Source organism: Helianthus annuus, chromosome 3, assembly GCF_002127325.2.
Source record: "Helianthus annuus cultivar XRQ/B chromosome 3, HanXRQr2.0-SUNRISE, whole genome shotgun sequence".
Taxonomy (NCBI): Eukaryota; Viridiplantae; Streptophyta; class Magnoliopsida; order Asterales; family Asteraceae; genus Helianthus; species Helianthus annuus.
In genome coordinates, this window is record NC_035435.2 from 20,092,130 (window position 1) to 20,164,218 (window position 72,089).

At 35.0% G+C, this 72,089-nt stretch overlaps 1 protein-coding gene across 1 annotated transcript; it reads right to left on the reverse strand.

Annotated features, from left to right (window-relative positions):
• Nucleotides 1-24,631: 24,631 nt before the first annotated feature.
• On the reverse strand, nt 24,632-26,659 carry LOC110927602. The gene is made up of 4 exons (XM_022171135.2): nt 26,570-26,659; nt 26,205-26,450; nt 25,947-26,087; nt 24,632-25,073 (listed from the first exon to the last, which is right to left on the reverse strand). Exons 1-4 carry the CDS (start codon nt 26,570-26,572, stop codon nt 24,732-24,734), a joined length of 732 nt encoding a protein of 243 aa, XP_022026827.1. The 5' UTR covers nt 26,573-26,659; the 3' UTR covers nt 24,632-24,731.
• Between the last annotated feature and the right edge of the window lie 45,430 nt (nt 26,660-72,089).

Here is a 72,089-nt window from a genome sequence, read left to right on the forward strand (position 1 = left end):
AATATCTCTTAGGTGTCATCGATCTAATTATCATCAACCAAACATCGATTACACCCAACGCCGCCTAGAACAGCCGCAAACGACAGCCAGCAACGATTAGATCATCTTGCAACAACACGGCAGCTCTAGCCATCATAGCCTTAGATGACAAAAACATCTGTCCTGATCAAAACTAAATAGATCAATTTTCAAAACAGTATTTCAGATGAATAAATCCTAATTGAATATTGATGTACCAACATATACAGGGTCAGTCAACACAGTTGAGATGATACAGGTTCAGGTAACAAAAAGAAACCCTCTGTTGTAGAAGCAACCAGTGAAAGAGTTTTCATGGAATTTTTAAGAGGGGTCGGTGACATTGTCGAGGAGTGTAAGGAAATGCTATCACTTAGCATTTCCTGACACTCCTCGACAACATCACCGACGCCTACATGTTTCAAGCAAAACACTCTCACCGGTTGCTTCTTCAACAAAGGGTTTCTCCTTATTATCTTGAACATGTATCATCTAAACTGTCTTTGACACATCCTTTGTGTCTTCCTCTCTTCATTAATAACTAAAAACATGACACGTAGGCAAATAGAGGTCATCCTGTAATCTCCTTTAATAGATAGTATAGATTCTGAAAACACCACATATAATCAAAATACAAGAATTAGATGTATAATTTCTAAAATTAAGCAAATTACTAAAAAAATGTAATAAAATTATATAAAACGAATCAAGGCAAAAAGGCACTAAATAGACACATTCAGCCCTAATTCAACATATCAGTCGTTCAAAATATTCAAAACCAACTATGGATGATTGAAGTCAAAAAAAGATTTGTAAGTGAATAAATTGAATGAATTAAATGAATATATATGCAAATTTCGTTTAATAATTTTTTTTTCAAGTTGAAATATCAGTTGAGAATTATAAAAATATGTTACCTAAGTTAAGAAATTAGTATTTTTAGAAATGGATTGACATTTCTAAAGAATGTCAAAAACATTAGGTACCAACTTTTTCGTATACCTAAAATGAATGCATGAAAAACAATACAAAATGAAATACCACCATAAAAAATTACCAAATCTTATACATCAAATTTAATATTAAAAAGGTAAACTCAAACTATAAAACAGTTGAAAATTCAGGTTTTTGACCAACCAAAGAAAAGTAAAAAATTCCATATAATTTAGCATACGGTTGTTTAGTTTTTTTGGTAATATATTTGTAGTTAATTTAGGATTTTTTTTACTAAACTTAATTGATTAAATACAAAATATTATATGTCAGAAACGATTTTAAGAAATTTACATATATAACTTTGAAAATTTGTTTTTAGTTTACAAATTTATATAAAACAACCTTAATAATGTTCATTAAAATAAAAAAAAAACAATTTGATATAAATAAATAATTAAACTGTATGGCAAAAAATATTTCAATTATTTCAATGTACAAACCTTATTTTATTTCCTTTATCAATTTTTATTTCACTAACCAAACCTTTTTTATGTATAAAATAGCAGCATATTTAAAATAAAATTTCCAATTGTAGATATTCAATGAAGCTTAGGAAAACTCTGAATTGATTAAAATGAAACGGTTTTATTAAAAAATTAATTATAGTCAGTTATACAATTTAAAAAAGGAAACAAAATAATATTAAATTTTTATTTTACGTAAATCTTTAAAAAACTAATGGTTTATTATAATAATATTTAATAAAATAATAGAGTTGGCACTAATCAAACGATGTGCTTAAATGATGTTTAATATGATAAATACTTTACTTGTTTCCTAAAATAACATACATAGAATTTTGAATCACTAACTATTTCAAAAAAACATAGAATATTAACCACAAACATGTAGCAAAACAAAAAACATTAACGTCTACCAATCTATAGTCAAATATGTTCAACAACTAAGTTCTTCGGCCACACATAAATGGCCCAAAAAAACTGTCAGCAACTTCTACCATCACATATGTTTGACGTAACAACCACACCAAAAACCTACCATTAAATGTATACTAACGACCACACCTTGAAAATAGTACCAAAACATACCATGAACCTTCACCAAGTCAATTATAAAGCAACATACCTTTACTTTTAACAAATACCATCGGAAACGAAGAACCGTATACCAACCATTTGTCTCTAACAAACTCCCTCATACCAGTCACATTAAATCGCGGACAGCCTTGCGAAAACTCCTTACCAATAGCTACATCCCATGTTCGACCAGCGCTGTCCTTAATGATTAAATCTATCTTTCGATCTAAACCATGATTTTGAGCCCACTTCTTCTTCAGACGCTACATATGAGAATATAATAAATGTTAATAATAAATACCATTAAAACTGTTTTTCCTACAACTAATGATTTAAGCTGGATTCACTTAACATACATTAATGGTATGAAGAAGTAAATAATACAAACTTACGTAATGATTGTCAACAACAAAAGTAACAGGTACTTCGTCATCAACACTCTGTTCAAATACAGGTCCAACAACCGCATCAGGTACCTCATCATCAGACACTTCAATTACGCCATCAGTTGGTTCTTTTTTGATAACAGAAAGTTCAGGCGGGTAAGTTAGAAGGGCAGGCTTACAACAAAAAACACTCAATTCAAACATCTTACGATCAATCATTTCAAATACCAACAGATGATCATCAGTTATCAACATCTCTTCCTTGATCTGACTCCAACCTGTGGTGATATAAATGTTATGGTCTAAAATTTCCATCTTCACAACCCATTTATGGTTTCCAGCAGAACGAATCAAAACCGGATCAGAAGGACAGATATTCAGCATATAGTGATGAACAAACAACCTGTTCACGATCTTCTCAAACAATAAAACAGTATCAGGATCAATGCTATAGCCGAAATCGAAAAAAACGAATTAACGCAAAAAAAAATTAAAAACGTAACACTTCAATTACCATGCAGTCTTCTCGGTCTTTAAGATCATTTTTAGGTTTGTAGTAGAAGTAGTTAGATGGTGCTAGAGAAATGTCTTGATAAAAGTGGAATAGGCGGAACAAAGATAAAGCTTCTTCATACTGACAAACAACCCACGAATCGTCCGGTAATTTCAAAGATGAGACAACATCAAACCAGCCATTGTAAAAAAAAATAGTCGCATGCAAGCTTGAACACTTTGACTTCAAAGGTCCTCCCATCAAGGGTCCTGATGATTGCATTTTTCTCTGGATAACCAAACTTCGTAATCCAGTCACCATAGTCAGCAGGAAGTTTCTGCAACGGAAAATATAAGTATCGTTAAATGCAATTATAATAACAGTAATCACAAACTGTTATATTAAAACATCTTAAATTTTTTTTTCTTTAAATGATTATAATTTCAACACTCACCAACGATTTTCTATCACACTTCCACACACGCGCAGCGAATCCGTACACCATCTCGCTTCCAAAGTTGTTGTCTTTCATAACCCCAAATTGTATATCAAAACAGGTACATGTAACAAATATAGATAACAAACAACCATCAACTTTTACATCAAAGAAAATATAAAACAATATCAAAATAAATTAGGTAAACTTCATGTGTAAATAATTACATCAACATACAAACAAATCGGCTATAGAACAGAATATATAAAAGTGATACACTAAAGATTCTTTATTGCTTTCTAGAATCATCATCATCAATCAATCATCATCATCATCTATAAAGCCATACAATGAAATCATGCAGATTAAAAAATTAACAACAAATAAGGTTTCTAGAACCCTAACTTTCCAAATAGATACACATTTGACTAAAATCATACAGGGGTTAAATCACATACGAAATCGAACCCTAAATCATATGAACCCTAACTACATAATCAAAACCTGTAACAAAATAAAAAACTGCTATTACATATTGAATTCATGTAAAAATAAAAAAAAACATATAACAAAACAACAACAAATCAAATTTCAAACCCTAAAAAATAGGGTTAAGTTATTACAAATTGAATTCATGTACAAAATCAAATATACACACACAACAAAGTCAAAACTGCTAATAAAAATCAACAAATTACAATACATGAACAAAAAAATTAAAACACTAATACACAAAACATATATCCGTCCAAAATCAAAATCGGTTATAACAGACCCTAAATAAGAAAATGTACACCACAATAACATCAATCGCGTATGATAATCTAACAAACAAAGAATCTTTCAAAACCATTGAATCTGAAACATCCAATAAAATAAAACGAAATCGTATGTAAAAGATGGAGATATCTGTTTCAAGAATCAATACCGTCGATGTAGACTATTATCTAATGAACAACGATATATTAAAACCATATATCAAACTGTATGATACTGAAAGATCTGTAATGAAATCAAACAGGGCCGTCTCCGAAAATCACAAAAAGAATTTTGGCCCTGTGCGAGATAAGAAATTTGGGCCCTATTCATTAATCCATTATGTTATGTTTATTGATTTGAGCCAAGTCATTAATTCATTACACGCTAAAACAGCTGGACTTCTGAATTTGATTGGCAAAAACAGTTGGCGTTTGAAATTATTAGGTTTTAACGTTTTTGGTTTGAAACAATGCGGAGTCAAAGGCCCTGTACGAATAGGAAAAATGAGCTCATGTATTTTCAAGTAATTACGTGTTAACCTCAACAGAAAATATTAAGAATTAACATAAACAAATAATTAAACAATTTAATATAAACAAAAAATTAACCAAAGAAACAATTTAATATAAATAAAACAATCTGTGTAATGATAGAGTTAAATTCTTGTTTAACAAAAATCTACATACATGTGAACTAAAAAGTAAAAACCATCAAATAAAACAAATGAACAAAAATATGAATGGGCTTCAGGGGTTTTCAGGGCACAAATGAACAAAAATATGAATGGGCTTTAGGGGTTTTCAAGGCCCAAGATTAAATGGGTAAAAAACTATAAAGGAAAACATTGATGAACGGTCTCGAACCTGGGACCGCTTAGTATTCATTTATGCGCGAAACCGTTCTGCTACACCATCATCATTGTTTAAGCTTGAAACTACAAACTTTAAATATAAACATAAAGATTCTTTTTCTTATTGGGCCCCAAAACCTTTTGGGCCCTGTTCGGTGGCACATCCTGCACACCCTACGGACCGGGCCTGAAATCGAAATGATAAAAAAATATGTATAAACATAGTAAACAAACCACTAACGTGTATCATTAACAAATACAATCAATACAACATAAATCAGCCCCAACACAAATTATTCCACTATGATTAATTCCAAAACCCTAAAAACTACCACCTCTTCACCAAATCGGCTATAGAACAGAATATATAAAAGCGATACACTAAAGATTCTTTATTGCTTTCTGGAATCATCATCAATCAATCATCATCATCATCATCTATACAGCCATACAATGAAATCATACAGATTAAAAAATTAACAATAAATATGGTTTCTAGAAACCTAACTTTCCAAATAAGCACAATTGTTCAAATACTTGAGGTTATAACAATGGATTGGAAATCTAAATAAACAATCCAGCAAGTAACGAATGAATCACGGGTGAAGATACAAATAGATACACATTTGACTAAAATCATACAGGGGTTAAATCACATACGAAATCGAACCCTAAATCATATGAACCCTAACTACATAATCAAAACCTGTAACAAAATAAAAAACTGCTATTACATATTGAATTCATGTAAAAATCAAAAACATATAATAAAACAACAACAAATCAAATTTCAAACCCTAAAAAATAGGGTTAAGTTATTACAAATTGAATTCATGTAAAAAATCAAATATACACACACAACAAAGTCAAAACTGCTAATAAAAATCAACAAATTACAATATATGAACAAAAAAATTAAAACACTAATACACAAAACATATATCCGTCCAAAATCAAAATCGGCTATAACAGACCCTAAAAAAGAAACTGTACACCACAATAACATCAATCGCGTATGATAATCTAACAAACAAAGAATCCTTCAAAACCATTGAATCTGAAACATCCAATAAAATAAACCGAAATCGTATGTAAAAGATGGGGATATCGGAATCAAGAATCAATACCGTCGATGTAGACTATTATCTAATGAAGATTGATTATACCTCTTCACTAAAACGCCGATTTGATCTAGAGGATTTGATTTACAACAAGATTAGATCTAATTAAACACTATAATTGATCATAAATACTCGAATTAGAGATTACCGTATATGATTTGTCTTCAAATCCGTTGATTCTTGATCAAAATTATTGGCTCCTCTGTTCGCCGTCTTCGTTCAGAGAAGAGAAGAAAGAGAGAACGAAATAGGGTTTCGAGAGGAGAGAGAGAGTTAAGCGTAAATGAGAAGACTTGGTTCAATCCTCAATTATGAGGTGTGCCACATAGATGCTGACATGGCTTGCTGAGTTGGCTTGCACCATTGGGTGACATGTGTCCCCCAATGGTTTGCTTTATTATATATATAGATATAGATATAGATTAGTCACTAACTAATAAAAGTGAAAACAAAATCTATACATTATCGACCTAGCAACCGGCGAAATTCATGACTACAAACAACAACGTAAAATGTGAAACTACGATGACAGAGTGCAAATACAATGTTTCGTTGGCAATACCCGTTGTTTTTTAATAGTTTGTAGAGGTAAAAAGGCATTTAGAACTTGGAATTCGTATTAACGAATAAGCACAACAACTACGGCAAGAAATAAATGTTGGTAGGAATGGATTGTTAGGCAATTTTAGACGACCTTTGGCCACCATTCAACAACTTCTTTTCATTTAGGTTTTGGCTTAGTGGTCAAAAGGAATTGCCTTTTTTTTAATGACAAATAATCTTACGTGTAAACCCACCCTGCTCAGTGGCGGACTCAATTTATGGGGTGGGTGGGCGGCCGCACCCCTTGAAAAAAAAAATTAGTGATATTTTTCGTGAAAAATCCCGACCACACCCCTTGGAAATTTTCGTCCGCACCCCTTGAAAAATTCCGACCGCACCCCTTGTAAAATTCCGACCGCACCCCTGGAAATTTTCGTCCGCACCCCTTAGAAAAAAATGTTAGGAATTTATATAAAAAATTTGTGAACACGGATTGAAATCCGATAAAGTTATGTAAACAAGTTAGCCCACTAACCCCTTTAATAAAACTTAAATTCAATCAATAAAACCCAATAACTTAATACCCATTCAAACCCAACCTAACTACTAGTTTTTTTTAAACAAAATCAGTCCACATAAAAAAAAAAAAACCAAATCACTGCCACTTGCCAGCGACTCCCGTCCTCCCTCTGCCTCACTTCAGCGCCCGACGACAGCATAATTCCGGCTGGCGACTACGAAATTCCGGCTGCAAACTGGTTAATTCAGGCCGTCCCAAACAGGTACATGTTTTGTTTTGTTTTTTTATTTTTATTTTGATGTTTATGCGATTTTGTTCAAGAGTCATGAGATAATAGGATTGGTTAAAAAAGTTTAAACTTTTATGTATGTTGAGGTAATTTGGGGTTGTTCTAGTCTTTATAGGATGGGTTTGTTGTTTTTTTAATTTCTTATTGATTATTTGATTCTAGTATATGGTTTGAAAAGATGAAATTAAAAAATTGAACTTAAATAGGTAATTCGATTTGTTTTGATGTTTTATTGGGTTTTTCCAAAAGAAACAAATATATATATTTGTTAAAAAGGTTTAAAATTTTATATGTTTTCATGTATTTTTGGGTTGTTCTAGTCTTTAGTTAGGTGGTTTTGTTGATTATATGATTGTTGGTTGGTAAATAACAATTTCGTCGGATTCTTCTAATTAAAGGCCAAGGTATGTTTTATATAAGTTTTTTTGTTCTTTTATTTAATGATTAAGAGAAATAGAAGTAGGAATGGTTTGAACTTTGATGCTTTTTTGTTTGTTATTGTGATAGGAAGTTAGGAACTAGGGTTTGATTGTTTGAAAATTGAAATGGACCCGACCCGATCTGATTCGACCCGCTATGAAACTTTTTTTGTTTGTGTTTACTTGTTTTACATGACCCGACCCGATCCGACCCGCTATGAACCGAATTTTTTTATATAGCTAGGGGTCTGAAATCTTTAAAAAATTTTCGCACCCCCAGGAAAAAAATCCTGGGTCCGCCACTGACCCTGCTCGGAGCTATGTCTAAGGTCGACTCCTTAACCGCCATGAGACCGTGCCCCCTGATACGCGGGAACCGGATGGAATCGGTAAATCCTCACCCCCTGTCAGGTTCGAACCCCGGATTAAAGTCCTGATTCGTCTCTTCACCCTGATGTCTCTCAAAAATGGACCAAACGGGAATCAAACATGTGTCTCCACTAGGGAGGGCATGCCTTTTGACCACTAGACCAAGTTTCAATCCTTAGGATGTGTAATTCAGTACACGATTTATCATGAGAAAGTTTAGTTGTTAAAAAAACTTCTTTGCTATCCTGGAGCTGTAAAAGCATTAATAGGTTTGTAAACATCATAGATGCATTGTTAAGTTCTTCTAATAAGGCAAGAAGACTTAGACCTTTGTATACGAACAACAAAGGTATGTATGCTCCACCATTTTTTTGCTAGTTGTCATGAAAGTTTGCGGGTATAAAGTGGCACAAGTCATGCTATGACCTTATTGTTGGAGAATTTTGTAAACACGGATAATCAGAGAGGCGTGTAGTCACTCTCAAATCAAATTATTCCGGTGGTTTTCCAGAATAATTCAATCAGATACAACTCTGATTGAGAAATGAAACAACAGTATGTGTGTATTACAAATTCGTGAATAAACCAGTAATGCCACCAAAGAAGAAGCTACGATTTGGAGATTATTTTGCAGATAACTGCTTATGGGCAGTTATAATTCAAATTATATAATTTAAGTGCATATAAATTACATTTCCAAGACATTTTTCCATAAAGCAAATAAATTATTTTTGCAGCTCAACCCCAACCAGGAGCTCTGCCCCTTGGACCCTGTTCCGGAGGGCGCTACCCTCGGACCCCCACCAAGGGGGAGCTGCCCCGTTGGAACCCCCATTCGGGGGTGAAACACCCCAAAAATATCACATAATATAAATATGTATACATATATACACATATTCATATATTATTATCACATAATAGCTAAAAAAAATAACCTAGTTAGTAATATGAATTAGGTTATTTAAAAACATCAAGTTACAATGTATAATGGTCAAGAACTAAACTTGGGGGACCATACTTATCAACTTTGAAACTAAAATGTTAAAGAGGTGAACAACACCAAACACACAGACTGATGTGTGTTTTGGTCGACCAAAGCCATGGGAAGAAAGGGGGAAAAGCTCCTAACCTAAAATCATAAATTTCTTCAAATCGAAAGGGAAACCGGGTCTAAAGTTAGTGCATGAGTTGCAATAACTAATCACCTAAGCTAGAATAATTCAAGATATGTCGAATTTTGATGTTTGGTGATGTTATGAAACTAGTTGATCACCACAAGTTTCAATTCAAATATGAAATTTTGATGTTATAACTATATGTGAAATGTTTACATACTTAGAAGCAAACCCTTAATGAATGATAGTAGAATAATTGCCATGATTAAGTGTTAGGGTTAAATGCACATATGGATATAAGTGGGTTTTGATGAAAAAGGTTAAGTCCATGAAGTTTGAAGAGTTAAATTTGGTATATGAATTCATAACAAACTGAAAAGTGATGTCAAAGCATCTTTAATGAACATACCTACCTGTTGAATTGAGATTTCATGGTTAGGAATTTGCTAAAATTTTATTTAACATAGTTGGTTAAAATCATACCCACAAGGTGTTTGATAAATTGCCTAAGTGAAAGTATTATACTATTGTAGTGTGATAAAACTTGATGAGAATCATATGTAATGATTCTTAACAAAATTTGATGATAATGATTCTTATAATGGCAATTTAACAATTAGCCGGGTTGTTCACTATAGGTGACTCGAGCGAGAAAACGGGTGATAAAGCCGGGAGTGATACACGACTTAAAGGGAAGCTCAAAGGTATATGACTTTATGCTTCATAGGATTTTATTAATAGATTTGTATAGATATATATTGATTAATGAAGTAATACTCGTGAAATTTGGTTCATTCATAAGTGGATTTCACATGAATGAACCGAATGGATAAGTAGTGAATAATGATGTGTTTGGTTAATTCATAAGTGATGGATTTCACACGAACAACCAAATGGGTCAAAATAGCGAATAATGATATGTTTGGCTAGTTATAAATGGATTTCACACGAACGACTAAACGAGTCGAAAGCGTAAATCGGGTAACTGGAACGCAGGTTATAAATGGTGAATTTAAGATATGGGTCAAAATAAGTTTTCATTTGGTTAAAGCAATCAAACGGGTTAAAACAATGCGAAAACGTAAACCGGGTAACGGGAGCGTAAACGCAAGTTTAGTAAACTCGGAGGAGGGTTAAAATCAGGAAGGAATTGATCCTTACCATAAAATGTGGTTAACATAGCTAAATATGATAATGGGTCGAATAATTTCACGAATTTATTGTGAGCCGATAGCATAAAGCATAAGAGTCATTATTTCGGGTTGCGGATTTTGAGTCTAAAATGTGGGTGATTAATTTACGATCACGTAGAAACAAACTTGAGGTTAAACGGATAAGTATACAAAAAGATATGGAAGTTTTCGTTTAAAAGGGCAAAATATGAAAACAAATTAGCACCATCAAGCCGTAACCTATGGCTAACTGTCGTAGGCTACGGCAGAGGCTGTCTGCTTATTTGTTGTTTAAGTTTGTCGTAGGCTACGGCACACATGTCGTTTTACTGCGGGATTCAGTTAACTTGTTTTTGTTTGTTGTTTTGATGAACTTGGGTTACCAAACCATGTCTAAGCATCATATAAATAACGTATGAGTTGATATTTGATGTATAGCTGATAGCTCGGACTTTACGGATGAAGATCAAGCTAAATAAAGAACCGAACATGTCTAAAAGTCATGTTTCCGCATTTTGTTCTTTTGAATATTAAATCTATCTATGATAGTATGTTAAAATGTTTGGAAACCTTATGAAGTTTCATGAAACTCTAAGTTTTGTAATGATATGTTATAAAGTTTTTATAAAACTTGAAATTTTAATGGATGTTTATTTGCATTACTTTTATACAAATGCAAATATTTTATTAATTCTCATTTAATTAAGTACAGGTCTTACAGGGGCTCCGCCCGAACACTTGGAATTATAACAACCCGAACAAGCATACACTCCCACACCTTCTAACTTATTCGATGTGTATTATAATTCCTTTTGGTCACCAAGTTAATCCCCCGATTACACTAAAATATCCAACACTTATGGTATATAAGTTAATGACTTCCCATGAATCTCTAACATGATTGATCTTACGAACCCACCATAATACAACGCTTGTTCTTCTGATTCTAAAGACATCTGATATACTTAGATACCATTAATGATAAAATACCATCGACTCAAAATGATCTATTGGTTCATGAAACTCTAAGTTTTGTAACGATATGTTATAAAGTTTTTATAAAACTTGAAATTTTAATGGATGTTTATTTGCATTACTTTTATACAAATGCAAATCTTTTATTAATTCTCATTTAGTTAAGTATAGGTCTTACAGGGGCTCCGCCCAAACACTTGGAATTATAACAACCCAAACAAGCGTACACTCCTACACCTTCTAACTTATTCGATGTGTATTATAATTCCCTTTGGTCACCAAGTTAATCCCCCCGATTAAACTAAAATATCCAACACTTATGATATATAAGTTGATGACCTCCCATGAATCTCTAACATGATTGATCTTACGAACCCACCATGATACAACGTTTGTTCTTTTGATTCTAAAGACATCCGATATACTTAGATACCATCAATGATTAAATACCATCAACTCAAAATGATCTATTGGTGCGTTTAAATGTGTCTAAATAGTACTAATTGTGAATACTAAAACCCGTATAAAATGTCCTAACAAGTTGGTCTAATGGTTAATTACTTGATTTCTGTCCTTGAGGTTCCAAGTTCAACTCCCACTAGCATCACTTTAAAGGACATTGATGGTGGCAATGAAGTTAAGAACTAGTTCTCTTTGGATGTCGCCTGTTTGAAACTGAGTTGAACCAAGTTTTACCATAATGGGCCTTTGGGCAATGGGTTTTCCCCGGAACTGGTGTCTTAGTGGCTCGGGTATGCATCTAACTCTGATCGTTATGGAGGAGGGGATGCATTTGCGCGATTTAGGGCATCCTAGGATGCTTATCCGGTGATTTAGTTGGCCGTTTCAAAAAAAAGTATAGAATGTACAATATGATTCTTGCCGACACCTTTATTGAATTTCATACGTTTTGTTGACAATACACGAAGAAAAGGTATATGCAAGATTCAACTCACGTACAATGTCATCTCTAGCTAGATTGATTAAAATAGACACAAGAACCAAAATGGATACATGACTATGATGTCACGTAACCCGTAGTTATAATCATTATTAATATATGACGTAGTCATATATATATATATATATATATATATATATATATATATATATATATGTATGTATTATCATTCCAAAAAGTAGGAACTTACTGAAAAAATGAGTATACAACTTTTTTTTCCAACACTAACTCATACACTCACAAATCCTACTTCTAAATCTTCTAAATATATACATTTTGACATTTTATTCATTATGAGACTAATAGAAAGGGATAAAATTTTTTTAATAACTTGTCACTACTATACACACCATTTGGTATACAAGTTACGCTAATCTCAAAATCGTCATATAACATAACGTTTTCTCTCCCTACGTTCCTTCTTTAGTTACAACACTAGGTTCGAACTTTTGGCGCGATTTCCAAGAACAAATGGGCACAAAACTGTTGATTAGTACTGCATATATCCCTCATACAGATAGACGGGCAAAGTGAACGAACGATTCAGACATTAGAAGACATGCTTCGGTCATGTATTATTGATTTTGGAGGTAGTTGGGATGCTTACTCGCCCATAAGGATGTGGTTTAGGCCACAAACGAAAAGATTGATACGGTACGAGCCCATTTAAAAGCGGCCTAAGATCGACAAAAGTCTTACGCGGATAAAAGACGAAGACCTATCGAATTTCAAATAGGCGATAGGGTAATGCTCAAGGTATCTCCATGGAAGGGGATCATTCGATTTATAAAGAGGGGAAAGTTGAGCTCACGGTTTATCGGGCCATTTAAGATTATTAGTCAGGTGGGCAAGGTGGCTTACCGACTAGAACTTCCAGATGAGTTAAGTGTGATACATAACACCTTCCACGTATCACACCTTCGCAAATGCTTGGCAGATGAGACGACTTACGTACCACTTGATGATATTGAAGTCGATGACAAACTTAGCTAGAAAGCTAAACCGATTGAAATTCTTGACCGAAAGGTCAAAGGATTAAGAAACAAGGAAATTGACCAAGTGAAGGTCAGATGGGAGCATCAGAATGGATCGGACACCACTTGGGAGTCCGAAAATAAAATGAGACGACTCTACCCTTCACTCTTTGGTACGTATACATGTTTCGGGGACGAAACCTTTTTAAGGGGGGTGGACTTGTAACACCCAAAAAATATCAAATAATATAAATATGTGTATATATATACATACATCTGCATATATTATTATTACATAATAGCTAAAGAAAAATAACCTAGTTAGCCCAAGAATTAGGTTATTTAAAAAATCAAGTTACAATGTATAATTGTCAAGAACTAAACTTAGGGGACCATACTTGTCAACTTTGAAACTAAAATGTTAAAGAGGTGAACAACACCAAAAACACACACTGATGTGTGTTTTGGTCGACCAGAACAAGGGGAAGAAAGGGAGAAAAGCTCCCCATAACCTAAAATCATAAATTTCTTAAAATCGAAAGGGAAATCGAGTCTAAACTTAGTGCATGAACTGCAATAACTAATCACCAAAGCTAGAGTAATTCAAGGTGTGTCGAAATTTGGTGATAATGATTCTTATAATGGAAATTTAACAATTAGCCGGGTTGTTCACTATAGGCGACTCGAGTGAGAAGGCGGGTGATAAAGCCAGGAGCGATACGCGACTTAAAGGGAAGCTCTAAGGTATATGGCTTTATGCTTCGTAGGATTTTATTAATAGATTTGTATTGATATATGTTGATTAATGAAGTAATACTCGTGTAATTTGGTTCATTCATAAGTGGATTTCACACGAATGAACCGAATGGATAAGTAGTGAATAATGATGTGTTTGGTTAGTTCATAAGTGATGGATTTCACACGAACAACCAAATGGATCAAAATAGCGAATAATGATATGTTTGGCTAGTTCATAAATGATGGATTTCACATGAACGACTAAACGAGTCGAAAGCGTAAACCAGGTAACTGGAACGCAGGTTATAAATGGTGAATTTAAGATATGGGTTAAAATAAGTTTTCCTTTGGTTAAAGCAATCAAACGGGTCAAAACAATTCGAAAACGCAAACCGGGTAACGGGAGCGTAAACGCAAGTTTAGTATACTCGAAGGAGGGTTAAAATCAGCAAGGAATTGATCCTTACCATAAGATGTGGTTAACATAGCTAAATATGATAACGGGTCGAATAATTTCATGAATTAATAGTGAGCCGATAGCATAAAGCGTAAGAGTCATTATTCCGGGTTGCAGATTTTGAGTCTAAAATGTTGGTGATTAATTTACGATCACGTAGAAATAAACTTGAGGTTAAATGAATAAGTATACAAAAAGATATGGAAGTTTTCGTTTAAAAGGGCAAAACAAGAAAACAAATCCGCAGTAGCAAGCCGTAACCTGCGGCTGACTGTCGTTGGCTATGGTAAACATTCTCTGCTTATTTGTTGTTTAAGTGTTCCGTAGGCTATGACACACATGTCGTGGCTTACAGCGAGATTCAGTTAACTTGTTTTTGTTTGTTGCTTTGATAAACTTGGGTTACTAAACCATGTCTAAGCATCATATAAATAACCTACGAGTTGATATTTGGTGTATAAGTGACAGCTAGGACTTTACGGATGAAGATCAAGCTAAATGAAGGACCGAACACGTCTAAAAGTCACGTTTCCACATTTTGTTCTTTTGAATATTAAATCTATATATGATAGTATGTTAAAATGTTTAGAAACCTTATGAAGTTTCATGAAATTCTAAGTTTTGTAACGATATGTTGTAAAGTTTTTTTATCAAACTTGAAATTTTAATGGATGCTTATTTGCATTACTTTTATACAAATGCAAATCTTTTATTAATTCTCATTTAGTTAAGTACGGGTCTTATAGGGGCTCCGCCGAACACCGGAATTATAACAACCTGAACATGCGTGTACTCCAACACCTCCTAACTTGTTCGATGTGTATTATAATTCCCTTTGGTCACCAAGATAATCCCCCGATTACACTAAAATATCCAACACTTAAGATATATAAGTTGTTGACTTCCAATGAATCTCTAACATGATTGATCTTACAAACCCACCATAATACAACGCTTGTTCTTGTGATTCTAAAGATGTCCGATATACATAGATACCATCAATGATAAAATACGACCGACTCAAAATAATCTATTGGTGCGTTTAAATGTGTCTAAATAGTACTAATTGTGGATACTAAAACCCATATTAGTATAGAATGTCCTAACAAGTTGGTCTAATGGTTGGTTACTTGTTTTCTCTTCTTGAGGTCCCAAGTTCAACTCCCACTAGCATCACTTTGAAGGACATTGGTAGTGACAATGAAGTTTAGAACTGGTCCTCTTTGGAGGTCGCCAGTTTGAAACTGAGCCGAACAAGGTTTTACTGCAGTGGGCCTTTGGGCAACGGGTTTTCCCCGGAACTGGTGGCTTGGTGGCTCGGGTATGCATCCAACTCTGATCGTTATGGAGGAAGGGATGCATTTGCTCGATTTAGGGCATCCTAGGATGCTTATCCAGTTATTTTGTTGGTCATTCCAAAAAAGTATAGAATGTACAATATGATTCTTGCCGACACCTTTATTGAATTTCATACGTTATGTTGACAATACACAAAGAAAAGGTATATGCAAGAGTCAACTCACGTACAATGTTTTCTCTAGCTAGATTGATTAAAATAGACATAAGAGCCAAAATGGATACATGACTATGATGTCACGTAACCCGTAGTTATAATCATTATTAATATATGAAGTAACTATATATATATATACACGTTTCCAAAAAGTAGGAACTTACTGAAAAAATGAGTATAAAACCTTTTTTTTCAACAGTAACTCATACACTCACTAATCCTACTTCTTAATGTAATACATTTTGACATTTTATTCATTATGAGACTTAATAAAAAGAGATAAATTTTTATAATAACTTGTCACTACTATACAAACCATTTGTATACAAGTTATGCTAATCTCAAAATAGTCATATAATATAACGTTTTCTCTCCCTACATTCCTTCTTTTATTATAACACTAGGTTCGAATATCATGTATTACACGATTTAAATTAGTAAAACTATATTTTATTTTATAGTTTTAAAAATGTAGGATTATAAAAGGCAAAAGCCGAAAATGAGAATCACAACTTTTAAATTTAAAAAAAAAAAAGAGAAATAAAATAACGGTGAGTTATAAGTTTTATAAAAGTGGTAAATTTTAAATAATGAAAAAACGTGCGTGGTTGACAAAAACATAAGGAATGTATTAAATGCAATATTGAAAGGGAAATCAGATAAATTGAAACGGATAAAATCCGCTTATAAATTAAATAGGTATACACCTTAGACGAAAAAACAAAAATCAAGGTTTCCTAATATTGTGTCATGTGTCATATAAGAAATTTTGTTTATTGGTTTTATTAAGTATAATAAATATAAATTTAATATGTATATATTGTTGGATCAGTTCTGTTTAATCATAATGAAAAATATGAAAACATACCTGTTACAACAGACAGTGCAGTGGAGAATCCAGTGATAAAAGATGCCATCGAGTTTGACATAGTTGTCAGTGTGATCTGGTTCCTCCTTAGGGTGCTGACTAATGATGGTGATGATGAGAACCAAATAGGGGATTGGGTTATGGAGAAGAGGCCGATTGATGTTATGCTTATTAGGTTATGTCTAAGTGTGTAACCTTTTAACCTCTACATAATTCTCCTTATATAAGAACCCAAGAGGAAACCCAATTAGTTAATAAGGATAATATGGTCCATCAACAATTACCAACTAATTATTTAATAGGTTATTATATATTTTGATCTATATAATGTAAATGATTATAATAGCTACTAGATTAAATATTAAACATAATATATTTAATCTTACATTCTCCCACTTAGCCGAGTAATCATTTACTATGAGTACTAGATAAGCCTGATCAGGAGTTAACACTTATTTTAGCCTTAAACAAGTACTATAGCAGAGAAATACAACCGTTGGATCATTATGCGACTCAGGACCCCCATTAGTCATACTATAGCCTTAATTTAAAACCTAATCGTCATGATCAAAATACGCATAAGCCCTTTGTTTGATTTGTAACTTTATTTGTCTATATGTCATTATACCGGTTGAACATATTCTAAGAGACATACAAAATCAAACTGAGGAAATTTCATTAATCATAAAACATAAGCTAGTACAATATTCTTAAATAAGGTCTTTACTAAATCCCATATTCCGAACATGTTCTTCGTAAACCTTAGGAGGGAGACCTTTAGTCATCGGATCCGCAAGCATATCTTTAGTACTAATATACTCGATACAAAGATTATTTTCCTCAACTCTTTCACGTACGAACAGATATTTTGTATCGAGATATAAACTAGCTCCAGTCGAACTGTTACTGCTCGAGAAACTAACGGCAACTGAGTTATCACAATAAAGCTTCAATGGTCTAGAAATGGAATTAACGATTTTGAGTCCAGTGATCAGATTCTAAGCAACATTCCATGACAGGTTACGTTATAAACATCAATGTACTCTGCCATCATTGTGGAAGTTGTGGTCAACTGTTGTTTATGACTCTTCCATGAGATAGGGCCGCCTGCTAACATAAAGATATAGCCCGAAGTGGATTTCTTGTCATCTTTGCATTTGGCAAAGTCAGAATCAGAATAGCCCACCACTTCTAAATGATCACTTCTTCTATAAGTCAGTTTATAGTCTTTCGTCCCTTGCAGATATCGAAGTACCTTCTTAGCTGCTTTCTAGTGATCCAGGCCAGGATTAGTCTTATAACGGCCTAGCATTCCAGTAATATAAGCGATATCTGGGCGAGTACAGACTTGAGCATACATCAGGCTCCCGACTACTGACACGTAAGGTATCTCTGGCTCATTTGCTCCTTCTCAACCTCTGTTGTCGGACACTGGAATGAACCGAAAACATCTCCTTTAACTACTGGAGCGACGGAGGGTTTGCACTGTTGCATGTTGTAACGTGTAAGGCCACGATCTATGAAAGCCTTTTAAGACAATCCTAAGATCCCTTTGTGTCTATCTTAGTGGATTTCGATGCCAATAACGTAAGAAGCATCTCCAAGATCCTTCATGTCGAAGTTATGCGAGAGTAACCGCTTCAACTCATGCAACATGTCTAAACTATTACTTGCCAATAGAATATCATCTACGTAAAGGACAAGTATAGTAAAGTTGCTCCCACTCATCTTGAGGTAGGTGCATTGATCCACTTGATTCTTCATAAAACCTTGTTTCTTCATGACTTCATCAAACTTGAGGTACCACTGACGTGATGCTTGTTTTAACCTGTAAATGGATTTCTTCAACTTACAGACTAGATGCTCCTGACCTTCAGGTTTAAAGCCTTCAGGTTGTTTCATGTAAACATCTTCGTCCAAGTCTCCGTTAAGGAAAGCGGTTTTAACGTCCATCTGATGTAACTCTAAATCAAAATGAGCTACTAGGGCCATGACGATCCTTAATAAATCTTTACGAGAGACAGGTGAAAACGTCTCTTGATAATCAGTTCCCTCTTTCTGAGTGTAGCCCTTTGCAACCAATCTCGCTTTGAAGCGTTTAACGTTCCCATTCGGATCCAGTTTTGTTTTGAACACCCATTTACATCCTACTGGTTTGACACCGTTGGGTAATTCTACCAAATCCCAAATGTCATTTTTCTTCATGGATTCAAGCTCATCAATCATTGCTTTATTCCATTCAGAAGACTGATCACTGCTAATGGCTTCATTGTAAGAGATAGGATCATTGAGCTTTTCGGGATCCATTTCAGTCAGGTAGGTAACATAATCATCCCAATTAGTAGGCCTTCTTTGCCTAGATGACCTCCTGAGTGGATTATCGGGTTCAGCGTTGTCTTGGTTTTGAGTGTTTGATGTGCCTTCGTCATGAGGTATAATGGGTTCTGCTTGTAGAGGTGAATTTGGAGTTGGTGCAGTAGCTTCAGGTGCAGTAGTTGCATTGGGTACAAGAGGAGTAATTGGAGTAATGGTAAGCGATGAGTCTCTCCCCCCGCGTCTTGTACTTCTTGCAATTCTTCGTAAGGGTTAGTACTGCTCCCACTGACCTTGAAATCCTCCAGGAACACAGCACGCTTGGTTTCAATAATACGGGTGACATGGAAAGGACAATAGAAACGATAACCCTTAGAATTATCAGGATACCCGATAAAGAAACAGGTAACTGTTTTAGGGTCAAGTTTCCTTAGGAAAGGATTGTAAAGTTTTGCTTCAGCAACGCAGCCCCATACTTTCATATATTTAAGACTCGGTTTCCTTCCTGTCCAAAGTTCATAAGGAGTTTTAGGGACAGACTTAGAGGGAACTCTATTAAGTATATGAACAGCTGCTTTTAACGCTTCAGTCCAGAGGAATAATGGTAAATTAGTGTTGGCTAACATACTGCGCACCATGTTCATAAGGGTACGGTTTCTTCGTTCAGCGACACCGTTCTGCTGAGGTGTACCAGGCATGGTGTATTGGTTCACAATCCCCTGGCCCTTACAAAACTCATAAAATGGACAAGGAGCTTGACCCAGATCAGTATGTCTTCCATAATATTCACCGCCTCTATCTGATCTCACGACTTTAATCTAACGATCTAATTGCTTTTCAACTTCAGCCTTATAATCTTTAAAAGTTGTAAGAGATTTAGACTTTTCCTTAATTAGATACAAGTACATGTAACGAGAATAATCATCAATAAAAGTGATAAATGAAGTATGTCCTGTTATGCCAGCAATTTGATAGGGACCACTAATGTCAGTGTGAATGAGTTCTAATAAATTAGAGTTCCTAGTGGCACCTTTCTTATTCGCTAATGTCATTTTACCTTTAAGACATTTGACACATGTTCCAAAATCAGAGAAATCGAGAGGAGGTAAGACTTCATCCTTTACGAGACGATTTAATCGTTCTCTTGAGATGTGGCCTAAACGTTGATGCCACAACATGGATGAAGTTTCTAAGTCTCGTTTCTCTTTCATCTTTGTGAGTGATTCATTAATGTTATATGACAACAAAGATTTGGAAAAGCCATCATCTAGTTCTAATCTATAGAGACCACCATCCAGAATACCAGTACCATAAAGAACAGAATCATAGAGGATAGAGAGTTTGCAATGACCATGGGAAACAATAAAACCGTCCATGTCTAACTTTGGTCATGATACAAGGTTCCGAGTTACCTCAGGAACATATAAGGTATCATAAAGTTTAATACATAAACCAGTTTTCATAAATAATTGTAATGTTCCAATGGCCTTCACTTCTAATTCTCGATCATCCCTAACCTTAAACGTTCTTTGGTTTCTTTCCAGCTTTCGGATTGTAAGGAATCCCTGAGTTAAATTGGTAACATGAACCATAGAACCAGAATCAAACCACCAAGAATTAGCAGGAACACTTAAATTATAGGACTCAAGTATCATAAAATAATCGTTACCTTTCTTAGCTAGCCACTCCTTAAAGTCAGGGCATTCCTTCTGCATGTGTCCTGCCTTTTTACGGAACTTGCAGTGGATTCTGCCTAAGGAGTTCTTAGAGCTGGAAGGTGCACTTGTATTAGGATTAGGATTAGGCCTTTGGACTTTTGAAGTATCCTTCCTCTGATGATTGTTCTTCCTTTTCTTAGAGTTGGAGGTGGTGAAGTTAGCAACATTGGTAGTGCGATCCATCCTCATACGCTCTTCCTCCTGTACGCACATGGCGACCAACTCACTCATCGTCCATTTGTCCTTCTGAGTGTTGTAATTGATCTTGAATGCTTCAAAGGACGAAGGAAGCGAAGTAATGATGAAATGAACAAGGAAACCATCACTGATTTCCATTTCCAGTCCCTTCAACTTATTGGCCATGTCATTCATCATCATGATGTGCTCGCGAATGCCGCTCCTCCCGTCATACTTAGTTGTCACCAGCTTGAGAATAAGGGTACTAGCGTGTGCTTTAGACGTCCCTTTGAACTGCGCCTCCACAGAAGCCAAGTAGGTTTTAGCATCTTCAGAATCAGGAATGGCTCCCCTGATTGCATTGCTTATGGATTGCTTCATGAACATGAGAGACATGCGGTTACACCTAGTCCACTTTTCATGAGTTAACTGCTCAGCAACAGTACTTTGTGTAGTAAGGTCCGCTGGCTTATTCTCTCTTAGAGCATAGTCAAAGTCCAGCAATCCAAGCGTAAGCATGAGAGCATCCTTCCATGCAGCAAAGTTATCACCAGTCAAAGGTGGAATCCCACAATTGGGCGCTGATAGTGGAAATAAGATGAGCAAGTTATGATACTAAGGAAGAAGTCCTAATGTGATCTAAGGGCACGTTAAACTAAGGCAGGCATAAATAATGACCATTTTACGTTATGAAGCTGTGATATTGTCTATTACTAACATCAAAATAATAGACTTAGCTAAAATTCTACTTAAACGAAGACAAATCAGCTTTGGCCAGAAGTGTAATCATCTAAGCATGTGTGCAAAGTGATTGTAACAAATCAGCTTTGGCCAGAAATTGAGACAATCACTTTAGTTATGCACTTGTTAAGTATGCCATCTATCAAGGAATTAAATCAGCTTTGGCCAGATATTAAGACATTCATGTTTATGATGCACACTTAACATAGCTTTCGTAACACTTGAATGATAAGTAGATGTATCAAATCAGCTTTGGCCATAAATGATACAACAAAACTCATTCAAGTTAAGCTATTTTGGTTTTGTAAAACATTATCTGATTCTGATTAATTAACTAAGTAATTACAAAAACGGGGTTCGGGGCGAAGCCCCGAGCTAAATCTTAGTTCACATTAAACAGCCTAAAATAATGAGGTTTCGAGTCAGATCTCGACTCAGTTATGAGATCTTGAGTGAGATCTCGAGTCAAGTCTCGACTCATCATTATGAGGTCTCGACTCATCATTATGAGGTCTCGACTCATTAAGGTCTCGAGTCGCAACCTCAGTGTCTCGAGTCGTAATCATGGTCTCGACTGATGTGAATTATGAGATCTCGACTCCTTATGAGGTCTCGAGTCGCAACCATGGTCTCGAGTTGTGAAGATTGAAGCCCTTAGTCGAAACCTTAGTGGTCTCGAGTCGAAATCGTTGTCTCGAGTTGTGAATATTTGAGAAAATTTATGATTTCGAGTCGAGATCTCGTGGTCTCGAGTCGAGATCTTGGTCTCGGCTTATTGAAAGGGACTTCGAAACTTCCTGTTAACAGCTGTTAATGTGATAATAACTGAAGACTCGAAATTTAAGGGATTGTGTGATAATGTTTCCTGTTTTATTGTTGATCTAAATTTATCAAGGATTTCGAAAATTATAACTGTATATCTTTTTAACAGTTTTCGAATAAACTTAAAAGATAAAATTAGATCAAACAGGAAAAAAAACACTCATCAATCCTAATTACATTCCAAAACATAAAGGAATTTTCGAATTTTCCTAAGAACATGATGAACCCTGAAAAATAAAACATAAATTCTGGAACCCGAAACCTGAATTTTAAGGCTTTTCTAAGACAGATTTCGGTTATAAGTTTACACGTTTTGATTTCGAGACATTTAAAACAAATTCTTTTCCTCGAAAAAGAGATCTTGAGTGGATCTTTATGACTCGAAACCGGCTGTTAGGTTTATTAAGTTATCAAAATTCCCTTTTCCAGATTTCTATCCTAGAATTGAATGGATACGAAACATAACTGACTAATCAACATATGCTCTGATACCACATGTTGGATCAGTTCTGTTTAATCATAATGGAAAACATGAAAACATACCCGTTACAGCAGACAGTGCAGTGGAGAATCCAGTGATAGAAGATGCCATCGAGTTCGACATAGTTGTCAGTGTGATATGGTTCCTCCTTAGGGTGCTGACTAATGATGGTGATGATGAGAACCGAATAGGGGATTCGGTTATGGAGAAGAGGCCGATTAATGTTATGCTTATTAGGTTATGTGTAAGTGTGCAACCTTTTAACCTCTACATAATTCTCCTTATATAAGCACCCAAGAGAAAACCCAATTAGTTAACAAGGGTAATATGGTCCATCAACAATTACCAACTAATTATTTAATAGGTTATTATATATTTTGATCTATATAATGTAAATGATTATAATGGCTACTAGATTAAATATTAAACATAATATATATCTTACATATATATTTGTTTATTGTAGGAATTAAAAAATTATAATTACTTTTGGAATAGTTTAATATAATAGGGATTGTCTTTTTTAGTTATTATTGATATATTGATATAATATATAAATTTAACATTTAGAAAACTGTATTTTCCGAAACAATATGTCCGTATGTTCAACACCTATACCCTATGCCCTGTGCCACATATAGTCAAAGTCAAAGGAAACTTTTAGAACATTGATTTGGAAACATCATGATGTAAACAAAGATACATACCGAGTTTAGTATATAATCCAAGAAATTACGCTTTAAAATAACTTCAAATTCTATGTTGAATTAATTTAGTTTCTATATTTGTTCCTTCTACCATCCTGTTGTATACAAACGTATACACGAATTATTACTGAATTTTCATAAAATATACATGAATATTATGATTAAAATATAATAATAATTTAAGAAGGGAATCCAAGAAGCACATTAAGTCGGTTATCAAACACATTGGGATGCAAAACACTTCGAAAGTAGGGTTAGACTCGAGTTCCAAAACATTGTCTACGCTCAGATCTTTTCTATCAAACCAACACCTTATTTTTTTTACATATATCACCAAACTTTTCTTCATATTTTAGGTTTCTTTAATTGTTATTTACATATATCACCAAACTTTTCTTCATATTTTAGGTTCTTTAATTGTTAAAATTATAAGAATAAAATAATGTGATAAATTAATAAAGTGATGGAAAGGTTATGAAGCCCTTGAATTCGTGAATGTAATTTATAATATTTAAATAAAATAATGGGTTAAATTCTTACTAAAATGTACAAAACCATTGCTTGGAATTGGGAATCACGTGATGCCATTAAGACAAAACACCCCGACCAAGTAATTAATTAACCTATAAAAAACATCATAGAGAGAAAGAGAGAGTGGTTGCATGAGTAAAAGTATCTTAAAATATTTAGAAAAAATAGAAACAAACGATAGAAATACAAAAAAAGAAAAGAGGTTATGTATTATTAAATTATCTCTAATTTCTCAACACATTGGTGATCTTTGAGGAATTCCCTTTCTTCTACTCATGCTTGTGGCCATATCTTCTTCAGAGTGAACCTTACTAGAAAACCTTTCACAACTATATAATCCACTCCTTTTCTTTCTTACGAACCCGGTGCACATGATGCTCATAGGTTCGGACCCAAATGAGCCCGACCCTGAGCTCATCGGGTCATCAGAGTCCACGATAGTTGAGTGCGTCTCGTTTGTTATGTCATCGTCCCAAGTATCGTTAGGAAGGATGAAATCAGGGCCAAGTTGTAATGTTTTGCATACCCTTAGGAATGGTGTGAGGTCTCTATAATGGTTGAGCACAAAATCCACCTAATAAAATTCAAACCCAATTACACTTTAATTAATATATGCTAATTATAACAACCGAAGCCATTCAAAAAAAAAAAAAAAAAAAAAAAAACAAATTCAGAATTTATTTTTTCTCAAAAGAGATATATGCATATATACACATACACATATACATGCACTAACATATAATATATCCATATACATACTCAAATTATGAGTATATATGATATCGCTTTTATGATCAATAATTCAAGCTTGTTGCAAGTTAAAGATGGAATTTTGGTTCTTCTGGTTCTAGCTAGATTAAACATATAAAAGAAAAACATTAGTTTTCTTTATGAAATTTAAGAATTAGTTGATTTGCATAATTCTCATCTTCCATTTTCATTTTCTATAATTTATTCGGTTAAACAAATGAGCTAGTATAACGATCTCCTACAAACAAAATTAGCTAAAAATAACAAAAAGTAGAAAAATTTTTAAAAAATTGAACCCTAATCTTTATGGTCATCATATGTAACACTAATCTTTATGAGGATCATATTCAATTTTGAAAACCAAAAGGTATTTTTTGGTGATCTATCTACAAGAAAATTACACAACTAATCTTTTTAAGTAAAATTCAATATTTTTTAGTGTTTAATAAGATGGAAATTGAGTTTTGGATCCTGAACAAAACACATCCTTGGATTAAAATTAAGCTTGAAATCCAATTCCATCGCTACAAAAATAGGTATTTGTTACGGTCAAATCCAAAACTAAGTAGCAAAATTGTGACGGTTTTTTTTCCTTAGCAAAATTCCGTAACCAGTAGCAAAATTCAGTAGCCAATACATGTTTTTGGAATTGAAGAAATATATATGAAGAATATGGAAACCAAATTAATTAAGATACCTTGCACCCTAAAGAGCAATGGATAAATGGCTCTTGAAGGCTTCTATCACAAGAAGTGCAAAAATTCCCTGAGCCTTTGAATTGCCTATTCTGAGGTCTCTTCTTGATGAACACAACCTTTGCACTATTAATGGTATAAGCCTGATAATGAGATACATTTATCAGCCAAAACAACACGTATTATTCTACCATGAATTAAATTATACTAACTAGTTAATTATAGAATTGAATCAAAATCCTTATTATTTTGTTGCTTACTTGAACATTCGAGCAGTCGATAAGTCTTTCTAGATCTTCTAGTCGCACGACGTCATGATATACATAACGTCGAACTTGTAGAAGTCTATGGAAGCGATGAATGTGCACACAGTGTGGACATATGCTTATACAACAATCCAAACAACAAATATTCTTCTCGTTCTTCTTTGAGTTCTCATGAATTGTGCAAGCTTGAAAGAATATCTGATTGTATAGTGCTTCTAACCAAGCAGGCTTTCGGATTCCCTATAAGCATATATACCATGCAATAATTATGTAATTCTTTATAAACATGAAGTAGAGAGTATAAGTTACATGAGAATTAAGCATATACAGAATTAGCAAAGAGGGTGTTTTTGACATACCATGATCACATAAACTTTCTTGAACTATAGTAGTGGGCAGGAGGGAGGGAGGGAGTGTGAGAGAGACAGGATGGGCGTATTTATGGAGGATTATGGAGGATCACAAGAGAAGAAAGGGCATATATTTATTCCTTGGCTTGATATATATATAGATATATAAATTTTGCTGATGTAATTAAGGGGAAATGTGTTTTGATATTTTTTTTAAAACAATTATAATTATGATTCTTCCTTTTTCTTAATATTATAACGAACACATTATTAAACTTTGTGATATTTCAAGACTTATATAAAAGTTTTTTTAAGTAAAAAAAGTAAGTTTATTTGAAAATTCTTATTAAAAAATGTGAAATTTTATTATTCATGTCATTGTGCACTCAATAATAACATAGTATGATAGAAAAAGATATATGGAAAATTATCAGTTAAAAGAAAACAAAAAACAAAAATATACTAATGATAAAAATGGATAAAAAACATATCTTATCCAACGATTTAACGTTTTATTTGAAATAACATTTTTTTAATGTGATAATTTATCTCAGTTTTTCTAAAAATTTTTATGATAATTTGCATGATGAACTTAAATAAGTAAACAAATAAAAAAATTATTTTACTTAATTTCGTATTAAATCAATTGGTTAACGATATAATAACCATTCATAACTTTTTTAATGATCAAAGCTTCTATGTAAATATAGAAAGTACACAAGCCAAACAAGAAGCTGTAAAATTCATATTTTTATATTTTATTTTAAAGTTGGTTCCTAAAAATTCATAAAATTATGGAATCAGTATCAAATTCATGTGTTGCTTGTATATGCACTGGTTATGATTATACAAGTATGTGTTGGTTATAAAATTCATGTGTTGCTTATATAAATTATGTGCTGGTTATAATTATATAGATATGTGCTAATTATAGAAATTTATGTGTTGCTTATATATGTGTTGGTTATACTTATTAGCACAGTTATAAAACACTATTTCGCAACTTTTTTTTAAAAAAAATGTCATGTTTTAAAAATGTATAGTAATATTATACTCATGTTAAGGATAAAAAATGCTTGATTTTATGGTATTATTTTTTAATAAAATACTAAATGATATAAAAGTTATTTTAGTTTTAAACACCAGGTGAAATTAGTAGTTAATGAAAAATGAGAAAATGACTAAAACACCCTTGAATCTCATTAGATAGTATAGTTATTGTTAGTAATGCGGTGTAGGTATAGAATCATATACAAACATGTATCTTTATATAAACTATAAGAATCAATAGTTTAATGACATGCGTCCTCAATTAAAAAATTGATTTAAGGGTATTTTAGACTTTTCATACCCTTTTATTTATATCTAATTAAAAAACAATAATTAAATTATCCATAAATATTCAAGATTAATTCAAATCCCAAAATCCTAATCTATTCTTCATCATCATTAGCATTGTAATCAACATCATCATCAGCACTGTAATCAGCATCATCGTCAACACCGTAATCAGCACATCGTCAACATCAGCACCTTAATCAACACGGTAACACCACCGTCAGCACATCCGACAATAACATCCCACACCACCACCGTCAGCACATCCCGTAATCAGCATAACACTGTAATCAACACATTAATTAGCACCGTAATCAGCACAATTTCATATATTTTTTTATTTTGTAAACAACAGATACTATTACATAATTAGCACAATTTCATTTTTACTTTATTTTATAAACAACACATAATGTTACATACTTGCATAATTTCATGTTTTTGTTTTAATTTATAGATAGCATATACTGTTATATAACTAGTAGAAAACAGATTTATACCAAATAGGCTCCCAATAACAACATAAAAGGAAAAAAATAGCAACACATAAAAATTACACAACAAAATAAGAACTTACGTATAGATTTAAAATCAACAAAATACATTTTTTTCATATTAGCAAATTCCAACTATATAACTAGCATAATTATAAAACACCTTTTTGTAACTTTTTTAAAAGTCATTTTTATAGATAAAAAAAGTATATCAATATGGTACTCATATTAAAGATAAAAAATGCTTGATTTTATTGTATAATTTTTTCTTCAAACATAAACATAATGAAGTATATAAAAGTTATTTTAGTTTAAAAAAAACTTGATAGAATTAGTATTTAACGGGAAATAGCTAAATGACTAAAATACCCCTAAATTGATAGTATTAAGGGTAAATTACACTTTTCGTCCTTTATGTTTGTATCGGATTGCAACGGATAACCTTTAACTTCAATAATTACAGTCACAGTCCTTTATTTAAAAAACTCGTAACACCTTTCGTCCTTTAGCACCAAACAAGTTAAAATTTTAAGTTAAGTCATAACATGTGTCTTGCACATGAGGGTAGATTGGTAATTTCACTCATTTATTTAAAATATATTTAACAAAAAAATTAAAAATTACATATAAATATAAAAATCATCTTACTCTCTCAACTCTCTCTCTCTCTCTCTCTTTCTAAAACTTCAGACAACCCCCAACTTCGACTTCCATATTCATCGCACAGCCCTGATCCGTCGAAGATCTAGTTCTTCAACGCAAATCCCTGCTTCGCTGGAGATCTAGTTCTTCACCGCCAGAGATCTGAGGCAGATCTGAATCGAACCATGATAAGGGCAGATCTGTGCATACTTTCAAATGCGATTGTTGTAGAAAATCAGAGAAATTACAAGAAATGATTTTGAATTAAGTTGAACATGGAATCGGAGATGTAATCAGAGCTTTTAACGATGATTGATTGTAAAACCACCACCAAGAAATGTCGGTTTGTTGACGAGATCTAGATCTGCTCCATACAGATATTTGTTTGCGGATAATTACAAAATTTGTGGAGAAGATGAGTTAAAGAAGATGGTCAAAGAAAATGAAGATAATATTGGAGGAGATGAAGGTTTTGTTATCAGAGATGAAGAATATAAAGCAAAGGTTAAGCCACTGAATCTTAGCATGTGTGTAAATCTGAGCCAACAAGAACAGGGGAAGAGTTTTTTGTGCAATTTTGTCAATGATTATTACGGAGTAGATTATTATGGTGGTTGGATAAGTTTTTTTGTGTAATTCTGGGGTCAAGGAAAGGATTATGGTGTTTTAGGATTGGGGAATGGTGTTTTAGAGAGATTATGGATAAAAAGACGTAAATGCCCTCGTGTGCATAGCATATGTCATACTTAACTTAACTGAAAATTTTAACAAGGTTAGGGTCAAAGAACGTAGGGTGTAATAAGTTTTCCAAATAAAGGACTGTGACTGTAATTATTGAAGTTAAAGGTCATCCGTTGCAATCCGATACAAATATAAAGGACGAAAAGTGTAATTTACCCTAGTGTTAATTATTAATTGTAGGGTTTTTGTTTATAATCAATATACTATCAATGGCTCATATCCGTTCGTACGGTTAGTATTGTTTGTACAGGATCTCAATTCATGATGTGTAATCAATCTTAGCCCTTAATTCAATTAATCAACGCTTAAAATATCTTCTTCCTACTTTTAAAAAAGACATTTGTATGGGATATGTTTGTATGTATATACATAGGCCTATAAGCAGTGGCAAACCCAGGAAATATTTTCAAGGGGTGCAAACGAGGCATTTAACCAAATTTTCATGGGATGCGATCAGAATTTTACCCTATAAAATATACTAAAATCTTTTTTTCAAGTGGTGCACCCGTCCACCCAGGCCTCTACCTAAGTCTGCCCTTGCTTATAAGTATCTAATTAAAAGTTACTAATTATGTTAAAACAACAAGCTAATTATGTTATTTACATCTATTTTAAGTTAACTTTAATATATGTGCATATTAATAACGTAAAACTAATATATTGTATACAAGCTTTATTGAATTAGACGTATTATGTAAAGAATGGAACTAAACTGGTAAATACACAAATAAATATATCATAAAATCAAAAATTAAATTTGCAAATATATAAAGATGGTGTTTGAAGTTTGACTAGTATCATACTCGTATCTGCATTAAAATAAGTAGGAATTTTTAATGTTGATGGTGAGGGTACGTGTGACAAATAAAGAGACAATGAATCTTAAGAACCATTTTGTGGCCACATAATTTAAGGTTATATATGTTTACGTGGATACCAAGATCATTTAATAATCCAAGGGAGATAAAAATTGGTAAAACAAAAGTGTGAAAACGATCCGGATTGGACACCAAATAGGTGATCTCTTTGTTATGTTTAATTTTGAATGAATTTCTGTTCTTTATTTTTATACCTATTTTCAGACGTTATTCTTTATGTTCAAAATTGACGAGTTTTGTCCTTTATGTTTTTATATCATACACGTTTTGTCCTTTAGGTCTAATTCAGTTTTTTCAGTTAAATTTGGTCATGTGCTTTGCATATGAGGGCATTTTAGTCAATTCAAAGGTTGCAGAAGCTTTGAGCTGTAAATCTGCCGTTGAACTTACCTTTGAATTGACAAAAATGCCCTCATGTGCAAAGCATATGACCAAATTTAACTGAAAAAACTAACTGGGTTAGGCCTAAAGGACAAAACGTGTATGATATGAAAATATAAAAGACAAAACTCGTCAATTTTGAACATAAAGGACAGCACCTGAAAAATGAGTATAAAGATAAAGGACAATCCTTGAAATTTACTTTTTAATTTTTGTTTTTAATTTATAGTTTTAGGTCTAAGAAAACTACTTTAAACTAAAAGATTTTTTTAAGAACGTTTAGCTTTTAGGTTTTTTTAATCACTTTTATAATTCTATAAAAAATAATAATTAGTGAAAGGTCACCTAACCTAGGATCTCACTCAATGAACACAATCACTAAGTGTGCGGAATCCACCTAGCAATCAACCATTGTAAAATATTGGATCAAGAACAAGGAGAATGAGAATGATCTGAGAATATACAGAGTATTCTCAGATGAAGATGATGAGTGACGTCACACACAGTAGCCGCCAGACAATACACACCGTAATGATTATGGTTTTCTTGAGGCACAAACTTTCCACAAAAGAAATTTGCGTCTTGTCATTTCACTAAAAGTATATATACAAGACATGTCCGGACTACAAAAGTCCGAATACAAAAGGGCCAAAGCCCATAAAAGCAAACTCTGAATATGTGACAAAACAGATATTGAAGCAAAATGAAACTTTACTTTTAATTTTTTAAACATCTAGTTGATTTTGATTTAAAAAAAGTGTAAAATAGTCATCAAGTGATGATATACTCTTAAGTTTAATCACATGAAGTTTTAAATGATAAAAAAAAGAATACTTAGTGGATTTTGTTTTATGCACGAAGTTTTCAAATGAATAGACGAATATAATCTCATGGTTCAAGATTAAGAAAATAGCTAGAAGATTGAACCGCGGGCGTTGCACCGCGACCAAGGAAATTGACATGCTGATTAGATTCACATTTACAATGTGTTAAAGATGTTTTTGTCGGTTAAGTCTGTATTACATCTTATACAAATAAGTAATTCACCAAATAATCTCAATACAATTAATGGTATCATAATTACTACGTTACATGACTTGTATCCATATAAATAACCTATCGTATTAAGCTCCTCGGGTTGCGGCGGAGGTGTAAAACCATAATAAATAGCACTAATGCTACACTATAGCTAACGACCACCAACATTGAAGTTGCAGCGTCTTAACGTGGAAAAATTAGACCGACATATAAAAATAGAAAATAATAACTAACTCGATTTAGGACTCGCACATTGTGACGAACTTATTAAACGAGAAAAAAATAGACGAAGTAAACACACTGAACCACACACATATGTTGCCCCATGTTAACTCGCAAAATTTAGAACGAAGCATATAATAAAACGTAAAATCGTTGAACCACACACACACATTGTGCCGTGTTAAGTCGCAAAATTTATATCTAAACGTCAAACAAAAAATTTTGCAAAATATGAAAAACATAGGGTATCAAAGTTGAAAGTAAAAAGGTTGTGAGGTTAAATGGGAAACACTAAAAACTTTTGGGTTAAAACTACAAAATCAAGTAGTTTTGGGTTTAAAGTGAAACATCAATTTTTTTTTATATAAAAAAACCCAAAAACATGGGATACAACACCACTAAGCATCATGTACAACACAACTATACACAAAAAACTTATTAAGCATCATGTACAAACTCATTATGCACAAACATCTTTCAAATTAATAATTAACTAGGAATACGACCCGCCGCAATGCGGCGGGGATTCTTTATTTATAACTAAGTCGATCTACAACCCACACGTTATGTTAAACCTGTCACACGGGGTAAAAATAGACGATGTAAAAACGTTCACCCTGACACGCACGTTGCGTCGTGTTAACTCGCAAAATTTAGAACGAAACGTAAAAACGTTAAGCCAAAGACACAACTGTGATATGTTAAGTCACAAAATTTAGAACCAAGCATAGAGCGAAAAATTTACGAAAAATGGAAACTATAAATGACCAAAGTTGAAAGTAAAAAAAGTTATGAGGATAGATTGCAAAAGATAAAAAGTTTTGGGTTAAAAGTAAAAAAACAAATAGTTTTGGGTTAAAAGTAATTTATGAAATACTTTTGGGTGAAAAGTAAAAAAAAAACATTTTTTTTGAAACCCCCCAAAGCCAACGTTACGACAACAATATGCATAACAATTTTTTCTTTGAAAACCCCCAAAGCACACCCCGCGTTGCGGCGGGACGTAAAACGGTGTCAAATAGTACTAATGTCACACAACCGTCATCGACAACCAACACTGACTTGACCTATAATATGCGTATTGCGACAAACCTGTCAAACATGGAAAAATAGAGGTAAAAACGTTGAAACACACACGCACGTTGCGTCGTATTAACTCGAAAAATTTAGAACTATACGTAAAACGAAAATTTGCGAAAGATGAAAAGTATAAGTGACAAAAGTTGTAAAGTTAAATTGCAAATAATGAAAAGTTTTGGGTTAAAATTAAAAAAAACAAATTATGTAGGGTTAAAATTGGAAAAAGGTACAAACCTTTGGGTTAAAACTAAAAAATCAAGTTTTTTTTTTTTTTTTTGAAAAACTCATAAAGCACAACTTACAACTAATAATGCACAAAAAGTTTGCAAACTTATATAGGTTTTAATAATATATAAATAATATATAAATAAGGATACATTTCCCTTTTCGCTATAGATTTTCTTGAATAAACAAAAAAGTTTCATGTAAATTTCAACGATCATCTATACATATAATAAAGTAAACCAATTTGAGACACATGACAATCATTGAGGCTATCCAGAATTTTATTTTCTCGCCTTAAACATAATCCTTTTAGTTTAATTAGTTAATCCTAAATTTAAAAAAAAAAGAAAATTAATCCTTAAATCTTGAAAAAAATAAATTAATCTCTACTTAATATTTTTATCCAAATTTTATTTTTCAAATTCAAACTAATAGGTTCACCTATCGAAACCCTAATTTGTATATAAATATATCTGAGCTCCTATTTAATTATTTACGATATATACATTTTAAATTCATATATTATAATCATATTCGCTTACGTTTTAATATTTACAAAAGTAGATTATTTATTTACTTTATTAACTTATATAACTATTATTTAAAAATCAATCTAAAATTTCTAAAATACAGAGTAACAGAATCCATTAATCTATTTTAAGTATTACATTTTTTTATATAAACAAATCATCATCTATAAACATTTAAACACATATTTTTATATAAACAAATCATCATCTATAAACATTTAAACAAAATCATATTCACTTACGTTTTAATATTTACAAAATTAGATTATTTATTTACTTTATTAACTTATAACTATTATTTAAAAATCAATCTAAAATTTGTAAAATACAGACTCCATTAATCTATTTTAAGTATTACATATTTTTTATATAAACAAATATTAATCAATACACAAAAAATCTATTTTAAGTATTACATATTTTTATATAAACAAATATTAATCAATACATAGAAAACAATAACGGATACATTCAAATTGCCTTTGAACCAATTAATTTACTATTTAATTAACATTTTAATAAGCACCTTTATTTGACTAAATTCCATATTAACTGGTTAGTAAACTATCATGTTTTAATACAAAAAGAAAACTATTATTTTAATATTAATGCTTGAAAAAAATCGGAGTGTTACAAATTTTAAGAAAGAGACAAACCAAATAGCCAAAATGAGATAAAAAGAGAGAGAGTAAAGAGAGAAAAGTTGAATAGTAGATTTGTGAGGATAACAAAACTTGATAAATTATATAGGGGATAATGTTGTTATACATAAATATTGTATTTTTTAATATAACTGTTAATGTATATGTATAACAAAAAGTAATACTGTTTTATTAATATCATTATTATTACTGCTATTGTATTATTTATAATTGCTACCATTATTATTATTATCGTACCTTTCTAATATTGATATATTTGTGTATGAGATTTTAATCAAGTTACCGGAAAAGTCTACGAGCTAGTCTAGGAATGTGCGTAAGCAGTGGCCGTTTTTGCTATCAACGCCTAATTTTGTTATGTTGCATTGTGACCATATATCCATAGATCTCCACTTCAAGTATCTGTCGGCTTTCCCATGACAATTAATATAACACTATCAAAGGTTGTATTGTTTTTAGCATTACTGGATTCACTCATGATCAATGGTATTATTAATAGTTAAAAGTAGAGACAGGTAAAACTACTAACTATTATATTGCTCAATACGTTCACGGATAATATTACTAATTTCGTCGGCTTGAATGTCTAGGTAGAGATAGTAAAGTTACGAATAAAAGATGTAATGTTGTGTAGAAATAAATTTATAGATGTTTATGAACTATGTGAATATTTTTTGGATTCAAATTACTTTCTGTAATGTGCGAGTTATAATTGTAACATTTCATTTCTCATTACATAAATGTAATGTAATACCCAAATACAATAATAAGTATTATATAATATATTTATTTTTGTATTATTTTCAACGATAGTTTAATTTACATGTTTTTTTTTGATGAATTTTATAATACTAACATACATCATCTTTATATTAACTCATTTATGTCAATTTGGTATTTAAATGGCTCCGTCTTTGATTTGCATTTACAAGAAATATTTATTATAAAGTTTAAATTATTCAGCCCGTATAATACACGGGGAACTAACCTAGTTTAAACTATAAAATATAGATAAACTGCCTAAACATTGTATATTTAAGGACATTTTGGATCAAGAGTACTTTATTTTTATATATATTTTTCAATAGAAACTTTTTAAAAATAATATAAGTAAAATCAAACTAATAGCTAGATCATCTTTGACACGTCAAATGGTCTGTAGCTTAACGGTACCAAGATGTCGAGAAAAGGAGCCCCTCCTCATAAGGTTAAGCGTTCAAATTAGCAAATTAGCTAATGATGTGTGTTCATATAGAAGTATGGTTAGAAGGGTGTGTAGAAAATGCAAAATATTTAAACGACCATCTTGTTCATTACTTTTTCATTTAAAAGATGTATTAGAGATTCTAATAATTCATATGTTCTCAAGAAATTTTGACCTATATCCTTATGTCACTTCACTATTGAGATGCCATAAATTAATTAAAAACTAGATTTAAGCTCCCCGCGTTGCGGCGGGGGCGTAGAACTATACCAAATAGCACTAATGTCACACCATTGTCAGCGACTACCAACACTGACTCGATCTAGGACCCGCGAGTTGCGACCAACTTGTCAAACGAAAAAAAATAAATGTAAAACATTGAACCACACATGCATGTTGCGTCGTGTTAACTCGCATAATTTTGAACGAAACAAAAAACGTTAAACGACACACGCACGTCGCGCCGTCTTAACTCGCAAAATTTAGAATGAAACGTAAAACGAAAATTTGCGAAAGATGAAAAGTATAGGGACCAAAGTTGAAGGTAAAAATATTGTGAGGTTAAATTGAAAATAATGAAACTTTTGAGTTAAAAGTGAAAAAAAACAATTTATATGGGTTAAAATTGCAAAACATAAAAAGCTTTTGGGTTAAAGTTAAAAAATCAACTTTATTTTTTTGAAAACCACCCAAAATATGAATTACAACAACTTATGCACAAAATTGTTTATAATTTATGGAATGTAAATGTAAATGTACATTTCCCTTTTTTTTTTTCACATATTTAATTTCCATCTTCGTGATTCAATTTTGTGTCAGTGTTAAGAAATGGAGGATTTAAGGTAGAAAATAAAATGACCTTGAAAACGGGGATTCAATTTTCTTGATTTCTAAGATGAGAAGGAGGGCGAAGGTAGTATACAAGAAGTGGTAGCACAAGTAATCTCTTAATTTCGTCTACTTAGTGTAAGTGTTTTTTTTAATTATTTTATACAAATGATACCTTTAATCTAAAAAATTACGATACTTCTGAAATTTTGAGCTAGATTTGCCATTGATGAGAACGTTGATGTATAGGTTTTTTTTTGTCTTTTAGTAAAGCGGTAAAATGGTTATTTCAAGTTGATTTATAACAAGTTTTCAACGTAAATAACTCTTTAATATTTCATGTGTTGGTGACAATTTGCTATATGTTTACATTTAACAAACACATAAGAGATCAAACTCGTAATTCATCATGTAATTAACTCTATTTAGTATATCATTACTTAGTTTTTTGTTAAAAGAAGAGTAAAATGTCATTTTTGTCTCTGAGATTTGTCCAGTTTGTGACTTTTGTCAAAATGTTTGTTTTTCCGTATCTAGATCCAAAAGGTTTGAAATCTTTTCATTTTCATTCGAATCGTTTACTCCATTCCATTTTTATCTGTTAAGTCAGGATTATTTCCGTCTTTTTTGTTAATTTAAAGAACAATTCATTTTTTTTCACTTTATGTAAAAAGACCAAATTACCCTTTAAGTTAACCAAAAAGTCAGAAATACCCCTAACTTAACGGAGAAAAATGGATAAAGTTAACAAGCCGGATGAAAATGACAAGATTTCAAACCTTTTGAATTTAGATGCAAAAAAAAAAAAAAAAAACCATTTAAACGAAAGACGCAAAACTAACCAAACCTCAAGACGAAAATGACATTTTACTCTTGAAAGAATTAAACTTCTTTATCTTTATCGAGCGATTTTTCACTATATGTTTTAACAATATATGTGTGTGTGAATAACCGGACTATATTTTTTGATATTTATGCGACAATGTAAATGTAAGAAAAAGTTATACCTTTAGTCCCCCTTCAACTCAATGATTTTACCCACAATTGCCCCCCCCCCCCTCTCATTTTCTGTGTGCTATTAGGGGGCATTATTGTCCCCTCGCCAAGACAACAACGGGAGATAACAGATCTTCTTTGATGGTCACGTGTTGTGTTTTTTGATTGTTTGACAGCGGTCTAAATTTTTTTTAAACCATTTTTACCTATATATGTATACCCAGGATGAGGATCTTGTAAAAAGTGTGAGAAGTGTATTATAACACTATATATAATACTATATAACACCATATAAACACCGTATAACAATATGTAACACCATATAATACCATATAACACTATGTAACACTATATATCATTATATAACAAATATAACACTATAAGTTGTCTGATAACATGTCTATGATAGATGTATAGTGTTATATTTGTTATATAATGTTATATAGCGTTACATAGTGTTATATGGTATTATATGGTGTTACATATTGTTATACGGTGTTTATATGGTGTTATATAGTATTATATATAGTGTTATAATACACTTCTCACACTTCTCACACTTTTGGCCCTTTTTACACTATCCTTACCCTGTATACCCATTCAACCTATAAATTTTACACACGACATACCAGTCTCACTATCTCATTTCAAACAGCTATCCTCTCTCACAGCTCACTTCCACCATGTTTCCATCAAACAACAATCCAACGTGTTTGACCCGAACCACCCACGTTACACAACCACGCAAGACAACCCGTTGACCGTCAACACCAATACCGACCAAGGTGAATACCTACCATTACCTACTAAAAATTCCCCATGATACGACACGCCATCCCCACAAAGTCGACAAATGTCCCCACCCATACAAATGCCCGCTTATTTCATGCATCCCCCACACCCCTCATTTGCTCAATATGTGTCTCAACCTTTGTCTCCTATGTCTCCACCCTAAACCCAAACCGTACCCAAAATCCAACCTACATCCTCACATAGACATCGTAGAAAGCAACCAGATGACCACGTGCTCCAAAAACACACGAAAACTGGTCAAGCAAAGAGGAGTTAGCCTTGGCACGAACGTGGGTCGACATATCCAAAGACTCCATTGCTGGTAAACTTATTTAATTGTTTATTTAATAATATTTTAAATTATTTGATTTTTTTGAAAATTGTTATTTTAAAAATATTCAATTGTTAAAATTGGCAATATCAAGACACGCCACTATTTATGAAGCAGATTCGCGAAATTTTTTGGCCGATGTGAATTGTTTAGTACATATTATTCGTTCTCCGGCAAATGGACATCAATGAGGACAAAATGTAGCAACTTCAACAAAATTGTGAACTACCATATGAACAATCGACAGAGAGCAAGCAGTTCAAGCGACACGGACGTCTTGATGACTAGAAACGATGAATTTAGAGTAACATACGCTTGCTCATTTACCGTGGTAAAAGCATGGGAGGTGCCTAAAATTCTCTAAAGTGGTATCTTGTGCCACCTGTCAAACCTGGCAAATCATCAAACGTTCCATGACTATTTTCAGACACGCCTATGTGACAACCCTCATTTAGCCATGCTATTATCCGTACGATTTAATTATGTGCAATTATTTATGATCATCATATAGACTTAGTTTAGCGTTGTGCTATTATAGTATGTCCGGTAGATAATACTATCACCAAGGAACACATTTGTTCTAATTCAAGTTAAAACAATCAACAAACAACGATCTAAAATAACAAACAGTGGTGATATCCAAATAACAAAATCACAAAACCCTAATTCAATGATCACGCCAAATTTTATCGAATCCTATCGTTATCTACGGATTATATAATTTGCATGGATTATAAATTAATTATTTTCATAAACAATGTGTTATGGAAGAGAAAAACTACTAAACAATGCATTAAAAATCAACAATACACTAACTAGTTGCTATACTATGTTAAGTTGCCATAAAATACTAATACTATGTACAAATTATGTATTTTAACTTTTAAGAGTATAAATACACTAACTAAACCATTTCAATCAGGTTTTTAAATGTTCTAGAACCTTAACTGGTTAGAGAGAAGATTAAGGTGGTGTTTGTTTTTCGGCCAGAAGCACTTCTGGCCACTTATGTCTGTGCCGCGCAGACGCGCGCAGAGGTTTAGAGTCCGCAGCTTGTTTGTTTTTTAGAAGTGGTTTCATTAAAAAAGCTCTGCCCCAACTCTTTCTGGTGCAGACCTTGCCCTATGTCTACAAGCCTCTTCCATCCTCTTCTCAAAAAACACAGAGCCCTAAACCTCTAATCTTCACAGCCGCAACCTCCTTCCCCACCACTTCCACCTCCGGCGGCACCACCTCCCCCACCGGCTGCACCTCCACGTCGACTTCCACCACCACCTCCACCATTCCTAACCTCAGCGGCACCCCCACCATCTGCGACCTCCAACCTCAGCGGCACCCCAACCCGCTACGACCTCCACCACCACGTCTCCGCCACCCATCTCCTCCACCCGACACCCCCAATGACCTCCACCTTCAAAATCGCTGCCGTCAATCGCTGATTCTGCTCCGATTCTTCATAATCTCCACTGTCTCTCTCTCTCTCTCGCTGTTTTTCTCTCTCTATCTCCCCCTCTCTCGCTGAAGTGGTGGTGGAGGTGGGAGATGGTGTTGGCGAAATTAGGGTTTCTGGATGTGTGGTGGTGGTGGTGGTTGCGACGGTGTTGACGGTGGTTGTTGGTTGTGGTGGTGGTAGGTGGACGGTGGTAGATGAGGTGGTGGCGGATGGTTGTGGTGGTGGTGGTGGTAGATGAAGGCAAAGAGAGATAGAGAGGAGTGTTCTCTGTGTTTGTTGTGTGTGTGTTGTGAGAGGAGTAGATAAGAGGTTATTGTAGAAGTAAACAAACGCTCTTCTCCTTGCAGGCTGCAGACCTTTGGTCCACCTCTTCTTCTGCAGATGCCTACAGATGTGGTCAGCAGACTGCAGACCTTTTCCCGCAGAAAAAACAAACAGCACCTAAAAGATACTTGAAAACACATGGGCTTATAGCCCCATGTGTTTACTTAAATAAGAGTACAACCTATAAGATCATATCAAGACCACAAAACCATCATTACCACCACACCCTCACCTCACCACATCTCTATCTCTCTCTCTACTTAAACCGAACACACACACACACACACACTTAACACACACCCTAACAAACACTCTCTCAAACTCTCTCAAGAACTCTCTAAGTTCCCAAGTAATTTTCATCTATTCTTCATATTTTCTAAGGTATTGAAGCATTCTCAAATTTCCAAGTGATGAAAGAACTTGGGAATGCTTCAATCCTTACAAGTTACAAGAAAACATCCGTGGATGACACCTTTGTGTGAAGGATTTCATATAGTGTTTTACTTGTCAATCTTGTAGTTTTATTGATTTGTAGTGTTAAGATCATGTTGTGATAGAAGAATCATCCATGAAACATACAAATATGTGAGGATGTACTTCAATAATTCACCTTAAAGCATGAGAAAACATACAACACAGTAAAGCTAACCAATATCTTACAAAATAAGTGTTGTTTTTGAATGATTCTTAAACCAACATCACCAAAAAGTTGTTAGGGTTAAGCTTAAAAAGTTAAAAGAAGATATGGGTAGAACAAAAAGTGTATAAAATGGACATAAAAACAAGCCCTAGGTTACAAGATTAGTTCAAAAAGGTCTAGATTTATCATGTTTTGATGAATCTATTTATTTGGTACTTAAACAAGACTAATATAGTGGTTTGATGAGGAAAAAATTGGACAAAAACCTGTTGTTAATAAATAAACGAAAATCTATACCAAAAAACCGAAAAGTAAGCCCTAAAGGTAAAAACCCTAGCTACGAGTGCCCAAAAATTCTAAAGCTTTTAAAGTGGACTTTGGAGGTCAAAATATGAATTTTGATGAAAAATCATATTTTTCTGAAGTGTTTAGCTATTTTTAATAATTAAACAACACAAATAAGCACAAAAAAATAAATGAACTTCCTAGAGTGCCCAAAAAAAATCTCAAATTTTAACAGTAATAATTATTGATAATAAACTTAAACACCAAAATCAAGTGAAAATGATAAGGGGAACGTTGGTTTCGATATATGGCTTAAATCTACACTTTAAAAACTTTTTATTTCATTTTATTAGCAAAAAATACGAAATATATTAAAAATATATTTTATCATAAAAATTTAAGGTTAAAGGCGAATTCTGTAATTTTGTAGAATTAGTGGAGCTTTAGAATTATTTTCAATAAGTATAGGTCTTTACGGGTGTTTAAAACGACTTTTATTTCAAAACCGATACCCATAAAATTAAAAAAATAAAACCCTACTGTTCTTTGAGTTAAAAATAGTGTATTTAATAATTATAAATAGTTTCTCAAAATAGCCAAAGGGCTTGAAACTATTTTGGCAAAAAAAGAGGGAAAGGGTAATAAAAGGTAAACCGACCGACAAGTGTCGGGAACATAACCGACAAGCCTTAAAACTTGTCACACTTTTTATAAAACATATACTTACATCACAAGGATGTTTTAAAGTTAAGTCTTTAATAACATGAATACTTAGGATGGTAAAAGTATAAAACCCTAGTTTTATGAGTAAACGTTTAACAGTTTCGTTTTACAAATAAACACTGATTAATAACCTCATCAACACTACATACACTTGTTTTAGGGTAGAACTCCTAGCAATTTGTCATTCGGATTAGATCCGAGGTCTTATTAGTGTCTTTCACTTTGTAGAAACTAGGTAGTACACGCACGCTTAGCCGACGTCTTCGGGTAGAAGTAGGAACGAGAATACTGTGAGTTCACAACCTCTTTTTTACTTGTTTTATACTTCTAGGGAGAAACATACTTGGTTTGTGATAAACTTTTAATTGACATGAAACGTGCTAATTGTTTTACAACTAGTTTTCCGTACTCATACATGCATGTTTAGTTATAGAAACACATAAGATATCTATATGATTGGAGATAAAAAATGAACTTAGTTTATGATTAACTATTCAAGTAACATGAAATGAAGTTAGTTTATGATTAACTATTCAAGTAACATGAAACAAACCTAGTTCATGACTAACTATTCAAATTACGTAAAACAGACCTAGGTTTATGATTAATTATCAATTGTTGATCATGGATGGATTTTCATACATATACGGGGTAAAGTTATTCTACAAAAGCTCCTAAAATAAGAAGTGTACAAAGACACAATGGATCGCAAAATATAACACAATGTCGAGCAAAATATAACACAATGTCGAAGAAAAAAGACATTATGAGTCACAAAAAAGACACATTGACGCAAATATAGAAAGGACACAGTGATACATAAAAAGACACAATAATATAAAGAAAAGGTCTAAAATCTACAAGCAAACATCTAAAAACAAAATCCAAAAATCTCACATCGTAGAGTTCGATGAGACGGTTCCAATGCCTCTTGAATGAGGCCAATCGGAATCCGTTTGATACCCTTCTTATGACTTCTTATTTTTCGGAGACTTTGTATTTGATCCTAACCCTACATATGCGTGCCCATTAATCAATAGAAACCTGTAGGGTGATGACACTAAAACTCGATCTCGATTGTATTACTTACATGAGACATAACAATTACCACACAAGTCCTCTTTTTAGTATAGTCATTAACTAGTATAGCCATGGATATTGTGAATAGATCTATTTAGTCTAACAAACTCCTCATGGTTGGTCGCGCTAGCCTGTCTTGAATGGTAAATGAATGCATGATATCCATAACGTATACTGTGTTTGTGGTAAACACTGGGTTGGGGGCAAAAATAACGTCAAGGTTTGATTATATGACTCATGACAATTACAAAATTGTTTAGTTATACTAACTTAACAATAAGATCACTTAGGATATGTGTATCCGGTATATCAAATGATTAGAAACAGATAGAAACCATTAATGTTATAGTTGTCAAAATGATCAGAAACAGATAGAAATCATTATGGTTATGGTTGATGAAATGATAGAAACAAGTAAGGTTATGGGTGATGAAATGATCAAAAAGCTGATAGAAACCATTAAGACTATGATTGACAGAGTTTATTTAGATATAGGTATCATGTCTTTCGTTGTAGGAATACCTAGTTTTCAAGAATATATTTCTTGACAAATACGAATGGTTTTAAAGATACGATAACCTTAGCTTTTCAAAAGACGAGTATGTTGAATTTACAAATTATAAATTTGTTTAAACGATCTTTTAAAAACATATAAGGAAAATGATTTCCATCAGGGCAAATAAAACCTGTGAACTCACCAACTTTATGTTGAAAATTTTAAGCATGTTTTTCAAGTAATGTTTAACTATGGCACTGTTGGAAATAGGCGAAATGTCCGTAACGTGAGAAGTTGGGATCGTGACACGTTCAAGATAGGCTTTTAGATTGAACAACTGTCTAGAAGATGCATAGATGACTTGTCGTTCAGCATTCCACAAGCCTTAGTATATATCCCGTTGCATAAGTAATGATACCAAGAAGTCGCGCCCAACTCTTATCTTAGTGGGTGTGACAGCGTGAGCGGCACTCCTTCGTTGGGAGATCAAATGCTTGTTCTTATTTAGACTTAAACGATATCAAAGACGTGGTTGGGGAACCACAAGAATTGCAACGCCCACCTAGTAGCGACAAAAGAAACTTGTTCGAATTCAAAGGCAAACCCACTTCTACAACAACAACATATACCGAGGGTGAATCAAAGCTCTCCAAGTTAGATAATAAACTTGTTCGAATTCTCTCGATAAAGGAATAAGAGCACCAATTGACAATGGATAAGCAAAAGGTTGCCGATCTAAAGTTCCTCGAGAAGCCCATCCCTTCTCATATATCCAAAGCCAACCTTATAATCATGGAACTTGAGAAACAACGCATTCAAGGAAAATATCTCAACAAGTAGTCTATGTTTATGTTTTTTAATAGTACATATATATATTTTTTCATGTTATTTTTTAGTAGTTTAAATGTTATGTTTTTATTTAGTTTAAACTAGTACTAAACCCCCGGCGTTGCAGCGTGGGGCGTAAACCGTGCCAAGTAGCACCAATGCTACACCACTGCTAGTGATCCACAACACCACAAAAGCTCGTAAATCCAAAATAAATAAAAAGGAAAAAAACTGATGAAAAGCAGATGTAAAATCGTAGAACCACGCATGCTCGTTGAGGCGTGTTAATGCGAATAAATTAGACTGAAACATAAAACATAGAAAATAATAACTAAGTTGATCTAGGATCCCGCGCATTGCGATGAATATATCAAACATAGAAAAATAGACACGTTGCTACCGACCTGTTAAATGTGAAAAATAGACGAAAAATCGTTGAACCCCACACGCAGGTTGCAGCGCCTTTACTCGCAAAATTTAGAACGAAGCGTAAAATAAAAAAATTGCAAAAGATGAAAAGCATGGGGGATCAAAGATGAAAATAAAAAAGCTTTGAGGTTAAATTGCAAAAGATGAAAAGCTTTGGGTTAAAAGTAAAAGAATCAAAGGGGTCAAAATGCAAAAAATAAAAACCTTTGGGATAGAAGTGAAAAGTCAATTTTATTTGGAAAACTCCCCATACTCAGAGTACAACTCATTAAAGCGTCAAGATGTTGCTAATTTATAGTATGGAAATGTTATCTTCTTTTTTAATGTTATATATATTTTTGGTTTAGGGTGGGGTTCGGCTACAAAGTCCATTTTTTCCTACAAAGTGTACAAAGTCATAAAACACCGCAATTTCAACCATAAAACACACTCAAAACCAACAAATAACAAAGTGAAGATCACTAAAACACAATATCCAAACCCTAATGGTCCGTAGAAACTTCAAACACACCATCGTAGAACTATGAATATAAAACACAACATGATAATCAACACAAAACACACTAATGTTAGTCATTCGATAATCAAAGTCTTATCATCCAAAACACAACACAAAACCCACAAATATGAGGTTTTAGTAATCTTGACTTTGCTATTTGTGGGTTTTGAGTGTTTTTATGGTTGACATATGGTGTTTTATGAATTTTACACTTTGTAGGAAAAATGGACTTTGTAGCCAATTCCCACCCTTTGGTTTAAATGTTACATTTAAAATACAGAAAAATATATTAATTAATAATTGTGGAGGTGGGGGGGGGGGGTATTCCAGTAGGCTGCATGGTATGGGGCATTTTTGCCATGCCACCTCACCCATGTTTAACCAATAACGTTCTCTCCCCGCTGTCCCTCGAGCGCTATTGGAGGCTCCATTTGTGATAACTGTCAAATTTGCATGGATCCGTACAATTAATTAATCTTGATTAGTGCTTAATGACTGTGCTTAATTACAACTGATGACTTAAACTACTTCCTGATTACTACATCATACATACATGTGCATCACATATTACATGATGTCATCTCATTATCACATACAGACTTTAGTGACATACATGATGCACAAAGCACAGTTAGCACCATTAGCGGATAACTCAGAAACATGCTGACAATGTCAGTACATAGACAGACAATGTTTTGAGACACCGTAAGGGCCAGAGACAAGGTACTACACTAGTATGGAGTGTAGGGAAGTAAGGACCATAAAATTGCGTCACTAGGTGATAGTTTAAGTGCCAGAAAGTGCCTAAAACCCACTAAAAGTGCAGAATTCTGCATATTTCAGCAAAAAGTTAGCTTTTTAACAAGCTAGTAATGCACAAAAATATGGCAAAATGGTCCTATATGCTTTCCTAAGTGTCGGGAATTAATAGTGTCGCAAAAGGGTACTTAAAGAACACTAAACGGAATAACTTGACACTTTAATGGACCGGTATCTAACCGAACAACCGGACATTACCCGGAACACCAAAATATTGCTAGAAGCATTGTTTTATTATTTTTGAACTAGTTATGGTTCCCGAACATCCTAACACACTACATAATGCAAGCTACACTTAAAACACTAGACATTACACTTAACCTCCAACTAATTACCCAAGTTACCATTCAAAGTTACACTTACCCCCCCCCCCTCTCTCATTTACGGTCACCAAGGGGAGTGGCCCACCCCAAATCTTCTCTTGATCTCCTAGATTACATATGATCTTACTTAGATTTTGTTAGAGATTTGTGTGTACTTTTGAGAACATAATATCCATGGGGTAAAAGGATTATGTGGTTATAAGATAGATAAGGGTTCTCATAATCACCTACACTTCTTCACATCTTCTACCTCTCTCTCTCCCTCCATGCTCTCGGCCAAGATCACACCCACACCACCACCATTTTTCATCCAACTTCAAGCCATTCCAAAGTGTACACGGGGTGTAAGAAGCTAAGTTAGGAAGCTTGGAGCTTTTGGAAGTTGAAGGACCTTCACGGATTGCTTTTATCCACTTGTTTTCTACCCTTGAATCATCCCTAGTCTTGAGCTAGTAGTAAGATCTTCTACTCTTCATTTTACATCTATTTTGAGTGGTTAAAAGATGTTACATGATGAAATACTTGAAGAACACTAAAGACATGAACATGAATCATGAACATAAAGTTTACATGTGATGAAATAATGTTGTTTAATGTATGAATAGTATTTGCTTGTGGTTTTCTTGAGATTATGATGTTGATCATCATAAGGAACTTGTTAGATTGTGATTAAACCCATGATCTAGCAAGTAAAAGGATGATTATGTGAGATAATGAGATGATCATCCTCTTGTGTAAACATGAACTTGATAAATAAAATAAGTTCTTGTAAAATAATAATCAAGTGAACTAATAATCTTATGGATCTAAGATTCATGAGTGGTTTTTCAAAAAGAACCAAGTTCAAAATATGGTTTTTAGAAAATCTTGATTATTACTTAAACCAACACTAATTTTAGTGAAAAAACAAGTGTATAAACACTTATGAAACAAGAAGATGCCATAAAGAAATGTTTTTAAGAAGTATGTTTACAAGTTGTAAACACCTAAATTCTTTAAGAATGATAATTTTAAAGAAGTAAGCACACTTTAAGGGGTAACTAAACCCACTAAACACTTTACCAAGTCACTACAAGTTTTTAATAAAAGATCAAGTTCATGGTGTTATGTAAAGTGTATGGTTTTTGCACTTGATAAGTATATTATTGTTTAGAGTTGATTGTTGATCATTGTGTGATAATTTTGAAAAGAAAATGATATGCTAAATAGCATGGACACCTCCATTTTCAAAGGAAACTATGGCAAAATTTTCTAAAAATACAAACACTTAGATATATTTTCTAACAAATATTTACTAGTGTATTTTAACTATAGTTTTCAATATAAACTTTGCCATAATTTTTGTAACAAAAATACAAGTATTGGAGGTTGGTTTTTGTAAACAAAAATGGATAAATATATATTTAGAATATATATTTTATATTAGGACACTTACGTGAATATTTGTATACTTTGTGGAATAGTTATATTATTTTAGGTTAAAATAATATAACTTACGAATACCAAGAATTTACTACTCCAAAATAATACCAAAAATCACAAGTAATGGAATATAAGTTACACACTTAATATTGTGAAGTCGAACGATAAAACGTAACTTACGAAATATTCCAGGAAATACCGTTACAATATATTTTTGGTAAATATTATTTTGGAAACGAAAGAAGTGAAAATATGATTTTTGTACACATTACTAAGTTATATCATATTTCTCAACAAGAAGAAAATATATTAATTTTGGGAAATAAAAATATATTTTCCTAGTATATTTAGAAGATATATGATTTTTGGGAAGAATATATATTTTCTTGAAATACATGATTTTGGACAAAATAAGTTTATATATTTTCTAAGTAAGACTTGAAAATATATTGTTTTGGAAATATATATTGGGAATATATTGGCATATTTTTATTTGGAAAAATATACCGGAATACGACGCCAGTACATGGCAAGTTATACAAATACAAGAATACGAAAATACATGTATGAGATACCCCCATCATTGGGAAGGAAATACGAATGTAAATACTTGAGGAGTATTGTTACAAAATGTTGTTTAGCGATTATTCCTTAATTAAACATAATTTAAAGTTAAGATATTTATTATTTTAACAAATGATTATATACTTGGAATACTACCAAAGACACTTTAAAACGTAACTCAAGGGCACTAATCAATACTAAGTCAAGGCACGACCCGCTCGTCTAATAAGACCTTATTACATTGTAGGTAATCGTGTATGCCGGAGGAAACTTTGAGTTACAAGCAGATTCGAAGAACGCGAAACCGTGAGTTCATGTCCCCCTTTTCTTTAAACTGTTTTGTTTATAACTTCGAGGGTGAAATACATGTTACATACTGCTTACAAACAATTACCTTGGTATGATTAGCAAAGGAAAAGTACTGCTAGATCACGTGAATGGGTAGGCCATTAGCTTAAGACCATTAATCCTTGTATAAGGACCGAGGGGCATGAGTGATAGATCTATTGGGTGTTGCGAGCCCCACCCATGGGCCTGCGAGTTGGCCGCATGTGGTGACTATGTCGTTCCGTCGGAGGGGCCAGTACGAAAATACGCATACAGGTTTGAGTGCTTCCTATACCATGTCAGTTATATTAATGTATTAGCTACACATTAATTGATCTGTTTTTCCTTGTTGCTTCATACCAGTTTACACATACATACATACATACATACTTACAAAGGTTTTCAAGAACGACACGTGCATACAAACTAAACATATGAACTCGTTCAACTTTTGTTGATGTTTTCAAACTACATGTATTTCAGGGAACTAATAAGTGGATCTGGCGGGCGTTGGAAGTTTATATGTTGCGTTTGAAATAAGGATGTCATCCATGGTCTTTGGGTTTGGTCGGTGTGTCTTATTCCTGGACGAGACACGTCTCCCAACCCTTGGTGCTATTTATTATCTTTCGATGAGTCCTTAGTGAACTCATAAACATTTTGGTATGATTGTAAAACTTGAATTTGAAGTCTACGTTTTTAAACAATGTTGTCATGTTTTAAACTTATTCAATGGATGACAAATCAATGGTTTTATCATATAGATGTTGTTATGATTGAATGCAATGATATTAAGAAAGTCACACCATAATCACGCTTCCGCAAAAGTCAGGGGTGACAACTTGGTATCAAAGTTTCGATCGTAGCGAACTAGGATTCTTTCTCGAGTCTAGACTACGATCATTAGGGCTCTCACGAAAACGTTTTATGACATGTTTTCATTGCATACACAAGATGCCCAGATCCAGGAGACAAACATTTTTACAAACAAAAGACACAAAACACATTTCAAAAACTTATGTTCACAATTCACTCTTAAAGACTGGAGAATTTGAGTCTTAGAGACTGGGGAAATTGAGTCTTAGAGACTGAGGAAAAGTTTAGTCTGAGAGACTGGGAAGTTTAGTTTGAGAGACTAGGAAGAATAATGTGAATACATGACTACATGATAAATTACTTTCGTTTGCACACGCTAATTGTTAGTGATTATTATGAATATACGTGTTATGACTAATATGTACCGGCACACATGTCACCTTGATTTAAAAACGAGTAGTCAGACATTGATAACCCTACGGCCACCGCCACAGATAATGGGATTACATCTGTACCGGAGATATTTACGTCAGACACTGAGAGTGATCCTGATATGCCGACCAAGGACGAGGACGACTTTCAACAGTCCGCGCTACCAGATTTTGGTGATGATTTACCCTTGCTGATGGCTTCTTTGACAGGAATCCTCCTGTCACCCTTGTTTCAGTCTTTGACCACTTCATCACTGGTCATCCCGATGGTGAGCACACCATGGCTCCGATCCTCGACAATGCGCCTCCTGTGGACATTCCTTCCGAAGGTTGGCTACTCGACGAATAATTGATGATGACGTTGACGTGTTATTGATGGTCCTTCCGATAACGCCCATGATGATGAAAAGTTAGATGAGAATGTCGTTACTGAATCCACTTCTTAAGACCCCTGTTATCAAGCTATCCTCTGATACTAGTATACACTCGATTTCAGACTCCTTTGAGTCTGTGACATCTGCAGCATTACAAATGGCTGGATTACAGCCTTCTACTACTGACTCAGACGACGATGCCGCTATGGCTGCTGCATTATTCACCTGCTCGGGGCACCACACCTTTACACGACCCAGAGCCTGCTCCTGAGACAGCTCCTGTTGCTTTTGGGTCAACTTGATGTTGCACCTGCTGATCCTGCACCCTTGATTAATCATGACCCTGTTTATCTTGATCTACCAGACATTGCACCCCTTATATCTGAACCAACACCTGCACCTGACGATCCCCTTATTGGTTGAGACGTTTGTTCCTGCCCCTGCACCCGCTGATGTTTCTCCTATAGAGACCGACGCCCATTGCCTCGACATGCCTACCGCTTTCTTTCAAGACATACCTGCACCCTGGGAAGGTACTCCAGGCCAGCACCCGCATAACGATCTTTTTGCTACAGCAGCATTCTCCCCGACCTCACAGGCCGCACCGTTTACTACATTCACCTCTACAACGCTGGACGAGCCATTCCGATGGTTCCTATAATACACTATGCTGATTTTAGACCCTTGCCATCCCTCACATTATGGAGGCTATACACGGGATGAGTGCTCCTGTAACATCAGCTACAGTTGGAGGATATAAGTCGCAAAGTTTTGGAGCTTGAGCTGACACCACGACCTCCACCCTGTCTATTGCCAGTATATTTTGATCCTCCGCAATTATCAAAGACTTCTTTTGCGCTCTGACCTGCTGTTATTACGCCTTTCCCAGGTTTTCGATGCTCGTTTCTTTACTATCAAGCGACAGATCAGTTAACTACTTCGACGTATATACAAGCTCGAGGAGGAGTTTACGCATGTTAGCAGTTTACTTTTCTTTCCTCCTCCACCTCAGTCACAGTATAGTTAGTTTCTGGATTATGCGGACTGCATTACTTTTGGGCAAAGATGTCACACCCCAACCGATGGCGGAATCATCGGGGCGCGGCACTGAGCGAAACAGATTGTCCAGAAGTTTCCATAACAACTATTCATAAAATCCAGTTAAAGATACGTCCCATACCGTATCCCGAATAAACAAATATATTATTACAAATAACAACCAAACAAGTAGTTCTGTTCCGACAACTCAGATTCACATATTCTTACAGCAATTGTTTATCTGCTTCTAGACCCCTATTCTGTTGACTTTCTGGCTGTAATGCCAGAGGACAAGATCTACAGACAACTATGCCCCAGACGCTTGTTCTTGGCAGACAACCATTTGTTGGGGGCTTCTAGAAACTTATTCTAGCCTCGCTTTCCTAGCAAATAAGCATCCTAAATACCTGTCACATACGTTAAAATAAAGTCAATACATATAATGTAAAGGTGAGCATACAGGTTTGATAATAGCATATAGAGTTTGAATAGTTTACGCATAACCAGCACGTACACAGAGGAAAACGAAGCATGTTAATTATCGACATGGACCTATCGATACCAATGACTGCGGGTTGGCCGTCCGAGACGGTTCGCAATACATGATTACCACCGTAATCCATGCAAGTAATTGTCCTTAACAACCCCCGTGTAAACGGGTGCTGAGTCCAAACTATAGTACTACGTCGTTAAGGCAGGTAGACAGCATTCCACGTGTAAACACAATCAACAAGCATTCATTAAGTCATGTAATACATGCATATTGGTTAGCGTTCAAATAGTTTGAGTAGTGTGATCGATTGTGTTTTGATATAAGTAACGTATGTAACACCCAAAAGTGCTAAAAGAAAAAAGGGATCGAGTATACTCACAGTGATTGGTTATGGATTGAAGGGAGCGCAGAGGGTAGAATTAGCCTGAATAGTTCGATAGCACAACAATGAGTAACGTGGGAATGCAGACAAGTGTGAAGGGATCGAGTAGCCTGGTCGATTGAACAGTAGGTTCGATCGAACGGGCGGTTCGGTCGGCTGGTATGTCTGTTTGAACAGTCCTGTCCGATCGGCCGGTAGGCTCGATCGGCTGGACCATTCGAGTGGATTGTTTCTTCCTCTAGTGTGTTTGTGTATGATGGTTTGAACTTTTGAAGTTTTCGTTGTAGTATATGAGAACACCAAAGTTTTCTTACCTTTCAGGTCGATCGATCGAACGGTCCGTTCGATCGGCCGGCTTAACCGATCGGCTGGGAACTTTAGAAGTGGTTCTCAACAGGATGTCACTCGATCGAACAGACTGTTCGATCGGCTGGCATTCCCTACTACGAACGAGTTGTAAAATCGATCAAGTGTTGAAGCATAGTATCTCATGATCCGAACAGTAATGTTCACCAATCGAGTATCATATTCGATCGAACACCACTTCGTCAATACCATACCTCAGGAAGTTTGAAAGGTGAGATGCCATGTGCTAGCCGATCGGCTGGGCTGTTTGAACAGCCTAGCCGTTCGGCCAGCAAGTCTGACCTGGTCGGCCTTTCGTCTAACTTTTGGCTGTTTAATTACTTGTCGTGCTTTCAAGGTAACTTGACGGCGAGTTAAACCGTAGAACGTGGGTTCTTACTTGTTACACCGGTTCGAACAGGAATCACCCAAATCCGGCCGGTGAACTGCTCGGAACGGTAAGTTGACGTTTAACCCGAAATCGGTGAACCTTGTACATAGAACCCGAATCTTGAACCTCTTAGCTGTTAGAATGATTAGTTAGCCGGTTCAAGCTCCGTTTCTACCGGTTTTAAGGTTTTCGAGTGTAAAGGTTGAAGAAAGTTGGAAATCATTCATAAAAACGTTAAGATTCTTACAAATCTTAGTTTGTTTATGTGGAAACCGGTCAGACCTAAGCTATTCATGGTTGGATGAGGCCAAAGTTTGGTGTTCTTCAAGAAGACCGTGATGACATCACCCAAGAACACTTAGATCTTGGTGATTTCACGGTTAGAAATCGAGTTTTGAAAGATAGAAAGGTGTAGAATCATGTAGTGATCAAAATCGTACAAGAATTTGAGTGAAAACTTACTGGAGTTGAGAGAAATCGGAGAAAAAGGTGAAGAAGAAGGCTGGTTCGGTCAGGATGACTTCTGTTCGATCCGCGACCCACTTTGAGTATTTCGCGACGATTTTCGATGTTCCGATTTTGATGGACGATGATACGAATACGATAGGGTTCCTAGTCAAATTACTTTCAGTCCTAATCACTATATCCACATACAAGCATCTACATTTCACGTTTCGATATCGGTTTCGATTGAGTTCGATTGCTTTTCGAGTTTCGATTCGATTTTCGATTGATTCGCTTGAGTACCACACCAAACATATAAGTAAACACGCACAAGTAACACATAAGGCACACACACACGTATAACAATACCAGAGTTCACATAATTCGAGTCTCGAGTTTGATTGATGAATCGATTAACTTGATTATTGATTGATTAACTTTATCGCATTGTTACTTCCTACTATTCACAGTCGTAAATCGGTCACATTGATTAAACGTTCGATCATTTCATTTAGACAACACTTACTCCACATAATACAAAAAGTAAAAAGAAACATTAATAGACAAAGAATTCAAAGTTGACTTGGACTTTGACTTTGACTTTGACATTCGAAAACACGGGGTGTTACAAAAGACACTAATGATAAGCCAATATTGAGGAGACTTTTGAAGACCACTTCTGACTACGTGGTTTTGATATGCTTATTGGACATGGGTAGGGTGACCCTGTGTCCCTTTTGATGTAATACATTTTGTAAGACAATGCAATTGTGGTCAGAGAATGATGGGAGCCCAATCATCATTAAACATGTAACAATACTTTGTGGTCAATGGCTAATGAAAACTCAGACGCCATGCCCTCACTAAGCACGTTGTTAATCTAAATGTTTATGCTATAATTGTGATGCTACATGCTTGCTTATTGTGTTCTCGTTATATATGTTTCCAGCTACAAGTTGTACTATAATGGTGCCGTTATATGATTGCTTATATACGTATGTAAATACACCTCTGAGGTCTTATTCGTTAAGCAGAGGCTTGTGTGCTCGTGTCCTTAATAAGACATGACCTAACCAATCTTCTTCTAGGAAGATGTCGATTCAAGGGAACACTGATACCAACAACCCTCTGCCGACAACAGAGGCGGAAATACAAGAGCGCATCTTACAGGCCATCGCACAGTACGAGGCCCTTTGCTCCGAGCGCAGCAGAGGCGTCTCAGGAAATAACCCACCCAATGGTAATGATTAGTCACTTAAGACCCATTACAAAATGTTTGGACATTTCTACGAGTGCTTTGCTAGTGCCTTACACGAATGTTTTGCTTATGTCGCAGGCTGCACCTACAAGCAGTTCTTGGGCTGCAAGCCCCTGAATTTCGACGGCACTAGGGGTGCCGTAGCCTTCGTACGCTGGGTTGAGAAGACGGATTCTGTTATACGTGTGAGCAAATGCGCCCCAAAGCATCAGGTCACGTATGTTTCCGGACTGTTCCAAGATGGGGCTCTGTCATGGTGGAACCTCCAGGTTCAGACCTTGGGCGAGGCTGCTGCATCTGCTTTGACATGGGACGAACTGAAAGAACTAATGCATAAGAAGTACTGTTTGAGAGCAGAAAGCCAGAAGATGGAAACTGAGTTTTGGAACTTGAAAATGGAAGGTCCAAATATAGCTGAGTACGTGGAGAAATTCCATGTTCTGTCGCGTGTTGTCCCCTACATGGTAGATCCAGAGTTTAAGAAGATTGAGCGTTTCATTTGGGGATTGGCACCCCAAATCATGAGCATGGTGACGACATCAAAGCCTGCAACGATCACTGAGGCCATTGATCTAAGTGTGGCCTTGACTAAAGAGGCAATCAGGTTGAACAAATTTCAATCTCTGAAGAGAAAAAGGAGACTCATGTGGAGTCATCTGGAGATAACAAGAGGAAATTCGGAAACTTCAAGAAGGGTACCTAGATGAATAACAACAACAAGGCCAAAAAGGGAAGAGAGTACATGGGTAAACTACCTAAATGCGATAAGTGTCGACGCCATCATACCTGGCGATGTAAGAATGGAAAGTGTGACAACTGTGGCAAAGTAGGGCACAACAAGGAGACGTGTTGGCATGAGACGAAACATGGAAAGAAAGGTCAGGGGTGTTATAACTGCGGTGACATGGGGCACTTTAGGAAAGATTGCCCAAGGGAGATTAAACAAGATCGTGGGAAAAATGTCTAACACCGGAGCTAGGGAAGCACGCTAGGATCCAAACATGGTCATCGGTACGCCTCATAGTAGTCAATGTTATGCGTCTGTGCTATTTGATATTGTTGTCAAATGTTAGCTTCAGAATATACTTGTTTTAGTCATAAGTAAGATAGATATCCAGTACTTGATAGAACTAGCTGAAGGGAAGCTTCGACGTGGTAATTGGAATGGATTGGTTGTCGGGCAATCAAGCGGAGGTTATTACCCGCACTCCGATGTAAAATGAAGAAACGATCATGATTCATGGTGCAGGGAACGCCCCTACGGACTATCAGTCATTGAAGATACGGAAGTTTTTTTTCGCACATAGGATGTGTTGTTTTCTTGGCTCATGTCGTGGACAAGGGAGCCGAAGAAGCAAAACTCGAAGATATCCCTGTGGTAAGGGAATATCCTGAAGTCTTCCCCGAAGACTTGCCAGAATTATCTCCCCAACGATAAGTCAAATTTCGCATCGATTTGATTCCAGGCACCGCGCCTGCAGTCAATGCACCTTAACAACTTACACCTTCGGAGATGCAAGGATTGTCAGTGTAGCTTCAGTAGTTGATAAAGAAGGAAGATATCAGACCAAGTTTTCCATTATGGGTAACCTCAGTTCTGCTCGTCAAGAGAAAGGATGATAGCTTTCGCACGAACATCAAACTACCAGGAGCCGAACAAGCCAACCAACAAGAGTCGGTGACTCTTGCTAAGGATTAACAAATTACTTATTTAACTAACCGCGAGGATCCAGCTACTATTTCATGACTGATCGAGTGTCATTAGCTGTGAATTCAGGAAGAAAGTATACCGGGGAAATTGTGGGACAATAACTTATTTTAAACGTATACAAAAATGGTGTTTCCTACACGATGCACAGAACAATTCTACACAGAATACGAAACTCTAAGAATCTAGAGAACATGTACTTAGGGTCTTGGGAACCCAGGTCCAAACTCGTAAAGGTTGTTACTTAGGAACCACATCTGTTAACTCAATCAAACACCATTAACCTGACATATATGCTATTTCAGTTAACCAGACAGAAGGTACTCAAATTTCTTTTGTTAAAATCTTCACTTTTGCTTCTAGCACGTAGATGTCTGCATCTCTACTTCCCCTTAATGATAGTTGCATCGCGTTAGTTTTCTTCGCTGGGAGCGAACACACATTTGCTTCGATACTTGGTCATTTCTTCATTTTAGCAAATACTCATTGTTTCAGGACTCGGAAACTTTTATGACACACATGTGGTTTCGATTCGAACAAACGCTTCATTGAAATTCAAATATTATTTTGCTAAATCTAATTACCGATTTGTGATTCGAATGACCTGCATTATTGTAATTGTTGGTTCTTTTATTACCAAGTCAACATATTTTTTTTGAGACTTCATTTCTTCAAGTTACATTCATGGTTTATCTTCGTAACCATGCTGAGATACCCTCGTTAATACATACGATTATGGCCAGGTTACCAAGTTCAATTGCTTGAACTTATCCATTTCGCATATTCAACTTAAAATGTCATATGATGTATTGGGAGCATCATATTCAAATATTTTTACAAAAGTTCTTGTGTTTCGAGTCGTAGTGGACTTGGTTGATCTACGACTCCACTAAATCGTTTGTTGGTTTCGACACCTTGTGGTGATACTTTCACAAAAATTAAAGCTTGTGCTAAGTTGGTTACGCACCTCATACACGGATTTAATTGTTTATTTATTGACTTTCTCTAAATCCGTTTTGTTTATCATAACCAAAGCAGTGTCAACACCGTTGTGTGTTAAGGCAATGGTACATCGATTCATTTCATATCACAATGTAGCTCTTAACGATACTTTCATTACTGGTCGAACGTCATGTAGTAATTATTACTTTTTCATCAGAAACAGTGGTTCTTTGATGTTCCGCATTCAACTGAAAACTTTACGACATTGTGTAAATCAAATCTTCAGATTGTCTCAGTACACTTTCATTTGATTTCAAACACGGTGAACTTGTTCTGTCACCCCTATTATTGAATAATGTCATTACGACACCTTGTGGTGTCATTACAAACTTGTATCTTGTGCTAATCATGGTCAACCGTTTCATACGAAACTACACATACTTTTATTTAACTTGTCATTTAAACATTCCTAATGCAACTACGAACTAAGACAAAAATACACTAGATTCGCTTACATTTCATTCGGGGTATCTTCAAAATTCAAGAATGTCAACACACTAATCCTTACCGGTTATTTATTCGAAAGTTGACAGATCATTTTCATATTCAAGTTGTTGATTTTGAGTCCATATAGCGGATGCTATGGTTTGTGAAAACTCGTTTGCACATTGTGACCGACTGTTTGAGAATCCTATTAGTCAAACTCCTCTTTTGTGGAACCCATGTTAACTAGATTACACTAGACTATACGTCAACACGTCTTGTATCTTTGATAACAAATCCTGAAACACATACTTTTTAACTGCTGGGTTCCGATTATAGTAAGATATCCTTGGATTCGCCTGATGTGAATAAAATTTGATTCGTTTTTGTGGTTATCTACCTCGGTATTATCCATATACATACACGCATAATATAACCCTAAGGAGTTAAGGTAGTACAAATTTCGAGGACGAAATTATCTTAACATGGGGAGAATGTGACAACTGTAAAATTTGCACGAATTCGTACAATTAATTAATCTTGATTAGTGCTTAATGACTGTGCTTAATTACAACTGATGACTTAAACTGCTTCCTGATTACTACATCATACATACATGTGCATCACATATTACATGATGTCATCTCATTATCACATACAGACTTTATTGACATACATGATGCACAAAGCACAGTTAGTACCATTAGCGGATAACTCAGAAACATGCTGACAATGTCAGTACATAGACAGACAGTGTTTTGAGACCCCGTAAGGGCCACAGACAAGGTACTACACTAATATGGAGTGTAGGGAAGTAAGGACCATAAAACTGCGTCACTAGGTGATAGTTTAAGTGCCGGAAAGTGCCTAAAACCCACTAAAAGTGCATAATTCTGCATATTTCAGCAAAAAATCAGCTTTTTAACAAGCTAGTAATGCGCAAAAATATGGCAAAATGGTCCTGTATGCTTTCCTAAGTGTCGGGAATTAAAAGTGTCGCAAAAGGGTACTTAAAGAACACTAAACGGAATAACTTGACACTTTAACGGACCGGTATCTAACCAAACAACCGGACATTACCCGGAACACCAAAATATTGCTAGAAGCATTGTTCTATTATTTTTGAACTAGTTATGGTTCCCGAACACCCTAACATACTACATAATGCAAGCTACACTTAAAACTTAGTGTACACGGGGTGTAAGAAGCTAAGTTAGGAAGCTTGGAGCTTTCGGAAGTTGAAGGACCTTCACGGATTGCTTTTATCCACATGTTTTCTACCCTTGAATCATCCCTAGCCTTGAGCTAGTAGTAAGATCTTCTACTCTTCATTTTACATCTATTTTGAGTGGTTAAAAGATGTTACATGATGAAATACTTGAAGAACACTAAAGACATGAACATGAATCATGAACATAAAGCTTACATGTGATGAAATAATGTTGTTTAATGTATGAATAATATTTGCTTGTGGTTTTCTTGAGATTATGATGTTGATCATCATAAGGAACTTGTTAAATTGTGATTAAACCCATGATCTAGCAAGTAAAAGGATTATTATGTGAGATAATGAGATGATCATCCTCTTGTGTAAACATGAACTTGATAAATAAAATAATTTCTTGTAAAATAATAATCAAGTGAACTAATAATCTTATGGATCTAAGATTCATGAGTTGTTTTTCAAAAAGAACCAAGTTCAAAATATGGTTTTTAGAAGATCTTGATTATTACTTAAACCAACACTAATTTTAGTGGAAAAACAAGTGTATAAACACTTATGAAATAAGAAGATTGATGCGTGTCGTGTGTTATAGGTTTTTATATATATTTTAAGCCCGTTTACACTTTTTAGCCAAGTTTTAAATTTATAAAACACGATATTTACTAACACTAAACACACATATGGGTAAGTGCACCCATCGTGGACGTAGTATAGTGTTGGTAAGATACCGAGGTCGTCCAAGGACACAAGAGCTTTTAGTACCGGTTTATACTCAACGTCTAATCAAATCAAAAAGTTAGAAATAGGTTTTAAACTTAAAAAAATAAAACTAACTAAAATGCTGAAAAATAAAAGTAAAAGTAAAAAACAGATAGACAAGATGAATCACTTAGATCCGACTCGTGTGTAGTGTAACCTTTGATTATTTCCGCACTTTTGCACTCTTTAAGAGATTATCTTAGTTATTGTAGTAGGCCCCTCTTTTGAAGGTGACGTTACCCTCAACCCAGTAGTTTGAGTCAGCAAGGATACAATCCTAAAGGGTCGGATTATTGAAAGATAATTAATTAAGTTATTAATGCATAATGTGGTAGGACCCTGTTTTGAAGGTGACGTTACCCTCGGCTAAGTAGTCTGAGTCAGCAGGGATACTGTTGGGATTGAACCCTAATAGAGGAACAGATAATGAAAGCCAAAACCGGATCACAACAGTGGACTCACAATAAGCAGCTGTTTACTATAAGCTTTCCCCTTGACTGTGGCTCCAACAGCTGATATACTCCAAAGTACTGATTTTATCAACATCTGCTGACCTACAACTGCTGTTCTATTCAAGGACTGATGAAGACTAAAAGCCCTGCTGTTCAATCTGCTGCCCTGAGTCAAGCACTGCTGATCATGACAAGTACTGCTGGGTTCACAGCAGTGGAATGATGCAACATCATCTTTATTCATCTTCTGTAATATTATGCAATATCAGTAGTTAGCAAAGCAGTAGTTGTATAGATCAGTAGATAGAGTTTGTTAGGTTGTTAGATGTCACTTTCATAGTGACGTCAGCTGAGATGCTTCAGTGGTTTGGATTGTCTATAAATGTAACAGTACTCTGTACTGTTACACCTGATCGTTTTGAGTGAGTTCTTCTCCTCAATTCAATCCTTTCATCTTGCACAACCAACCTTGAGGTATCAGGCTGAGGGGGAGTTTAGTTATGTAAGCATGCTTGTAATCTTTTGATTTTCATTGTAATCATTCAACTTATTGAGAAAGCAATTGTTTATCAAACTATTCTCTTCCTTGATTTGTGTTTAACAAAGTTTGTATTCATTTCCGCTGCACTCTACACTGTTTCATATTCTCTGAATATTTAAATTATACAAACAAACACAACCATGACAGCCTCCAATCCTAACAATTGGTATCAGAGCCTGGACAGTCAAATTCGATCTAACAATCAATTTGACATAACAGTTCAGCTCAAAATTCATTGATACTAAGGTTGATTGTATTTAGTTGAAAAACAGAGCAAGTGAAATCATGTTCAAAATGATGAATCTGATTCTCTGTAAAACAACCAAGATGTCACAAGATTCACAAATTTCAAACAAGAAGTGATGTCATGCACAAATCGCTCACAGTGTCCAGATCTGGAAACTTATCTGGTAACTATGATATATCTTCATTCAAAATTGATTTCAACTATTGTTATGAAATTTGTGATGATTTCATCATGTTTTATGCTAAAGTATGAACCTCAGAATTAACAAAACCTATGTTCATAATAAACACTAGTGTTTTGCTAACTTAGAAAGAGGGAAATAAAACTTTAGTCATGAAATCTTATGTGTTAAAAGGCAGGTTGAGAATCCTCAAAAGGACCAAATCAACTCTGTTAAAACACTTGAAGAAAATCTGAGGTCAAAACAGTCCAAATCATATGTAATGTGAGAATTGGTAATAAAACATGTACAAATGTGGCCAGATCTCTCAAAACATTGCTGAAAATGATTTTGGATTGAGGATTCTTTCATAAAAACCTCCCAGTAAGTAATTTATTACTTATGAATGGGAAGGGTAAAAAGGGAAGGAAGAAAATGAACAAAACTCAAAAGTGTGCTTATCTCAAAACTCTTGAAGCCAAAAGAAAAAGAGTATAAGCATAAAAAACTTATGAGATCAAAGTTAGGTAAACAGTGGTCATCATGCAACTGCGTGCTTTCACCAAATACAAGAATCGTTCAGGTAACAATGGCATCTCCAGTGATTGACCTTAAAAGAAGAATTTACAATCAATTGTGAAGAAAATGACCCTAAACAATGGTCAAAATAACTTGAGAATGATATGATCATGTTCTACTTGAAAAGTTGTCCGATCCTTTTGATGTTGGTTTTCAAAACATCCTTTAACTATTTCTTAAGGTGTTTTTCTCAAATAAAACCGGATATATTACTTCATTTTCTTTGAATAATATATTTTGGACCTTTACTCATTTTTGATAGTAAAATGTTCATCTCTGGTCAGGATGTAATTTCCTTATTTTTGTGAGAAATTACTATTCCTAAAACTAATCAAAAGGAAATGATACACATGTCAAGGTCATGTCAAGCTCAAGTTAGTTTATCACTAATCAAAAATTGATTGTAAAATGATTTTCAACTACTGAGATACTCATGTTCTAATTCAAATAATTAGACACAAATTGAGTAGCCTTGGTAGAAAAGACTTCATTATCTGGGATGCTGAACCACTGTCAGGAATAATGAACATGTGGCAAAGCCTTGAACAAAGATTTCTGTGATAACTGCTGGCAATTTAAACTTGAGAATTTACATCCAAAATGTAAATTCTTGAGTATAGCATTTCTGAAGCTAAACAGATGTTGGACATGATATTGTGTTTACACAAGACAAAATCAATACCCACTTCTGATCAAGCAGATGCTAAAATTTCTTTTGTCAAAAGTCAAAACACTGCTGCACAAATAGTTGTTATACTAATGACCCTCATTATTGCTTTATACCACTGTTGTACCTTAAATGCTGCTGTGCCTCAAAATCTGCTCTCTAAAGTTTGTCCACCGCTGAAAGTCAACCCCTGCTCCTTGAAAATCTTGAAAAACACTGATGTTCAAAATCATTGTTCTATCCACTGATATACTATCCACTGATAGCAAAAATCATCCACTGCCTTATTTTATTACCGTTGTAACTACTGATGGTTGATCCATCAGTGGCTGTCAAAACAAATGTCCTCCATTATTTACTCTTTCATCAGGTGTTGACACGTGGCCAGCTTTTTAGTCGTCAGATCGTTATAACCGCTGCCACATCAGCATTCACTTTTTCCCTAAAAATAAAACCCTGATTAAACCCAAATAGGGGCTCACACTGTCGAATTGAATTCCAAAATTCTCTTCTCAAAGCAGTTTCCCACTCTTCTTCATAAAAACTTTCTTCGATCTTCTTCATCAAGAATGACGAAACCAAAATCGAAGTCAAAATCAAAACCATCTTCTTCCTCTACCCCAACAGACGCCACTCAAATGGCTGCTGAAACCACCGAAATCCGTTACAAAGCCCCTCACAACTATGTGGGTATACTCACAAAACCCACAACCGACAACATCTTCGACTCCATCCTTGATACCCTATCTGCATCAAAGTATAAAACTTTGATAACAGCAGACGCTCCCATCTATCTAAATACCCATAGAGAGTTCTGGAACAATGCCACCCTTGAAAAACAAGGAGACACTGTCATAGCCATCAACTCCTCAATACAGGGTAAAAAGATCCAAATCACTCCAAAATCCATTTCAGAAGTCTTCAAACTCGATGATTTAAAAGGTAAAACCTCATTTTCCAAAGCCGAGTTGAAAAAGGACTTCATAAACAGGGGTTATGCAGAGCAACCAAAAAGGGATACCTTACAAAAGGGTTATTTCCCTTCTGCACCCAGATTTTTTTTTCACACAATGTTAATGTGTGTTTCTAATAAAACAACGTCTTTTAATGAAATACCAACAAAAATTCAATACCCGGGGTATGCAATTTTAAACAATGAAAACCTTAATTACTCCAGGAAATATTTGATGATTTGGTAAAAAAACGTTGATAATAAGGCATTTCTGCTCTTTCCAATATTTTTAAGCTACTATTTTGAACAAAAATTTGTAGAGAAAGATGCAGACTTGCCCAAACATGGTGCTTCTTTTAAAATAAACTGTTTAACACCTGAAACATTCTCTAGAATGTTGGCACCAATAAAAACAAAAGCAGAGGTGCCTGAGCAGAATTTAGCAGATGAAACTGCTCCTCAGGTATCTGCTGCTGAGCCCACTGCTGCAGGTGATCAAAGCAGCACACCCACTGTTTTGAAACCCACACCTGCCACCACTAAAAAGACCAAAAAGAAAATATCCAGAAAGCCCACCAAACCCAAAACAAAGGCACCTCTAGAAGATGAGATCGCAGAGTCAATGCCAGTGACAGCACAAAAGTCACCAATAACCACTGCTGCTACTTCCTCACAGCAGATGGAAGAAAGATCTCAACCCTTGCCTCAAACTCCTCCTGCATCCTCACAAAAGGATCAGGTTGTAAGCACAAGGACCCCACAATATGAAGCTCTAGACCCACTTGGATCCATCTTCCACAGTCCTAATCCCAAGGACATGTCTCTTTCAACCCCTTTACCCTCACCCCACATAATACCACCATCCACTATACCCTTTTTGGATGCAGCTGATGTTACTCAGACACAAACCAGTTCCTCTCAAACACCCATCACTGAGAGTATACTTCAACAGGTGACTGGGTCTGATGTTGACATTTCTGCTATCCCGGCAACAACTGAGGAGGTTACACTGCATGAATTACAAGTAATTCCTGTCAATAGTTCAAGTGGAGCAACCACTACAAATGTTGGACCCACTGGTTTGCATTTGGACAGTGGTTACATTCATAAGACTCCCTTGAAGGCAATTTCTTCAATAGCACCACTGAGAACCACCAGTGAGATTGTTTTAACTACTGGCAACATCAAAAGGTTATCAAGTGCTGAAGAAAGAAGTCACCAGTACCAAGAACAAGGGGCATCAATGGCTGATTTTTGGGACTCTGTTCCTAAGTCATACATTGGTAAAACCACTGCTGGTGGGGATTCAGATGATCCTGTTAATTCAGGTGATGATTCAAAATACCAGGAATTGACGGGCAGGGTCGAAAACCTTGAAACCTCAGTTGCTGAAATAAAAGATATGGTGCAGCAGCTGTTAAAAGCTCAGAAAGCCCAATCCACTGCTCCTCCTGCTCAAGCACCTGCTCAACAGGCACCTGCTGCAAATGAGTTATGGAAGTTATTCCAACCACTGCTCGAAAGACAAATGCAGATGGCAGATCAGCAGCATGCCATACATGTTCAAAAGCTGACAAATATGGTGGAATCAAGATTCAAAGATACCCAGGCAGATATCAAAGCTATCAATGCTCACATTCAAAGTGCCTCTGGAAAAGTTCCCTCCACTGTTCTCTTCATGAATGAACCCTTCCCAGATAATGCCAAAAAGGGGGAGAAGATCAAGTGGAAGAAAAAGGGAATTGATGATGGTATATATGTTGAGCTAGAAAATAGCCAAACTAAAACTGCAGTATCAACACACACCACATCACCACACACCACCACAACTACTGCTCCACCACCATCACCATCAAAAACAGCCAACCCATCATCACCTCCTGCCAAAAAGCAGAAGATGGCAGATGTTATAACATCTGTTGTAATGGCAATAGTGGTTGAAACACCAGTTGTTTCAATAGTTGTTAGTCAGCCACTCATCACCACTCAAACTACTGCCATCACAACCCCTGCTCAAAAGCAGAAGACATCTGCTGATACATCAGTAGTTGTAATGACAACAGCAGTTGAGACACCAGTTGTTTCAACAGCTGTTTGTCAACCATCTACCACTGCTCTCACCTTTCCTACATCACAACCAAAGCTCTTCAACAGAAAAACAAAGCCAATCTCTGTCGATGAGGGCATACATGATCCTAATGCTGCAAAATATCCACTGGAACTTGAAGCTATCAAAAATGAGATGAGGCAATTCTATACAGAAGAAGATCCTTTAAAAAGAAGATTCTCCTCACTCATAGGCTACATGGCACCAGAGGATATGGATGATTCCCTCAAGATCAAGGCAAGGCAAGCTAAAATAAGAGCTAAAGTTGAAAGTGAAAGTGAAGGTTTAAGTGACGAAGGCATTGCTAAAAGGCTGGAGTTCTTCCTCACAAAAGTAAAGCAGATAGAAGAGTTTGCACAAGAACTAAACAAAGAAAAGGCTGATCAACTAAAAAAGTTAAGAAAACAATACCTAGCCTACATCATGAAAGAGAAATTCTATCCTGCTGAAGAAAACCAGTTTGAAGAATGGCCAATAGTTGCTTTAAGGCATGAGGCATAAAGGATTGAAAAAATCAAGAATGATCCTACAAAGAAGAAGAATGCTCCAAACTGGAGCAAATACAAAAGGCTCATTGCTGACCTAACTGCTGAGTATAAAGGAAAGAAAAAGGAGCTGGTGGATGCAAAAATGGATACTGCTGAAGCCATATCAAAATGGTCAAAACAGCAGACTGATGAAGCCTATGAAAGGCTGAAGAAAAGGAAGATAACTGTTTCAGGCGCTTCAAAGAAACGTAAACAAATGATGAAGCTTGAACAGCAGATTGAAAGCCTCAAAACACTGTTCAAATTAGCAGATAATCCTACTCTTGTGACAAACCAAGAAGAAGGAAAACAACTATCTGAAGAAGAGGTCAAAGAAAAGGAAGCTGAATACTTCAATGATGCCATCATGAAAATGGGTCTAAAAGAAGAGAACTCAACAAAGCTTCAGAACCTTTTTAAGAAGGTATTAACCAAACCTGCATCACCAAACACTTCGACAGGCATGACAGACTTTGATAGGCAAGAGCTGATCGAAAAAGAAACTGCAGAAGACATAGCTGCAGCCAACAAAGTCATTGAGATGGCCTTCAAAAGAATGTCTGCAAGTTTTCACAAGGACAACATCTCCAAACTCATCAAAGAATAAATCTCTCCCAAGAAACCCATTTGGTTTAAAAATACTAAAGTGGACATCTGATCAAAAGACCCACGTATTGACTCTGGTTAGAACCAATGGTGAAGTGAAGTACATATCAAGGAAAGAAGCACTAGGCCTTAGTGTTGAAGATTTGCAGGATCTCCTTGAACTTACACTGTGTAGGGATGAAGATGACCTGAGTTCCAAGGAATTTGAAGCTGAATTTAAAAGACAAGCTAAGGAACTCTTGATGAGAAATAAAGGTCCAGAATAATGAAGGGTTTTGGCATTATCTGTTCCAGGGGGAGATTGTTGGGATTGAACCCTACCAGAGGAACAGATAATGAAAGCCAAAACTGGATCACCACAGTGGACTCACAATAAGCAGCTGTTTACTATAAGCTTTCCCCTTGACTGTGGCTCCAACAGCTGATATAATCCAAAGTACTGATTTTATCAACATCTGCTGACCTACAACTGCTGTTCTATTCAAGGACCGATGAAGACTAAAAGCCCTGCTGTTCAATCTGCTGCTCTGAGTCAAGCACTGCTGATCATGACAAGTACTGCTGGGTTCACAGCAGTGGAATGATGCAGCAGCAGCTTTATTCATCTTCTGTAATATTATGCAATATCAGTAGTTAGCAAAGCAGTAGTTGTATAGATCAGTAGATAGAGTTTGTTAGGTTGTTAGATGTCACTTTCATGGTGACGTCAGCTGAGATGCTTCAGTGGTTTGGATTGTCTATAAATGTAACAGTACTCTGTACTGTTACACTTGATCGTTTTGAGTGAGTTCTTCTCCTCAATTCAATCCTTTCATCTTGCACAACCAACCTTGGGGTATCAGGCTGAGGGGGAGTTTAGTTATGTAAGCATGCTTGTAATCTTTTGATTTTCATTGTAATCATTCAACTTATTAAGAAAGCACTTGTTTATGAAACTATTCTCTTCCTTGATTTGTGTTTAACAAAGTTTGTATTCTTTTACGCTGCACTTTACACTGTTTCATATTCTCTGAATGTTCAAATTATACAAACAAACACAACCATGACAGCCTCCGATCATAACAGATACAGTCCTAAGTAGCCGGGTTAAAGTTTTAATAGTAGCTTACATATGAGGGGATCAAAGAGTTTGGACCCCCGCCATCCAATACCGGTGGGTATAGAAGGAGGTCCTACTAAATTTGACCCAGGTCCTTTGCAGGATCTATACACTGAACAATGGCAAGACTCTTACCAAACCGTTCCCTTAACCCCCGACCAGATAGCCAACATATCTCCATATAGACCGTGGAGATATGAATGGTGAAAATCTTTTATTTTATATAGACAGTAAAATAATGCCAAGACACCATGAATAAACGATAAGGAAGAATCACCTTCAACATAAGAAACTAGTTATTAAAGTCATTAATACATAACCAAACACTTGTCTTCACCAAGTGATGTAAGAGACTTAGGCAAACATGGCTTTTGATTATCAAGAACTTTTACGATCAATCTTGGATCCCGAGACGACTCACACACTCTATGATGGACAGTGGATGATGGTGGTGGATGATGGTGTTATGATGGTGGTGGGTGGTGGGTGAAGTGTGAGAGAGGTGGTGTGCCAAGGGATGAGTTGCAAGTGATCCAAGCACTCCTATTTATAGGCTGAACAGAAGCTCGGACATGGCCCCATGTCCATCCCTCTTCTCTTTCTTCATTAATTGCAGTTTGGCTACATTGGTTGACCACGCCCCCGTGTCCGCTGGGCACGACCCCGTGTGTAGAAGCATATCTGTACTATCAAGATTTCCTTAGATTCTGCGAATCTAAGAGTTGACCACGGCCCCGTGTCCACTGAGCACGACCCCGTGGTGGGCGATAGAAGCTTCTACAACTTTGTCTTTTCTGCTGATACTTGGGTACGCCCCCGTGCTCATTGAGCACGGGGCGTGTACAGCCTTCTGTTTACTTGTTTTTTGCTTGGGAAGATGCTATCAGGAGGTCGGGCATTCCACGTTTGTTCCTTTTCTTGTATTTATGTTAGATTTAGCTGCCTTTTTGCTTCTTTTGTTTATTTGAGCTCATTTAATCCTAAAAATACAAAAGGAAGACAAAAACACACTTTTTCCAACATTAGTACTAAAAAAGGGTTAGTTTTATGCCTTAATTGATGTAATTTATATGTTGCATTTTGTGCACATCAAATACCACCACACTTGAATCTTTGCTTGTCCTCAAGCAAAACTCTTTATAATGTGGCTTTACACTCCCAAATGGAATGGGTAGAAGAGAAGGTTTTTGGGCTTGTCATAGAGTGTCGGGTTTCCAAGATTTTTATTGGGTTTTATTTGTATTTATTTACAATCCTATTCATCATGATTTATTAAAAACATTTCATAAGATAAATTACTTATTAGGGCATAACATGCCTTTTTAAAATTCCATTTATATACAAGTTCACATACCTCACGGGGGATCACTCAACATTCGGCCGAAAATGTATTTTTAGTGATTCACTCGAGAGCGGCATGGAACTTACTCCTACCATAAGCTTGTCAAGCAATCAATCCTCCTCCTTTTTAACTATACACCTTTGTAAATATCAAGAGGACTTTTGGGGTGAAGGGTTTGGCTTGGGCTAAAGGTGGGTGGTTGGGTTAGTGGTTAGTAAAAGGGTGAAAAGCGTAAAAAATATCTGTTTTTCGGAAGACTTTTTATTCTTCATAACTCTTTATTTTGATGAAGCATTTCTTTCAAACAAAGTTATTACTTGTTTGTTTATTTCTTTTGGCTTCATCATCATCATATTTTTTTTTCAAGCAAGATATAAGAAAAACCGAGCCTTGTTACTAAAATAAAGGGTTAAAAATGAAAAAGGGTTTTGGTGGGTAAAAGGGTGTTTGTTTTGGGTTAAGAAATGAAAAGATTTAGGCTCAAAGGGGTTAACTAGGGGGATTTTGGGTAGGTGGTAAAAAAAAGAAAAATAATGGTGTAGAAATGAAAAAGGGTTAGTCCTAATGCCTCCATCATTTACTTACTCGGGTTTAAGTTGGTAAGGACCGGGAATGTATCGTCGTGGCAAGTTCTAGAGTCATAAGAACCAAGCGGCTATTCACACAAGAAACGAAAAATGAGCATTTAGTTTTAAGGATATATATTTGTCTGCTCAATAAAGGCTCAAAACTCACTTTTGTGGGAATGGGTTTTTATGTGATAAGTATATATAATCAAATTATGTTGGTGCATACATCTGTCGACTTCGTCTGGTATCGAGTCTAGTATTAGGATTGTTAGATCAGGGTGCGTTGTACGAGAAAATAGGAGGTTTTAGGGTTTTATTGGGCTGATTCCGCTTGAAGAGGGTGATTCCGCTTGAAAGAGATGAGTGCACTTTCAAGCGAAATCACAACATAGTGACTTCGCTTGAAACAGACACTATCTCTTTCAAGCGAAATCAGGAGGCTATAAATACCCTCCCAAGCGTAATCACTTGTAATTATTCTGATTTTCCGGTATCGAAGTGCTGCCGAAGTGTCGTCTGACTGTAAACTGCTTCTAATCAATATACAAGGCAAATTTAAGTGAAACATGCTGTTTTTCTAATCCGTTTCTTAGTTTCCGCCTCTGAAACGGATAAGAGCTCTTCTGATTGACTCGTTTGGGTCACGATTCAAACCTACAAGTGGTATCAGAGCTTAGGAGGAGGAGTTCTGCAAATATCAGCCTGTTTTCATTGTGTTTTCTCACCTCTACACCTTCTTTCTTCATTTGAACAAGATTTAACGGTCAAAATCGGCTAAAATGCTCACAGATTGTGTAAAACTGATTGTTAACAAACCCTTGAAAGTTAAAAATGACAAAAATGGACCTTTGACTAGATTCCGCTTGAACGAACAACTGAGTTTCCGCTCGAGTTTGCTTATTCCGCTTGAAGATTTTCAAGCGAAACCTGGTATTCCGCTCGAAAGTACACTGATTTTGCTTCAAGTTGGACATTCCGCTTGAAATACTTGTGATTCCGCTCGAGATAAGAGATTCCGCTTCAAAACTTTGGTGATTTCGCTCCAAATTGCTAAATTGAGTATTTCGCTTGAAACTGTTTGCTGGATATTTCGCTTGAAGTTTGTTTGTAAGCTATTTCGCTTGAAATTGCAAGAATATTCCGCTTGAACTTGTATTGGGTATTTCGCTTGTAAGTGAACTTGTTATTCTGCTTGAAACTGTCTGTTATTGAAAAACGTGTTACCAAATCATGGCTGAAGAGTTTTACAATGCATTCGCGACACCGGTTGCTCCATTTACAGCTGCTGAAACTTTGTACAATGAGAATGAGACAGGAACTTATCAGAAACCGCCAAAGCTGATGTATATTGAAGACTTTCAGGGATGGAAAAATCAATTTGAGAACTGGGTGCAAGCTTACAAATTCGATGCATGGTGTTCATTGTTGAAAGATTACGAGAGACCAAAGAATGAACGTGGAATTGAAAAAGCTATTGTTGACTATTCAGAAAGTGACAAGTTAAAATTTACAAGTGAGAAAATGATGATCAGTATTCTTCAACAAGCGATAAAAGAAGATATCTTTGTTTTGCTTCAACATAATGGTACAGCCAGATCAATTTGGGAGGCTTTGATTCAGAAATTCAGAGGGAGTGCATATATGATCAAAAACAAAAAGGCTTTATTAAAAAAATCTTTTGATATGTTTTCAGCTTTTGATCATGAAACAACAAAGCAGACCATTGATAGGTATTGTCATCTGGTTTTAGAAATGGGAAGATTGGACATTAAGAAAGAGGATGATGAATGGGTCGATAAACTAGCTGAAGCCTTACCACAGCACAAGTGGGGAACTTATTTGATGATTGTGAAACTCATGAGAAAGTCTGAGAGTATGAATTTGGCACAATTCATTCAGAAAATTGAAGAGCAGGAATTAGATATTCAGAAAACTGCTATCATGACAAATCCAAATGCTAAACAGGATGTCAGTCTGTATTGCCGAGGGAACAAGTTT

Coding starts and splice junctions, on each gene's coding strand:
- LOC110927602 (XM_022171135.2), bottom strand. Junction 26,088..26,204: donor TCGACTGCTCGAATGTTCAA/GTAAGCAACAAA, acceptor TCTCATTATCAG/GCTTATACCATTAATAGTGC. Junction 25,074..25,946: donor ATTGCTCTTTAGGGTGCAAG/GTATCTTAATTA, acceptor GAATTTTATTAG/GTGGATTTTGTGCTCAACCA.